This window comes from Poecile atricapillus, chromosome 12, assembly GCF_030490865.1.
Source record: "Poecile atricapillus isolate bPoeAtr1 chromosome 12, bPoeAtr1.hap1, whole genome shotgun sequence".
NCBI classification, from domain to species: Eukaryota; Metazoa; Chordata; class Aves; order Passeriformes; family Paridae; genus Poecile; species Poecile atricapillus.
The window spans coordinates 12,599,968-12,660,915 of record NC_081260.1 but is presented as its reverse complement, the minus strand read 5'-3'; the positions used below and the strand labels follow the sequence as shown (position 1 = coordinate 12,660,915).

At 43.0% G+C, this 60,948-nt stretch overlaps 2 protein-coding genes across 8 annotated transcripts; one reads left to right on the top strand and one right to left on the bottom strand.

The window, feature by feature from the left end:
* Nucleotides 1–884: 884 nt before the first annotated feature.
* FRMD7 (FERM domain containing 7) lies at nt 885–22,114 on the top strand. 7 transcript variants are annotated; one of them, XM_058847971.1, is made up of 15 exons: nt 885–4,767; nt 5,059–5,954; nt 6,603–6,675; nt 10,116–10,348; nt 14,313–14,417; nt 14,747–14,789; nt 16,054–16,132; nt 16,773–16,870; nt 16,990–17,104; nt 17,270–17,417; nt 18,444–18,539; nt 18,815–18,978; nt 19,203–19,271; nt 19,368–19,443; nt 19,599–22,114. In XM_058847971.1, the coding sequence occupies exons 4-15, from the start codon at nt 10,292–10,294 to the stop codon at nt 20,625–20,627; spliced, it is 2,079 nt and encodes a 692-aa protein (XP_058703954.1). In that variant the 5' UTR covers nt 885–4,767; nt 5,059–5,954; nt 6,603–6,675; nt 10,116–10,291; the 3' UTR covers nt 20,628–22,114. The 7 variants fall into 7 exon arrangements, with proteins under 7 accessions (XP_058703954.1, XP_058703956.1, XP_058703955.1 ...); XM_058847973.1 differs by lacking the exons at nt 5,059–5,954; nt 6,603–6,675 and having other exon boundaries at nt 885–1,158; XM_058847972.1 differs by lacking the exons at nt 5,059–5,954; nt 6,603–6,675 and having other exon boundaries at nt 885–1,519.
* A 2,438-nt stretch (nt 22,115–24,552) lies between these two features.
* Nucleotides 24,553–55,409, bottom strand: STK26 (serine/threonine kinase 26). Its single transcript, XM_058847770.1, has 12 exons — nt 55,153–55,409; nt 54,926–55,047; nt 39,960–40,190; nt 33,873–33,929; nt 32,098–32,206; nt 31,849–32,006; nt 29,169–29,354; nt 28,396–28,544; nt 27,678–27,771; nt 27,121–27,183; nt 26,894–27,030; nt 24,553–26,484 (listed from the first exon to the last, which is right to left on the bottom strand). The coding sequence occupies exons 2-12, from the start codon at nt 54,965–54,967 to the stop codon at nt 26,460–26,462; spliced, it is 1,251 nt and encodes a 416-aa protein (XP_058703753.1). The 5' UTR covers nt 54,968–55,047; nt 55,153–55,409; the 3' UTR covers nt 24,553–26,459.
* Nucleotides 55,410–60,948: the final 5,539 nt, after the last annotated feature.

Below are 60,948 nucleotides of genomic sequence, written 5' to 3'. Positions count from 1 at the left end.
AGTAGATTTTTTTTTTAAGTGATGGTTGTTGATCTTTTTTGTAGGTTGTAAGGAAGTAATAGGATATGAAAGTAATTCATAAAGTTTCTAGTTTTCCTTTGTCTAAGAAGGGAAAAGTTGGTTGATATTGATCAGTGGTTCATTCCTATGGGTAGTTTTCAAAGCAGTGTTCATTTTCATTGACCTCAGCAAAAAAAAAAAGAAAAAACAAAAAAAAAACGACAAAAAACAAACAAATGAAAAAAAACCTTTGAACTTGAACTAGCTTAGAGTGACAGGACTGGGAAGATGAGAGATGGTTTCTTCAGCACACTTTGGGGGGAAAAAGGGACCAAAAGTTTATTTAGGCTTCCTCAATAGTTTGCATGTGAAGTTGCTTATTAGAATAAGAGGCTAATAATAAATGCAATATGTATTGTCTTTACTATGGCATCTGTTTAGGAGTTGTTCAAATCACTGCAGTAGGGCTCTACAAATAAAAATGTAACCTAACATCTTGTATCTAATGTACTGTATCTTTATCAGTGATAGGTGAAATCTGGAATAACAAGTGCAAAAATGGAACAATTACCTATAATGCTTTGTAAAAAGTTTTTTCCAGTAGAATTCATTCTTGTCATTTTGTAAGACAACCCTACAGTCCACCTGTTTGTAACTTTTTTAATAAAATAGATACCTGTATTACCAAACTGGGGTGAGTAGTCTGTTCAGTTTCTTCTGGAGTGGGCTGAACTGATGAGCTGCTGCTGCTTTTTTTGTTTTGTGGGTTGTTTTTGAGGTTCTGGCTACTCTGAATGCAGTAACCACGTTTGAATTGGTGTGGGGGAACAGGGTGTGCAGCTGTGCCCCAGCTGGGTGTAGAGCTCACGGTCTTGGGTGCTCTGAGGAGAGAGAAGGGGGAGCAGGGGCTGTGCATCCTCTTCCTGTGCAAGGCAGGCACTCCCTGAGCTGGGGGCTGGTTCAGAGCAGCCTCCTCACAGGACATTGTGATGGAGCTTTGTTCAAAGGAAACCTGTGTTTGTGTTGTGCGAGTCTTTAACGTTCTTGTTTTCATACAGGCTTTATGTGTGTGAAGATGGCCGCAAGTCCTGACATCACCTTGCAGTGTCTGTAGCTGCCTGCCAGCCAGAGCTGACATCTTTCCACCACCCTGGCAGAGTGAGTGCTCCTGGAGCTCTGCCACAGGAGAGGCACAAGATTTTTCCAGAAAACCAAAGTGCCCAAAGCTATTTGATAACAATTATCTTAAATGCTCAGTAAAAGCCCTGAATTTGCCAAGTCAATGATTGTCATCTGGGCCCTGTAACAAAAAATGCATCTTCCTCATGACATACAGTCTTGGCACTGACCTTTAGTACTGTGTTTGTAACTGAAGCTGTGTGTTAATGGAAAATGTGATTTCAAGTTGAGAAAAAGTTGGTACCTTGGTACCTTCAGTCTTCAGCAGTGTGTCAACAGGCAAAACCACGTAGCCTGCTCACCACCCCTCCTCCAGCTGAAACAGCCTTAGCCTTATCTTGTAAGTAGATTTCTGTGCTGTTTCTTCTTCCTGCTCACACTTCCTCTGCTGAAATAGAGAAGTAGTTTCCATCTCGAGAGAAAAATGATAGAGAAGAGCAGGGTGCACTTCTAAGTGATTTTTGGTGAAATGTCTGCTTCCCTAACCTAGCTGAGAAGTGAGGGTGAATCTTGCCCTGTTCTTGTGAGTGTCACTAGGGGTGGGAGCTGACACTTTAGGGTCTGCTTTGAGGTGTTACTATTGGGTTCATTGCTGTGTGAGTGACCTCTCGTGGTTTAAAGGAAGTCAGAATGCAGCAATAATACTCCCAATTCCTTATGGCACTCTGTCTAACTTAGGAAGCTGCTTCCCGTTTCCACTTGTAGGTTGGGAAGTGATGTGGGTACAGTTGTTAAGCCCCTGTGACTTACATCACTGGTTTGTTTACAGGTGACAATGTAATACAGGCTGTGTTGGGGATTTTAAGGAAGGACATAAGATTCTTATTTAAGGCTATTATCATTCAAAAGTCTTGGTGCTCAGAGTGAACACAGACTTTGTAGCATCCTTTGTTAAATAGGTGTGGCAAAGTCATGTTGCTCTGTCTGGTTTTGGTGCTGTTTATGTTGTGTTTCATGGCAGCTTTTTCTTTGGTCTACCAGGTCTTGCTATACAGGTGCCTGCAGAAATCTCCCAGTGTCCTGCTTCCCCCGTGGAGCCAGAGGCCAGGGATGTCCCCCCAGGGCCACCACAGAGCAGGAGCCAGCTGCAGCCCAGGCGAGGGGCCTGTCCCCAGCCCAGTCCCCCAGCCAGCACGGGTGACACGTAACTGTGTCCCTGCCCAGGGCAGAGCTGGGCCCTGCAGCCCGGCTGGGTGTGCAGGGGTACAGCCCACAGGCACACAAAGCCCACAGCCGGGACAGAGAGACCCTGCCAGGGTGAACCGCCGGCCACACCTCGTGTGGAGCTGCACGCTGGCATCTGCCCCGGGAGGCTGGGCTGTAATTACAGTGTGAAACTAGGTGGAAGTGTCTAGTCTTAATTAAAATGAGATACGGGTTCCAAAGCACGGCGTGCTGACCTGTGTGAGGTATCTGAGCAGGGACCCAGCAGCCCGGGTGAGTCACTGCTGCTCGCTGGCTGGAGGAGGCACCAGCAGCTCCCAGAGCTGCGGGCAGGCTCTGTCAGGAGATGACGTGGCCCCATGTTCTGTGCTCTGAAAGTGAAATAATGTGGGTTTCGGGTGCTTTACGTAGCCGCTTTTATCTCTGCCTGGTCGATAGAGCTGCGAGGAGGACTCTGAGCTGTAACTGAGCGCTCGGTTCAGAGGTGATGTCCCACGGGCGGTGGTGTGTTGGTGCTGCTGAGGGCAGCACTGAGCCTGGCTGGCAGTGGCAGTGCTGACTGCAGCATTGTAAGGGATGAAACCTGTTCTCTGTGGAAACAGTGTATGGAATCAGCTTATTTGCCGATGGTGCTCTCCTTCAAAGCTGTTTTCTTTAAGTCCCTCCCAAGGGTCTGGAGCAATAACTGAAATAATTGATGGGAAAGAGTCTCTCATGTTGTCAGAACCTGTAAAATATTCACTCATAGGGGAGGCTTTGCTGTTTGTTTGGTTTGTGGCTCCTTGGTGTTCTGCTGGTTCAGTCTGAGTGTGTTGTGACAGCTCTCTTAGCCGTGCCTTACTTCCTCCTAAGCATATTTCTAATTATTAGATTTGTGTAGGATTTGAGACTCCGTGACACTGCCAGTTTCTGGGTGACCTCAATTGCTGCCTGAGAAGGAAAATGGAAACTGTAGCACTTCCCTCCTGTGGGCATATGGGGAAGGATGTGTTAGAAATGTGGAGGGGCTTGGACTTGCTTGGAATCAAATGGATCAGTGTTACAGAATAATTTTGAAATTGGACTTCTTGCATGTAAATAAATAAGTGGACTAGAACTTAAATAGCAAAGTTGAAAATTTCTCAGACTTATGAAAAGGATTAGTATTTCATACATTTGTGAGACTACAATGTAACTTGTTCAGTCTTAAGACTCATGCTTCTACTAAAAGGTTTAACTGATTTATGACTGCAACTCAATAAAGCAAACAATCATCTTTCTGGGAAATTTCTGGCTTTTCCAGAAATTGTTTCTTTTTTCCTCCCACTAGGCTGACTGGTTCATACAGTTTTATGTGCTTAGAAGATCTACCTGACATTATGTTTAAGTTATTTGGGCAGCCCAGAAAAGAGAAAATACACTTGCTCTCGGTGACATTCCTGAAGGCCTACTTGTCTTTTTGGGAACTGGCAAGATAGGATGATCAGTCATCAGCTTGGGATTCATCCTACTGCCAGGACAGATCTTAGACCCCTTTTCTTCAAAATTAAGTATTTCAATAGATATATTGAATATGTAATTTTATATATATAGAAAATTCAAATTAATAATGACTGTGTAATCACTGACAGCCTGCCTTCTGTGGGAAAACCAAGAAGAATTTAACTGAATTTTCAGAAAGCTTATTTATGTTGGAAAAGAGAGAAAGCTGTTCACAGAGCAAACGTAAGTGCTGGAGCATGTTGCAGCTGTGTGGGGTGGTGAAGGATTTTCTAAGATGATATTGGATAACCACTGCTGGAAGAAGGAGTGTGTGAGGCGTGTGTGGCTCCTGCCTCTGTGTGTTGGGCTGTCATGTGGGACCTCTAAAGTCCCTTGCAGTGCCGTGTCTCGGTGACCACAGTCACATTACTGATCCTGTCATCATTTTCCATTCGCTGTTCCAGGAATTAGCACACCCTCGCCAAATGCTCTAGGTCTAATCTCAGTAATGCAGATGTTTTAATAGGTTAGAAGAAAGGTTTTTAGCTGCAGGCCCTGCCCAGTGTCAGGCTGTGGTTAGAAGTGCTCGGGTGTCCAGCTGCATTCCTTTCCTTTCAGCTGTCTCTGAAGTAGTTGTCAGCACAGGATCATCCAAATGGCCCCATCTTGGGGCCCAGTTTAATAATCTGGAAAGGTTTTGTGAATGTACCCCTGAGACCTTGGGACAGTCACAATGTAGGAATGTTTCCTGGGTTTGGAAATACGTCTGTCTTGTAGCTGTCACCAGAAGGCCCTGGAAGAGGAGCCATGAAGTGGGAATCACATTTGGTCACTTCAAAAGCAGCAAGCTCCCAGCTTCCAGTGGATACTGCTCTGTTGTCCTCCACTGCCTTGTGTGAAGAATGGCTTTGACATGCCTTTCCCTCTGCTGTGAGCTGTATTCCTGGAATTTGGTGCACCCTGGTAGGACCAAAGTGTGATAAGGGTCTTTTGAGAAAGAATAAAAGGAAAAAAGAGTGAGGGGTACAGAGGGTACCTGGGAGGGAAGTATTAATAAAACTCAGGATCAAGATCCATGTGGTAGAATGGGTCTGATCCATTGGCCTGGAGGTACCTGGAGAACATGTGTGGTTCTTTGTCTAGGTGTAATCAGGGCTTACTCAACCAGAGTTATTTGTCTTGAGCCAAGAAGAAAACCACATCTGTCATGCAAATAAGCAGTATAGTTCCTTAGAACCCTATCCTTTCCACTAGGATTCACCTGGCATTGCAGACTCCACTTGGCAGCTTCCTCAGACAAAGCCATTGGCTGTAGGATCCTTCCTGTTGCTCAGTGTGAAAAAAATAAAGGACAGCAAAAATAAAGGTACCAGCCCAGTGCTGTGCACTGCTGCACAGGTGTGTGGTGAGGTGCCTCTCCCCAGCTGGAAATCACCAAGTGTTGTGTGATGCCCAAGTCCTTGGAGGCATCAGTGCTCCTTTGATTCATTTCAGAGGCTTTCTCTCACTGCATAAATTGCTTTCTCATGTCTTTGAAGTGACCTGTTTGAATTAAACATCACAGAGTGCTTTTTATAAAGCTGTGCCAACAACAAAGTGCAACTGGCATATCAAAAATGAGATAAAGTGCTCTGGATATCACCAGAGTCAGGGTAGTATTTAGTTTCTTGTACAGCTTGTGCTGTCATTTGTATTTGCTTACAGCAAGCTGCCTTCTGCAGTCCTGGTAATAGTTTATGCATAACATGTAAAATCTGAAAAAGGAGGAAAAGTCAGCAATGCCCGTTGATGCACGCTGGAATGTGTGATTGCTGGACTGAGCTGCTCATCCCTGCACACCGAGTCCTCTCCTGGGTTTGTTGTGGGGCACCACCAGCACCACGAGAGGGAGCGTGGAAGCAGCGAGTGGCTTGTCCTGGGATGGTCCAGCTGAGAGCAGGGCGCTGCTCCGGCCCTGGGAGTCAAACACGCGCGGCACAGGTTGAAAACACAACAGAAATAGGAATAAATTTATATTTCAGGGCTTCGGGACTTCAAAGAATGTTTTGCACCTAGGGTTAATTTGTCTCAGGTGTCTGGAATTGTAGTTGTGCTTGAAGTCTTTAGTGCATAATCGAGGTTATTTGGGATTTCCTGCTCTGTTATTGCAGGTAGGTAAAAAGAGCACTTACCTTAGCTGCTGAAGCTGAAATAAAAATGTAATCACAAGAAAAAAATTTTCTTTTATTCCATGATTCCTTGAGCATGAGATTATGCATTACTTTTGCCTTGGGGCAAATGAGGAAAATGCTGCTTCAAAATGTCACCTTCTGATATCAAAATGCTGCTCAGAGAAGTCTTACCCTGCAGTTGGAAGGTAATGGGTGAACCCCACCAAAACACAAAATAGAAAATGAAATTATTTCCATTTTTCCAGAAATTACTTTGTGAGTAATGAGTTTTGGTACACTGATGTCAGATTATTTAGCTGATGGTTGGCAAGCAGAATTTAATGAAAATGTTATATAATATCATTGTTTATTATATTTAACAAATGGAACAGTTTTGGGGCAGAAGTCTTTAGAAGGGCAGGACATGGCGAGTCAGCCCTAAGTGTTGAGATATGTTCAAGATATAATGTGGAGTAAATATAAAACAATGATCATTGTTAAAGGTTTAAAGGAAGGACCATGTCCCTGGACTATCCCCAACAGGTGTGTCTTAATCAACTGTGGTTTTTCCAGCCTGCTCCAGTATTCTGCCTCACAATTTAAGGGTCTTTCCTAGGACCTAACTTAAATCTTCCCTGCAATTTCCAGCAAACTCCTCATCTTCTCTTTAGCTTGGGAACACAGCTGATCCATTCTTCTGGAGTGGCTCTGCATCAATCAGGTGATTGTTGTTCCTTTCTTCTCTTTTTAAGCTAAAAAAAGTCATTTTTTTCAGGCTTTGTTTGTTTTTTTTTAACTTATGGGGTATATTGTATAAAAAGCTTAAAACAGCTGTGTATAAGCTGGGACCCCAGCTGAGAGTGAAGCCATTCCTCCTGGAGAGGCAGCAGGAGTGTGGCAGGAACCCTGTTCTGGAAAGAAATGACCCTGTTTGCAGTGCTGGTGCCATGCCTTGGGTTCATTAACCAGCTGGGATATCCTGTTGTGAGCCTGGAGCTGCTCAGAAGGACTTTGGCTGTGCCAGAGCCTGCTCTCAGTGATGCAGCCAAGAGCTGGGTTGCTCCCTGGCCCTGCAGCTGGGGGAGTTATGGCTGGGTGAGGAGGAAACGTGGATGTTCTCCTTGCAGCTCCAGCTGAGGAAGAGGAGGTGAAATGTGAGTGTATGAAAGGTCACAGCTGACCAGAGTCCACCTGGACGAGTCCTGTCTGGCATTTCCAGTGTGCACTTCTGTCTGCTCAGCAACCAGCTGGGTGTGGGTTCTTGCCTCTTGGACTGTGGTGTTTAAAATCTCCTGGCAGATCTCTATTCAATGACTTTATCTATTCATCTTCATTTCCTTTCCTCCCAACCAAATTTGAAGATAAACATGACAAAGCCCAAGGGACAGCAATGCACAGAGCTGCAGTGATGCAGGGGTAGCATGTTATGTCCCTTCTCTGCCGCAGTTTGTTCTCTCACAGCCTGGTCCTCTCTCTGTGGGCAGTGGGGAGGTTTGGGGCATTTCCTTGCCCATCCCCAGCCCCCAACCAGGACAGCAGCTCTGAACTGGCTTGCTCACTGCCCAGTGACAATGGCTCACCATTCCAGGAGGCTCTGCAGGGTGCAGCTGCAGTGCTCAGCTCTCTGCCCTGTCCTGTGGGCTGCCCTCATTCCAACACAACAGGGAACAAAGGAGAAACCCCCCAAACATTGGTGTGAGAGGGGCAGCGGGGTTTGGGAGGAAGGCAACTTCTTATTTCTTGCTCTGCTCAGCCCATTCCAGCAAGCTGCAGGGTGTTTGAGAGGCTGAAAAAGACCCTGAGCCAGTGCATCCAGCCTAATATGGGATCAGATGCTCTTGGTGGAAGAAAGTCCTTCCTGGGAGAGCTGGTGCAGGACGGTGGTAGCAAGGTCCATAGTATTTAAAATCAAAGGCTGAGCTGGCTGAATAAGGAGCCCTGGAGCAGAACTCACTCCCCCATGCTGCTGCTCTGGCCCCGCTGTGCTCTGGTGGTGCTGCTTGAGGTCCCCTCCCCACCTGCTACTATGGTTGTGCTCGCCCTTAACGGGTTGTGTGTTTTCCTGCACCATTTTCACATTATCCCCTGCCCCTGCAGATAAGGAGAACATACATACCGGGCTGGACTTTGGCATGGGCTCGGGCCAGGAGCTGGAATTATTCCTGGTGTGCTGCTCCAGCTGGCCCCCAAGTCACCTCCAGAAGAAGGAGATAGGTGGGGGTAGAACAGATTCCTCATCTGCTCAGACAGCAACTATCTCCATGCCCCAAGCAAACCTTGATGGTCCCACATTTCTTCTTGCTGACCTTTTATCGTTTGCCAAAAAGTTCCTGTTTACGTGGTTTGATCCTGTTTGCTGCTGCTGGCTCCATGCTGTCTCCATGGATAGATTTATAGGGTGGTCAGAGGTCCTGTCTGATCCAAAACAGCCTTATTCCTTCATAGCAAGGTAGTGAAATAAACCCTTTTCTTCCACCCACAACCCGACTGGCCGATGCCCAGCTTCTAACAGCATCCATGGAGTCCAGGGCCAGTGCCCTTGGCGTGCCAGGAAAGCCCCTAGCAGAGAGACGTGGCTTCTTCTGGGCTTTGGGAGCTCTTCTATTGCACCCCATACATCCCTCCTGCCAGTCCAGTGTCCCTGCTGTGCTCCCAGTGCAGAGCTGTGCCTGTGATGTGAGAGCCACTCACAGGAGAGCTGCTCCTCTCCTTGGTGCCTGTCAATATTTGACAGCACAAACATTTTAAACTGCAGAGGAAGAGTGCACTCAGCCCCCCCGGGATGGTTTGTATGTGATGCTGCCCTTCTCCTGTGACACAAAAAGCTCAGACCCCAGGGCCACAAGTAATGCTGGAAATTTGGTCCTTGACATGGTGCTGGCACACGTGGCACAGCTGTCCCCTCCTGGAGGTGGAGCATGATGGACTCAGCTGCTTTGTGGAACAGCTTCTTGGGGAAAAGCAGGTGGGCTTTGACTTTTAGTCTCCTTTTTTTCCTGGTTAGCAGAAGACTTACACATTTGTCTGGTGATAAGAAGCTCTATGGTCTTTCTCTCTGCACCAGAGATGACAAGGTATTATGTTGCCCTGATGGCCTCTGTCCCAAATATCCCAATATTTTGGGATATTTAGGAAGTGTAAGAGAGGCCATGGCAAACGGTCTGAAGTGACTTACAGTGGAAGTTTCAGTAAAAGCAGGCAAGGGGGTACCAAGCAAAATCTCTGCAGCACTAAATGTGGCTTTTTTGGTTTGCTGAGCCATGTTTCTATCACTCTGGGTCCCACAGCACTGTGTGTGGTTGTGACTTTTTCCAGCAGCAACAACAATGATCTCCTGTGCCAGTCCAGTGCCTGCCTTTGTCACTGCTTCAGTGCGTTTATTTCTGGAAGTGGGGGCTCCTGCCCAAAGGCTGCTTTCACCCAAAAGCTCAGTGAGGCAGTTTCTGATGGGTGAGAGGAACCAGAGGGGTCAGACAGCTCCTCCTGCCCCTACCTGGGGCAGAGAAGCAGCACAAGTATCCCCACCACACCAAGCAAGGCTGCACACAGAGCCCAGGGCTCTGAGGGTGAGTGGCTGGCTCTGGCACTCTGAGGATGAGCTGATGAGTGGGAACGTGGATTTTCAAATTTGAAATGGAAGCCAGTTTGTCTCAAAGGCTTGTGAGACCTCTCTAAGCTGCTCAACCAGGGTGTGAGCTGGGAATTATGAGCAGGTTCTCCTCTGCCTGTCCAAGAAGGACTCACAACTAGTTTTGAGTCCAGTTGGAAACATTTTCCAGTCTCTGGTGAAGTACATCCACACATCACTCAGTGTACAGGACATGATCTGTTCACCCCATGGAGCCAGCACACGTTCCAGCCAGCTGCTCTCCCAGTGCACCTTAACCAGAACAGAGCAAGGGTGACACTCACTGCTGGGTGACTTTGGCAGGAGGGATGCTCAGCTCTTCTCCCCCGACCCCGTGGTACCAAGCGTGGGCTTGCTTTGCCCTCGCATTGCTCACCACCATCTGTAAGAGCTGAGTGTTTATCTCAGCCCTATTACTGCCAATCTCCCCCCTATTAATACACCCATAATTCACAGCCAGAAAACATCTTTTATTGCAGTGGTGACATTTAAACCAAGGGAGGCATTGGTTTGTTGCTTTTTTTTTTAATTAGTTTTTAGGCGGTCATCTCGTTTGCTCCAGCCTCCGCTCCACATCTGTGACTGCAGCTTTCTCCATCCAGCTGAGAGGGAATTATGTGTGCAAGAGGAGTCAGGGCTCCCTTCCCAGCTCCCTGCTCACACTGCTAGGACTGCCGTGCCTGCCGCACACCCAGCCGCGTGCTCGAGGATGCTGCACCTCAAAGTCCAGTTCCTGGATGATTCCCAGAAGATCTTTGTAGTTGATGTAAGTGGCTATTGTATTCTTACTGATTTTTTGGTGATAATTATTAATTCATTGCTGCTCTGAAGGATTGCATGGTCTCTGATAGATTCTGGTTTTCAGCTTTTAAAAAACGCCCCAGCAAGCAAACAAGAAAGCCAAACTCAAATTCAAAATTAAAGTTTATAGTATTAATTGGTAAGTGTTTTTTGGTATCAACACACTCCTATGCTTCCCTGTTATTGGCATTATTTGTGAAGGAGGAATGGCTTTTACTTACCTGGTGTGATCTTTAGTAAATCAGTTAATATGAAGCGATGGTCTTGACAAGTGCCGAGTTCTCTCATTTGTCTGGCTGCCAGTGTAAACATTCAGCAAGGAAGTAAAGTCTGGGAACAGAACAAAAATAGCATATTTGTCCAAGTTATCCCTGGTGAGAAACATCTGCACGCTTCCTGGGCATTCAGTTGAAAAAGAAAATTGTGTGGTTTTGTGAATAGCTAAGGAAAATACTCTATCTTATTTTCTGCATGGCAGTGTCCCACAACACATGATGATTAATAATTTACATTTAACAAATACTAGCTCTGAACTAGGATTAAAATGTTAAGTAGTCATATCTATGGTGTTAGATTTATGCATATGTGTATAGATAACTGAAAGCAGGTATGTCTTGACTGTGTGTTAGAAGCATCTTTTTACAAGTTTGATTGCACATTTACTATTGCTTAGGGCTTGATAATCACAGTAGCTAATTGAATTAGCTAATTTAAGTAGATTTGTTCTAGTACTTACCTGCATCTCCTGTGGAAGCAGAGTGTTTAATATAAAATGGTTCTTTTTTTTCAAGTTCTGTTGTTTTTCTTATACTGTCCTCTTCTGTGGTTTACAGCCTGAGAACTGCTCTTTCAGGTGCATGGCTCCATTTCTTTATGACAGTATTTTGCACAAAAGAGGATTATAAAGCAATTCCATTCCTTGACACAGTATGGAAATAGTTTAATTTAGTTTAATTAATCTATCCCAGTCCAGAAGTCAGCTTAAAAATGAGACTAGTAATTTTAAAATGCCTTCCCCTCCTCCCCCCCATTGATTAGATCAGGTCATAGTGAGACACAATTCAAAAGATGCTTCTGGTACAATGTTGCTGCATTTTTTTCCATCTCTGTTTTCTTATTTTCTCAAAACACAGCACTATAGCTGTGCACGACATGTCATTGCAGCAATAGCTTCCATTAGAAGAACTCCTGGTCATTTCCTTTTTTAGCATGGAATGGTATTGGAAACCCCTTTTAGGCATTTCATGCATTTGCTGATGCTGTGTGGGTATGATAAATGAGTGGCTGAATTAGTGACTTCTCCAGTATAAAAGGAGTGCTTTGGGCTAAGTTTTGAGCAGATATTTTAAGCAACTCTTTCTAAACCCCTCCTGACTTTGGAAAGCTCTTTTGAATGCAAGTACTTCCGTTTAATGGGAGGGAAAAGGATAAAAGTGAGAAAAAAGAGGGCCTGATTCTCCCTGCACCTCATGCTCAGTGTAAATATCTCTGCCTGCCTCACATGGGTGTCACAGCTCCTGGCACGTGCAGCAAGGTCTCATTTCCAGGCTGCTTTGCATGAGAACAAGTTCTTCTCCTGGTGCTGGATGCTGACCCAGGGATGCATCTGCATCCTTGCTGACAGTTGGGACCACTGAGTTCCCAGGATTTCCTTCAGCTGAGCACTGGAGGTGGTTCCTGGGGTAACAGGTCTGAGCCCCCAGGGCAGGGGAGGGGTCATCTCTGAATGTCCCTGCTGTGCTCTCCCTGCTGATCATCCCATGGCTGGGCCATGGGCACCCCTGGGGTGCTGCTGGAAAAACCAAAAAAGCCCAGAAAAACTATTTGCTGAGGCTGAGTAAAGAACAGAGCGTCCTGTGGTCACTCTGAGTGTCCCTTGTAAAGCTGGAATTCCTTGACAGGAGGTGTGGGGGCTTGGTGGCAGAGGAGCCAGGGCACAGGGAGCCTTAGGGCTCTTGGTGCATGACACTTTGTGCTGGCTGCAGCTCGCCTGATAGGGCAGGCATCTCCCAAGGTGGTGGGAAGAGATCACATCAAATCCCACGAGCTGTTGCTCACCCCCAAACCATGGACCTGGGTGTAGCAGCCTGTCCTATGGGAACGCTGCAGAAATGGGCTTTGCTGTTGGGCTGCAGGTGCTGCCAGAGTCCCTTTGGGGACATGGGCACGTGTGCCCCATGTGCTGCACTTGTTGCTGTCTACCTCTGGAAGTGCCTCTGGCTTTCTGATTCTGCTCACAGTCCCAGATGTTTTCACTAAGGAGTGAAGGGCAAGTGCAGGCTCTCCTTTTCACCTTCTGCTCTGGGGTTTCTGCCTGTGGGTGCTCACCTGGCCCTGCATCATTCTCAGAGGCACCTGCAGGCTTGGACATGGGACAAACAGCCCCACATGTCATGTTTCTGCCTTGCACTGTGCTCCTCTAGCACGGACCCCTCTTCTCTCTCTTGGTGCAGGGCAGGGCTGATGCTGCTGAGCACGACTCTACCCCAGTGCTTGAGGAAGCACTGGCCTCAGCACCCCAAAATCCAGAACAGGAGACCTAAAAGCAACACTCTGCAAGAGAAAGGCTCTGCTTCTAAAGCATCCCCTGCAGCAGCAGGGCTGTGTCTCCCAGTGAGCAGGTTTTCCTGGGTTTGGGGCTGCTCCTGTCCCGTGGTGACTGCCCTGGGCACTGCTGGGTTTGGAGCAGAGTGAGTTGCTCCCAGCAGACATATGGTAGGTAATAACCCAGTAAGAAATGCTTGTCTTTCCTGGCTGCCTGACAAAGGCCAAGGCCTTTCATGCTAGAAAATTCTAGCTTGGAAAAAAACATTTATCATTTTTTTTAATTACCCTTGTGATCCAGTAATTTTTAGGAGAACTGGGAGTGCTGCAGAGCAAATGCTGTTATTATGCTATCACTTTTCTGCAGCCTTTCAGCACAGAGCCAGCAATTTCATCCCAGAAGAAGCCCTGAAAGGTGGTTATTAGTGTGCATCACCACCAGCAGCCAGGTCCCTCCCGTCCCTGCTGGGGACAGCCACAGGGAGCTGCAGCCTGCCTTCCCCTCCATCACCCAACATGCCATAATTTAGCAGCTGTCTAACCTGGCCTCTCTGCTCCAGCTTGCTTTTGCAATAACCCATACTTCTTTTTGGTTATCTGCTTTTCACAAGCTCAGGAAGGCGTACTGGGGTTTTGTTGGGGTGGGTCACTGCCATTTCAATTTCTGGTGCTTTCTGGAGCATTTTCCAGGGTCGGGAGCCTCCTGGTTTCTTCTCCAGCCAGGTCACACAGCATGGCAACAAGTGAAGAAAACACCCTCCAATTGTTTCTGTTTACTGTGTATAACTACAGCCTGGCCTCCCTTATCAACATGTAGCACCATTTAATTCATATTGCTAAAGCCCATGGGTGACTCAGAGCCCACGGCACAGGATCTCTGGTCTGCTGTTAATTACCATTAACCATAATAGTGGCTCATCCCTGGCTGCTGGGGCACACGGACTCACTGCACAGGTTTGAGGTCTGCTCCCGTTGGCTCTTAATTAAGCACGTTTGCCATGGCTGTCCCTGGGTCAGGCAGGTGCTTGTCCTGGGGATCATTCACTGGCTTGCCAGGGACAGAACTGCCCAGACAGTGATAGCTGCAAACAGTGAGTCAAAACATGGTTTATCTTCTCTTGCTCTCCTTTCTGGTTTATGTTTCTTAATAAAGGAGAGAAGTGATGGAAAATAATCTGATATCCAAAAGCAGGGAACACAGCATGCAGTTGTCCTGTTGTACATGCTGAGGCCAGCAGCATTTATTGAGTAAGATGTTGCTGCTGCATGGTCAGGAAAGAGGTAAAGGAAGGGAGCTGAAACTTCTCCCCATCTCTCTGAAATCCCATCATGGCTGCTGTCAGCATTGCTTAACCTGCTGCTTCTGTGCTGTGTTTGTTTGTTAGCAAAAATCCTGTGGGAAAGGGCTCTTCAACCTCACCTGCAGCCACCTCAACCTTGTGGAGAAGGAATACTTTGGGCTGGAGTTTCACAGCCAGGCTGGGAACCAGGTGAGTGGGCCCCTGGAGCTGCCATCACCTGCATGGCTGGGGGATTGCTAGCACCTCCCTGAAATTCCAAATGGAAAATTAAATAGAAAGTTTTGCCATGATGGCAGAAAAACCCTGAAAATGAGGGTTAGGAGGGGAGCCACAAGCCCCAGTGATATCTACAGCTCATGGGGTCTACCCACAGCCATCCATGTGGTGCTGCCCAGCAGGACACTTGTCACAGCAGCCAAGCTGGCCAACATTTTCATGTTGCATTCTATTATGCTGCTGCTTGTATTGCCCATCTCTTGTGCTGTTTATTTACCCAGCTCTTCATTGCCTTATTTCAGGTCTGGTTGGAACCACTAAAACCCATAACAAAGCAAGTCAAAAGTAAGTATTTCAAGAATAGAATTCTTATAAATCAGTGAGAGTCTAGCACAGATGCGTTCATGCAGTGCTGTTGCTTGGGGACAGGATCTCTGGCTTCCAGCACTTAACCAAGCTCATTTTAGGGGGTGAAACTGGGCAGGATTGTTTGCAAGGACACCTCAGTCCATACAAAATTCTGTGGAAATACCTCTGCCTTTGCCATCTGGTATCTGCACCATTTTAGGCTGGAGCTGTTAATAACCTGGCAGCTTGGCAGAGGAGCAGGGGTGGCTGAGTGCTGGCAGTGTGACAGGTGACTGAGTGGTGGCTGTGCTGGCTGTGTGACAGGCACTGCTCCTGTGTGCCCTCCTTTTCCCTCTGCAGCTCAGAGTGGCCCAGGCACCTGCCTGAGGCAGGGTCCCCCCTCTGCCCTGCAGGCCCTGCCACTCCTCCCCAGCCCCAGGAGATGCTGCAGAGCCTGGCCTGAATTCAGGCCCAGCCTCCTCTGCCATGACCAGTGTAAACACACTGCTGCTTTCAGCACAGGCCTCTTTCCATCCCCACAGTATTTTCCCCAAGTACACAACGGCTGGGAGGTGACTGAGAGCTTGGGGCCATGACCCCAGTCTTTGCCATGGGGAGGCTGCAGAACAGTGTTTGCATGAATTTCCCTGAAAGGGGAAAGCCTGATAAGGAGCCTTACTTTTCTGGGTGCACCACAAATGGAATTGTTGCAGGCACCTATTTCCTTTACCAGGTGCCTTCTGGCCTGTCCCTCTGAGCCATCCCAGGGTGTTCTGTGACAGTCAGTGCTTACATAATTGCCTCCCTCCCTCCACACACTTTGCCTTGGGCTTGGCTGCTTGTTCTCACTCATCCCACAAAAACTCCCTTGCCCAAACAGCCTCCCATGGAACTGATGCATCCCAAATGCTTGGGGGGCTGAGTTAAACCCACAGCCCCAGTGATGGCAATCACACCAAGGCTCTGGCCATGCTCCCTGGCACCATTTCATGGAAACTCCCCCTCTACAGGGATTTTTGCAATTTAAAGAATTGCTGGGGCATTTTTCTCTTTAGTATTCTTTAGATATTCAAATTTCTATTTGCATCCATTGGTAATAGTGGGGGCCTGGGCAGGCTGGTTTTTGGGGGACAGGCTGTAGTCCCTGATTTGTAAGGGTCCAGATTAATTTACTCTGTAAGGAGGCAGCATGTGTGAAGAGAGTTGTAAATGTTCTCAATAGACATGCCGAAGAAAACTTATGAAGATGTTGTGTTTTAAGATCCTAAGGAGGTTCTTTTCAAATTTATGGTGAAATTTTTCCCAGTGGACCCCGGTCACCTGAGAGAAGAACTGACCAGGTACAGTGCTTTTATTACTTTCTTACCACACATTTCTCTGTTTTTGCAGTGTGTTAATTTTTTATCTTTATCCACCCCAGCCTGTCTGTGAGCAGTGGTTATCCAAAGTATTAGGCTTTACAGAACAAAACCAGAGAATATCTTTTCTTGATCCTCTGTTTTTAAACACAATCCACTTGAAGGATCAGCCGTCTTATAAGGCTGCAATTTGTTTACTGCCAAACACTTTAGCAGTTGCGCACAGAGTCTGACTGCTCAGTCTAGCTCCTGCCTCAAGCAGCGTTCTGAAAGAACGACTTTAGTTTTATTTTTAAAAATTACATTGTTAGCTTTTACAATTTTAGAGAAAGCATTGCAAAGAGGGACTAAGAATAAAACCAAGATGGTGCTTCTGCAGAATGTCAGCCCCAAGAGAGGCAAATGCCCCTCCGAAACAGAAAGGAATGTTAATTTTGAAATCTACTAATGAGCATTTCAGTGACAGCGCTGGTGCTGGTGGTGAAGGCTGCAGCCTTCTGCAGGGGCCGCATGCTGATCCCGCACTGCTGCATCCCGCGGGCCGAGCTGTGGGAGGAGGCAGGGCCCTCAGGGCTCAGCCCAGCACCCAGCTCCCCCCAGGTGCTCCTGTCCTCCTCCACAGGTACCTCTTCACCCTGCAGATCAAGAAGGACCTGGCCCAGGGGCGGCTGCCCTGCAGTGACAAGAGCGCGGCGCTGCTGGTCTCCCACCTGCTGCAGTGTAAGGGGAGCGGGTGCCTGCAGGGCAGAGCCTTCCCTGGGGACGGGCTCGGCTTCGGCCGGGGGTCCCCGCTGCACTGACCCCTCACAGTCTAATCCGTGCTCTCCCCGTCCCCAAAGCCGAGCTGGGCGACTTCCACGAGGAGACAGACCAGCAGCACCTGGCCACGCACAGGTACCTGCCCAACCAGGAGTACCTGGACAACAAGATCATGCACTACCACCGGAGACACAGGTGAGGCTGCTCCGCACCGCGGCCCCGCAGCGCTCCGGGTGCTGCCATCAGCGGCCAGGGCTGGCAGCGGGCTGGGGGGAACACCGGCACGGGCACCTACAAAACGGCGTTTTTTTCAGCCCATTTCTGCCTTCTCGCTCCTGATGAGTGCCTTTGTGTCTCCAGAGGGAAGACTCCGGCCGAGTCGGACGTTCAGCTGCTGGACGTGGCCAGGAAGCTGGAGATGTACGGGATCCGCCCGCACCCCGCCAGCGACGGCGAGGGGACACAGATCAACCTGGCCGTGACACACATGGGGGTGCTGGTGCTGCGGGTGAGCCCGGGGCTCGGGGCTGGCTGCCAGCACCCAGGCGGGGTGGCCTCTGCGGCTGGGGAAGGTGATGCTCCGGGACTCGGCCCCCCGTGCCCCCGGGCTGAGCTGGCCCCTGTCCCAGAGCGTGGTGGCCGTGTGAGCAGCACAGGTTCCACGGCTCTGTCACATGTGCTTACCGTGTAATCTTCCAGCGAAAATAGCCCCCCACGTCTGTGCAATTACATAACGCTGTAATCAGGGCCGAGCTGCACAGTAAATACAGATTTCCTCTCAGCCAGCATGAGGCAACGCTCCGCTCCCACACCAGCTGATTTCAACCTGGGAACATCTTGTCACAGCAAAAAAAACAACAGACCCAAATGTAGAACCTAGCTGTGGGTCTGCTGTTGGTAATTAGTGCTGCCAGACCTGGTTATTTATTCAGAGCCATAAACACCCCTCACGCATGATTGAAGCATCTGTGAGCCCATTAAAATCTGGGCTCTCCCAGAAAGCTGAGGGGGGTCCTGGTGCCACAGAGTGGACTGAACCAATTTTTCCTGGTTCTGCCATGGTGCCGGTGTTGTGTGGCTGAATCTCACTTCATGCAAAATGGTGAAGGGGTAAATTGTGCTTGCAGCCTGTGTAAACCAGGTCTAAGGGTGCAGGGGTGAGCTGAGCACTGCTACACTTCACAGCAAAGGAGGAGAATTATTGCTTCTTTGGGGGGCTGCTTCTGCCTTAACTCACAAATAGGCACAGATAGGACTCCCTGCCTTGATCTCTCTGAGGTTTGTCTGGGGATCCTGGACTTTTGTGAAGAGCTTCAGCAGGCAGAGTTTACCCCTGAACCTCAATTTCTACTTTTTGAACCAGCTGATGGAGAGCCAAACACCAAACCCCTGCACCCTTTCCCCAGACCCCAGCAGCTCCAAGAGCTGCATTGGAGTCTCACGCAGTGTCCTGTGAGCTCAGGCCTTGGCCCACTGCATTTCTGTATTTACAGGTTGCCCCATCAAGCTGTAATTGCTGTGTTTGTCCTTGCAGGGCAATACAAAGATCAATACCTTCAACTGGTCCAAAATTCGCAAACTGAGTTTCAAGAGGAAGCATTTTCTCATCAAGCTCCACGCAAACATCTCTGTAAGTACCATGCTGCAGGCTGGGCTCAGGAGCAGACAGCTGTGGATGGAAGGTCAGGCTCACAGAGTCCCCAGTTTTGAGTAAAATCCATTTCCTTCTGCTTATGATGATGTTCCTTCTTGAGTGTGACATGTGCTTCTCCTGTGTCCCCAGCGAGGTGACAGTGCACTGCCTGGAGCCACTGACAGCCCATACGACCCTTGGGGGATCAGGAGGGCAAATGGCAGAGCTTGTCCCATGCTCCTGACCCTTCCTGTCTTGTCTCTGGCACACAGGCGCTGTGCAAGGACACACTGGAGTTCACTATGGTGAGCAGGGACACCTGCAAGGCCTTCTGGAAGACATGTGTGGAGTACCACGCCTTCTTCAGGCTCTCTGAAGAGCCCAAGTCAAAGCCCAAAGCCCTTCTGTGCAGCAAAGGTTCCAGCTTCCGCTACAGGTAAATTCCCAGGGGAAATCTGAACTGCTGGGGCTGGGAAGGGCCTGGGGACGGCTCTGAGCCTCCTTTTTATGTCAGCCCTGTCTGAATCTGAGGGGGTGATAACAGCTACTTCTCCTGGAGAGACCCCTGCCTTGGTCCTGCTGCCCCCCTCACATGGGGCACAAGGCCTGCCCAGGGCTGGGGCTGATGGTGCTGCTGACATTTCCCCTTCCATGCTGCAGTGGCAGGACTCAGCGGCAGCTGCTGGAGCACGGGAGGAAGGCGAAGATGAAGAGCCTGCCCTTTGAGAGGTACTGGGGGCATGGAGGGGGGGCAGTGCCTGAGGGGACTGGGGAGAGGGGAAGGACCCTCCTGGCCATGCCCCTACCCATGCTCTTGTTCTGCAGGAAACACTACACATCCCGCTATGATGAGAGGCAGTGCCGCTCCTCCCCGGACCTCCTGACAGATGTATCAAAGCAGGTAAGTCCCCATGGCACCAGCGATAGTTCTGTGCCAAGGTCTTGGCATTTCTGCCCCAGCTGGAGGAGCTCAGCTGGAGGCCAGGCCAGACCCTCACATCTGGGTGCTCCTTTTCCGCTCTGCTCTGGGCACCCATCCCCTCTGTCCCTGCCCAGGTGGAAGAGCTGCGCCTGGCCTATGGCAACCGTGGCTCCTACCACGCCAACGGAGTGCATGGCTCCGAGCCCACCCTGGACAGCCGGCGCCACAGCTCCACCCTGGAGGTGGCGTTTGCCACTGAGCTGGAGCACTCCAAGCCCGAAGCATCCCCCACCTTCCTGCCCCACTCCAAAAGCTCGTCTGCCTTCCCCCTGCTCTACGCCGAGCTGGAGATGGAGCGGGCGTGGGAGCCCATCGACCTCTTCGGAGCAAGGAATCCCTTGACATCCTTTCGGCCCCAGTTCGCTGGGAACAATAAAAGCACCTCTGTGGGCAACATGCGGGAAGTGAGCGCCCGGCCGCTGGTGTACACGGATGTGCCCTGTCCCCTGCCCGTGGTGGCTCCAGCCCCCCCTGTGCTCTTCTACCTGGACAGGGCGCTGCAGTCCCCTGGCCCTGCACTGGCCCCTGGCGAGGACACAGCAGGACTGGCCGGTGCAAGTGGCCCCGTGGCAGCAAAACCGCCCCGACAGAGCCCGAGCGGGACCCAGGCTGGGCAGTTCCATCGTGAGGCTGCAGGCACGGCCATGAGCACGAGCACGGTGGGGGAGAGCAGGTCACTGGCTCGCTCCTTCGATTACGGCCTTCAGGAGCAGCCTCCCAGGCGGTCCTGGAGCCAGTCGGACATGAAAACCATCCGCTTCCCCTACGGCTCTGAGTTCAGGCCCCTGGGGCCGTGCCCGGCGCTGAGCAGCCGCAAAGGGGGTGTTTTTTGGCACGTCCCAGCCCAGCAAGGGCTGGCTCCGGGGCCACGGCGCTCCACCGAGCGCTACCTGGGCAGCAGCACCGAATCCAGCGACTCTGACTCGGATCTGCTGGCTGCAGACTACTGCTCCCTGTACGGCCGCGTGCTGCGCTCACCCATGGCCCGCGTGCGGCTCTCCTCGGGCAGCCTCCAGCTGGATGAGGAGGATGAGGAGGTGTCCTTCGCCACCGGTGCTGCTGAAGAGAGGATTTCCAAAGGGGCCTCCAAGTATTTCACCTAGGTGCCTGACACCAGCCAGAGGCGGCAGAGGTGGCCAGTGCTGACCCAGGGTCAAAGAACGGTGACACTCTTTGTTTGCAGGTCTGCTTACAGCTTATGAAACATTGATGGGATTGTGTTGTGTGAGTGCTCTTAGCTATAGAGGATGTGTTAATGGACATCAGGGGCTGTGTTCAGAAGTATTCAACCCCTGCACCACACTTGGAAGCTGGTTTGCCTTTGCCACCACACTTTGATGGGGGGAGGTCTTCCTTCAGCCAGAGGCCAGGGATTTCCTGAAGTCCCACTAAACCCCTGTGTCCTGCCCAAGCTGATGCCTGGAGCTCAGCTGCTGGAATCTTCATTGAGGGGGAAGGAGAAAAACAGACTTCTCACAGAATAGTTTCAGCTGCCCCTTTTCCCAGCTGCAGGGAAGCACACTGAAGGGAAGGGTGCCCTTTTGGAAAGGAGCAAGATCTCCATGGGAGGCTGCTCCTGGAGCTGATACCATGCGGACAGGACAAAATCCCAGCACACATCTCATCTCCTCCACCTGCCTCACCTCCCTCTAGTGATGCAGGGAGCACCTGGCACTCAAAGACTCAAAGGCTCTGTGTGTGCCTGTCTCCTCCCTGGCCAGTTTAGAGGATTATCCTTCTCCAGAAGTCTCTCAGTAGTGTTTGTCAAGCTTTTAGAAGCACCCCATGGCGAGCACTGGGAAGTGGGCTCATGCTCTTTAACTGCTTTGCTTGGGCTCATCTGGCAGCACCGTGACAGCCCCAGTACCTCAGTGCTCTGCTTCAGTCTAAGGGTGAGAGATGTGTAATGGGGTTCTTTGGGGTCCTTTGCTTCCCCAAATCTGTCCTCAATGAAGCAGCATGGGAAAGAGGCAGGAGCAGGTAGGAAAGGAACAGGCAGCTTCTTGGAAGTATTTTTATTTTAAAAAACTTACTATTACCCTAAACCTCCATGAAATCTGCTTGGAAATCTTGAGAATGACACCTCTGTAAGATTTTAGGGGGGTGGATCTTGATAATTTTCTTTAAGAACAACCCTGTAAGTCTTTGTAGGACATGAAAAATCCACAGTGGAGAAACCACTGCAGCCTGCTAGAAGGATTTCAGAAACAAGGAAGCTGGGACAAAAAAAGATTAAAATGTAGAAAGAACTGAGCTTATGGGCCCCGCTCACTCTACATGTTGCTGCTGTCCTTTGTTTTAAAAGGTGGACAATAAAAAACAGTTGTTCACACTGGAATTTTGAGTTCCTCCTTCTGAAATCTGCAGCCCCCAATCCTGCAAGCACCACTTCCACCCCCAGCACATCTTGCCCTGCACCTCCCAGCTTAGGAGCTTCCCTCCTCAGTGCTCCAAGGAGCTGGTTTCCCTCTCCTGCTCTGCTGCCTGGCTCCCTCTGTGCCTTCGCTGTCCCAGCAACTGGGGAGACTTGTGGAGATCCCGGAACGCTGCTGAAAACAGCCACATTCTTGGTTGGTTGCCCAAAGAAATGCATTAGCCCAACAAGTGAGTACATTGTAAGGTTTGCTTCTGCTCTTAGTTACCCTGTGCTGAAGCTGTGAACTGCAGAGAGCCCTCATGCTGCTCTGGCACATGTTCTACTGAAAAGAGGGATAATCCTTCTGGCTAGAGGGTTGTTTCTTCCCCATTCCCAAAGCTTTGCACCTTGGAAAGAGTAAGAATCACTGCTCAGTGCAACACTTAAGAATGGCAGTCTGTGGGCACAGTTTGATAGAGGGTTAAAAAACGCAGCAGTGTTTCAAACAGAGCCCTGGGATACATCCACAATCCCTGTCAGCTCCTCACAGCATGGGCATGGACACACACCTTGAGCATGTCCCAGAGCAGCCACAGCCCCAGCACAACACAAACACCCTGCCCAAATCTTCAGGAACTGCCAGGTCTGGTCTTTGGGACTATGCTGGGAAAGCAGCATTGGGAGGGAGAAACAAGGACTTGGGAACTATTTTTGGATTTTTCCATGGACTAGGGAGCACTAGGGCACAGCATGGGCACTGTGCCTCAGCACAGCCTACACATGGTCAACAATAGCAGAGGAACTAAGCAGCTCATCAGTAAGTGACACAAATTGTCATCTCCGAGCTAAATTCATTGCGTAAACCACTTTCTTGGGACTGACTAAAATTAAGGAACAATCCCAGTAAGCAGTGCCTTACTTGTCAAGGAACAATTGAAACAACAACCCTTGACTAAGTCCTTCCCCTCACTCCCTGCTCAGCCCTATTCCTCCCCGAGATAAGACATCTATTTAAGCAATTTTATTTCCCTAGGGAAGAAAACAAGGATGGAGAGAGGACATGGAAAGATTTGGTTTGCTGGTGGTGAAAGACAAACAGCAGTACCTGGAAAATGTAAAGTGTTACAGTCCTTACACAAAGGATTATTGAAGGGGAGAAGGCACTGCAGCATCACAATGGGAAAATACTAAGCTACTTAGTGCATTCAGACAGTAGTAACAGGTTTATATAAAACAGATAATGGTTGAGACAAAATCAATAAAGCTGTGAAATAAGCCAACATACCACTAAAACTTTGCAAAGAAGAAAATAATTTTATTCCAGTGTTAAGTCATAAAACATTGTGATAAAAATCAGACTTTTAACAATCACTAAACTTTGTGCAAACACATTAAAACCTACACACTCTCCTATTCAGCTGTCAAAATTGCAAGGCAAGAGCAGGTGTGATGACACTACACTGCACAGAAATTAATCGAGGTCAGAGATCAAGGGCTTAAAGAATGATTACATTGATAAAGGACTCATCTACCCAAGAACAAATACATTATTCTGCAATTCAGACTACTTTGATAAGATTACTTCAGCAACAATTCTTCTCAACCTACAGCAGGAAGCCTGGCAAACCAAAAGAGCAGGAAGATGGTTCCTGCATGAATATTTTGATCTATCTTTCCATTAGCTATCTGCCAGCAACAGAATACTGCTGATTAAGTTACACAGTTCATCAATAACTAACACGTGGGAAAAGGACAGCTCATTTCTGGAACCAGCAATACAGATGTCCCTTCTTAGGAACTAATTATAGTCTCATAATGCAGAGAGACTTCGAGCATATGCAGCACAATAAAAAAACCTTCTTGAATGGACTGTAATACAAGAGAAAAGTCTGTTTTGTACACATGTGGGTGAGTTTTTGCCATGCTGTCCCACGAGGTAGGTATACATCCCACCCACTCCACAGGAAAAGAAGAGGCACCATATTACAGCTGTATCTCAAACATGTCAGGTTCCAATTTCCCATGTCATTTGCTAACCCCACCTACCCAGAATTGTTCACAGAGTTGCATAGATTAAAGATCCTGTGTTAATGGGGCAGAGCCACCAGTTACAAAACCCAGGCAGAACTCCCATCAGCTCTTCCCTCAGACTTGCACAGAAAAAGAACACCTTAAGGGAAGTGACATGGAAGTAAGAACGTGCTTTTATTTCTGAAAAATACATATGAAGGTCCTTAAAATGAGATTTGTGTTGAGGCTACCAAGGTGAGAGAGCTGTGGCCCAGGCCTTTGTGTCCCTTCAGTGCCCCATGCTGAGGCCAAAGGCAGTCAGAGCTGTGACAGAGCTGTGACAGAGCTGTGACAGAGCTGTGACAGAGCTGTGACAGAGCTGTGACAGAGCTGCACTGCTGGACATGTCTGAGCTCACACATCCCAGAGGCTCCTCTCTAGGAAAGGAATTAAACTGAACCCTGGGACTGCTCCATCCATTGCCTGGGGTGTAGCAGCTGGAAGGGGTCCTCTGGACAAGGACAGACTGGGGCACCCAGAACTTGGCAAAGCACCCATGCAGGGAACACCTTTCTCACAACACGAGTCTGTGACAGACATGTCCACACCTCTGCAGAGCTGCTGAAATCCAGAGTAAAATGATGCACAACAGAACAAGTTCGTGAAAGTTTACAGAACTTAAATATTTATTTTTAAACCATTTTAAACCCCCCAAAACATTGAAATAAGCTTCATCTATAAACAGATTTACAAGACTAACAACTACAGAAGCTAGAGGAGCACTACAATTCGTTTCTGTGATGCAGTTATTTTGTAAAGCTTCAGATCAACTGTATTTACAACTTTTGCTGCTTTTACATTTATAAAAATATTTATTTAATCCATAACATTATTGTTTTCAAAAACTATTTCCAGACTTTTTTCTCAGATATAAATTCTAATTGAATTTCAGTTATATAGCAGATGAAAGTTTTAAACAGAAACATTTTTTTTAAAATTAAAACAAGGAGTTAAAAGTAATTTTTTTTTACAGTGTAGGCACCATTGAAAATAATTGTCCTTGGCATATCTAACCACCATCTCTCACAAGTGTCCTTTATATAAAAACGATGTAATGGCAACATTTGACGAAAAATGCAGTATTCACTTGCACACCATTACTTTTTCAATATTTGGCAGATATATTTCAGATTCTTTAAAATGACTTTTGTGCAAAAACAAAATGTGCAGGTCTGAACCATAAAATAAACACACCCAGCCTTTATCAAAAATAAATTTACACCAACAGTTCCACAGCTAAGTACTGAAAAACAATCCCAGTTCAAAACTTCAGCATAATATACATACTGGGTTGAAAAAGGGAAAAAACCAAATCAGAACAAAACAACAGAAGAGATTACCCATCTAGCAGTACCATAAATATATAACTGAAAGCAACTTTATAGTCTTACCTACTTTTTATGAAAAAAATCACTCCGTACTGCACAGTACTACCTTTTTGTGAAAGAATATCTATAACTCAGTTATTTGCATATTAACTGGTAAATACATATTTAAAATACACTTTCAGAAAATTATAAACAAATTATGTTGATGTACTGTACTTAATGTATTTCAGAACAAAAATGTGTATAAATATCTTACAGGAGAAACAACACCACCACACAGAACGCTGGTGTTACACCGATACCTGCGTGTGAGGTATGTAACATGCGACGCTCGGCTTCTCTGGCTCCCTTCCACCCAGGCATGTATACTCAGAGGAAAAAAAATTAAATTAAGTTAAATTGGACTTCAGGTTCTGTCCATTATTGCCGAAAGCCCCACCCCCTCAACTGTATTGCTCTAAATTTTCCTACCATGATGATATAAGATTGAGTTACTACTTCAAAACCTGTTCTAAAAGGTAATACACAGACTGTACATCAGGATAAACCTGTTGCTACATATCACCTGCAAACTATTGCCATATTGCTCTCAAATATATTTAATCATAGAGCTGCCTAAAATACTGTACCAATTTAGAATTAAAATAGATACTGTTGCAGGTTTGTTTTTCAGGGCACGATAACTATATGCTGGTTGAAGCAGGTGCTACAGCAATACCCTTGCCACTACATTACATGTCTTGAATATGCTTGTGAAAAAGCTATTTTTCTCTGAAGCTTCTTAGTGATTTACAAAAGTTTAACTCATGAATATAAAAGACCTGTACAACTCCATGTACAGGAACAAAATAGCATCAAAACATACTGTACTTGCACATTCTATTAACTAAAGTAATGGTTATTTCTAAAAGCAAAACTGCACCTCAACATTTATCAGATTAAACAGGTGAAACTACAATATTAAAAGTTGTTCTTTACAAAATAATTTCCTGAAAATATAAAACCATGTGCACTGCCACAAAATAGTTGAGTAGGTTCTTTCAAATCCTCAATCACCATCAATATGTTGCAAAGATCCAAAAGGCACAAGGAGCTCATGAGCTAAGCACTGCCAAGCTTGAAGTAGTTTTGGTGGGTTTCACTGGGTCCATACGAAAGAGCAGTCAATTGTGTGAAGTTTCTTAGGATGAGTCATTAACAGAAAATCTACAGATAAAAAATGCAAGTTAAAAAATTTGTTAATTACATTGTTTCAGATAGGCAAATAGCACATAAGTATTTCTCCATCACTACACAAGAACATGCCTTCAATTCAATGGTTTATAGTAAAAAAACCCACCAGGTGACATTCTCAAGAAAACATTCCTAAAAGAGGTAAGAAAATACATTACAGAGATTCTCTGTCTCGCCTGTAAATACGATTAAGACAAACCTGCAAGCTAAATTAAAGAAGAAAGATATTGCAACTACAGTAAAGTTGCAGCACTTCAAGACCACATACAGTAGTTGTTAGTATTAGTTTTAGTCTCAAACAGAAGTGTTACCTGTAACTACAAAGCTAAAGGTTTAAAGCACTGGACATAGCAGATCTTTCTCTTATCACTAAACTACTTACTTCTGAAATTTCTCCATAAGTTTCTTCACCATCTTATCTGTGATCCCTGGACACGTTGCTTCTGCCACATTGATGCTTTTCTCAAGTTCTTCAATTGCTTTCTTTCTGTTAGCATTATTTGTGTCTTGCTGCTTGAGCTGAGGAACAAACCAGAAAAGTTAAAACTCAGAAAAATTATTAGACATTTGGCTAATACTTTCAAAGAAGATTTTTAAGCCAACACTTACCTCAGCAAACACGGGGGTGATTATCATAGTTAAACAACTCAGGGTTTTAACAAGATCCTGATCCTAGAAGTGAACAAATATGGATTACATCAGCATACTATAACATACATCAGCATATATACAACATACACACTGCCTCTTAACACAGCACATGTGATTTTATAAATTGAATTAAATTTACCAGTGTTTAAAATACATTACAAAACCCACAAAGACACAGTACATCAACAAATATTACAGGATGTTGAAATAGATGCCAGATAAAACATCTCAAACAATGTCATTCAGCATCAGAAAACCAGTTCAGTTTTTCTCCACTAGTAAGAGACTTTAAAATTCCCATCCCTATGAATGTATACTGATCTAGAGTGCATCTGCAGTGTATTTTGCATTTGAGGCTGACATGGCATAGGACATACCACTAACACGCATTATCTCTTGAACTGAAAAAAACCAGTCAGTTCTTATGAAAAGTGAAGTTACTAAGTTTTATCACTATCTTCCTTAAAGTGGCTTCAGAACCAGCAATTAGAAAGAATTCCTCTGTCTGTACGAACCGTCCCATTCTGGAGCTTCTTTGCATCTGGCTTCTTCCGAACTGTAGTAAAGCTCCACTCAGGGTGAGAGTTATTTTCTTTGTTGCTGGACTCCCTGGAACAAAAAGGACATGATGTACATAATACTAGCCACAACAGAACACCAAGCAAGCATAGGTAACCCAAATACAAAGTCTATCAGGATTAGTTGCATATTTCTTAAAATAAGAAGAAAAACATGTATTGAAACATTAACTGAACTTTAAAAGAGGCTGAATAAATTGAAATGTGATCAAAAGCAAACAGAAGATGTTATCTACCTACAAGGCTTACCTTCTCCCATGGCATCCCATTTAAGAGTTATCTGATAGCCAGAAAAACAAGAGACTTACAGAAAGCATGTTGTTCCACAGGCATTGTGCAAACTTCTTCATGCACCTCAACCTTGCTCTGCAATATCTCTAATTGTGATTCAGTGGTTTTGGTACAACCACTAGCCTCAGACTAGGAAATAAATAGCACTTAAACAGAACTGAAATTGAGTTTAAAGAGAGAAAGTTTAAAGAGGCAAAAAGCACACAGCTTGACTTATGTCTTAGTCTTTAGGGGGTTTTCTTGGAAGAAGACAAAAAAAAAGAAATAGAGACAGGTGTACAGAAAAGCTGCAGCAAACCCACTTTAAGACCATTATCTAAACAAAAAACACACCCAAAAAAGACTGTACTGAAAATAAACTTACGAATCTGAACCATCGGAATCACTTTCATCACTACTATGTCCCTCTGCTTTCCATCTCTTAAACCTATCAATCAGTTCTGTCAGATAGGAAGTCTTCTTGGCATTTTTCATAATGAATTTGTGCTTCAGAAGTTCTTTTGCAGTGGGGCGCTGTAAGAAACACTTTAAATATTTAATGTTATGCAAACATTTAATGATTTTAAATGCTAATGGGGGAGACTTAGTAAGACAAGAGACTTCTAGAGCTAACTTGTATAATATCAGGAAATTAGTGGAACAGGAAGTCAGAAAAGCCAGTAATCCACATTTACAAGCACGCTAAAAATATGACCAAGTCACCCATAGACTATACAGCTTATCCTTCTACTTTAGAAGGTCACACCCAGGAAAATGACTAATGAAAACTCTCCAGTGCCACGTTTCCTTGTAAGTTGAATTCAGACAGCAAAAGTTGTGCCGAAGAAAAGGATTTCAGATGATTCTCTCCTCTGTTAAAGCTTCTCTTCCTAGTTTAGAGTGCATTTTAGGAATCTGCCTCTGCCACTGTAATTTCTTCAAGCATTCCCCCTCCTTGAGTATTTTAAACAAAACAAACTAGGACAGAGACAGAGATATTAAGAAGCACCACTAAAATTTACAGCGGAAAGTATAGTCTCTAAAATTATTTAAATCACTGATGATGCACAATGCCAGCAAAATACTTCATAAGCATAGAAGAGCAGAAAGCAAAACTGAAATATCTACGCACACACACACACACACTGATCTACTCACAAATGTTGGGTCCTTATTCAGACATGCATCAATGAATTCTTTAAAAGGTTTACTGAAGTCTCCTAATAAAGTGGGAGGATTGTTTTTCGGAATGAGGAACAGAACTCTCATAGGATGCATATCCGAGTTGGGAGGCTCCCCCTTGGCCAGTTCAATTGCAGTGATGCCCAGTGACCATATGTCAGCCTGAGAGAGGGAAAAGGGACTGTTAGTACAAAATTATGGGCTATTAAGTATTAAGTAAAATTAAGCATTCAGTAACTGAAATATTCACATATAATGTATCTACATAATAAAATTAATGCTGGCCTTAAATAGATAATGAAAACATTTCTTTCTAACACCTCAGGAGCACCTGATTCACAAAGACCTGGCTGACTTAATCAGTCTTTAATGACAAACATCTACATCATCATTTTTGTTGGTGTTCTAACACTGCCAGCAATTTAAATGGACACCTAAATTTACACGCTTTTGGAAATGCTGCAGAAATATTGATCTTCCTTTGATTTTTTCCCATATGTTAATGACAAATTGCCACAAATTTTCTATGTCTAATTCAGAGTCTGTTTAGGTATCCAACCTTGTTTGACAGTTCACTCTAAAGGAACAAGGCAGAAAGCTGAATCAAATCCAGCCGGGGATCCCTTAATTTCTTTCCTAACAGACTGCTTGATGAATTTAGCTGGAGAACTATTGACAACTAGTTAGACTTGAAACACCACTTGAAGCACCGAGTTCACAGTGTCAGTCACAGAAGAATACTGAAGTACTATTTATTTTAACTAAAAGCATCATCATAAACAAATTCTGCCTTTGTATCAAAACACAGTATGATATTTTGATATCATATATAAAATACTTGTAAGTCTAAAATTCTTTTCTGATTTTGATTTCTTTCCCAAGTGAAATATATTATGAATTCCATCTTTTTAGATAAGCTACTAGATCACTAAAGGAGTTTCTCATTAAAAAAGTGTTTGGCAATAGTCGACTACACCTGGCACAGAATCTTAAACCGAAACTGCCCATGGAGCAAACAAGGATTACAATTTGCATCTCTCCAATATTCCTTTTTTGTTCACAAGACCTAAAATAGCTGTCCTTTATAGCAAAGAATTAAACTAACTCACCGTTCATTACTGAAATACCATAACCAACAATTGTGTATTGAGGCAAAATTACTTAAAAGAAGAGATGGGGCTTACAAATCTCTGGCACTACTAAAATGTATTAATTTTTAGTTTATTTTCCAGCCTTTTGGAGTAGAAAAAGAGAAAGAATAAAATTCAGTCCAGATACAAAAAAATCATCAGTATTAGTCTAGAAATTGAAGTGTATCCTAGCCAAATCCTTCATCTCTCCAACCAAAGGCTTGTATCTTCTGTGCTCTCCCACCAGCCTACTGTCATTGAAAAAAAGGGAGAAGACATGACTCTTGCAATGCAGTGAAGAGATATGGAAGGCAAAAGATTAGGTCACTGGGGAAATACAAATGAATGGATGGTAAAGCTGATCTATACACAGGGCAAGCAGAAGAATTAGTCCCAGTCTGACTGGCCAGCACACATTTTAAAAGCAGGATAGGGAGAGAGCTTTTCCAAATTGTCCTAGGGAACACATTACAGTGGGACCACTGAAACCCCAAACAGAAATCCAACTTTTTTTATCAGCAACAACCCTTATGACAAGTACACAAATTCCTTCCAGTCTGACTGATTCTGGGAAAGTCTCCTGGAGCGTGAATGTTTACAGGACACTTCAGATATCCAACAGTTTTTTCTTTATATACACATCACATAAGTACAGTTTCATGTTTACTATTTGAGAAAAAGCAGTAAGAAAGTATGACTTCACACATACCAAGATTTTTATTCTCTTGATCCTATGTTAAGGTTTTGTCCAGAGTGTGGAAAGTCCAATGCCAGACTGAAACATCCTGCTTTTTCACCAGCCACACACTCTAGGACACCTTGTGGTTTTACACACAGAAGAGGGGACTGTTCCTTCCTTATTGGCACTTCTAGCACCAGTTCTCAACTCTCAGAAAAACATGGAAGAACTCTGCTTTTCTACTGCTAGTTCACATAGGGAAACTCTCCTTTGCCATTAGTCATCCATCAAGAGCTCTCATGACAAAGGGCACAAGGTACCGTAATGCTGCTAATCCACAGCCACCAAGTTACTTTTTACCTTCTCAAGACCTGTGCTAAAATTTTCAGCTTTACATGGATCCTCAGAAATACCATTTGAGAAATTACACCCAGAGCTGTGTATAAAGATGTGAGAAGAAATTAACATTTTGGCTACCATCTTGACTTCAAATAAACTGCCATGTTCTGGTAGCATTTTACTTTGTGAGCACTTTATTACTGTTTGAATTAAATGCAAAACATTGAATTGAAAAAATCAACCAACACACTCCACATTCAGGAAGTTGCTTTGAAAGAGACATGACATCATCATTTTACTTGGTGACTTTGCACCTGAGTAGAACGACATGGAACTACTGTATAAAACAAATTTAATCCTACTTTTAATTTTATTATTTGAAACCTTGCAATTTCAAATCTACTTTTTTCCTCTCCATACTGACAGAGCTAAAAGCAAAAAATCAAAATAAATGCTGTTGGATAATCATATACAAAAAAAGAGAAATATGTTCTACTCTCATACTTACTTTTGAATCATATGCTGATTGCTGAATAACTTCAGGGGCCATCCAAAACGGGGTTCCAACAAAGGTGTTTCTCTTAATTTGTGTGTCTGTTAGCTGCCCAGCAACTCCAAAATCAGCAAGCTTAACATCGCCTTGTTCTGATAACAAGACATTGGCAGCTGCCAAGGGGAAGTAACATAATAACTAATTAGAATACTGCTTTATGGCTTTTAAAGGCTTTAACAAAGTAACATTTGAAACGTTGCACACCTTTTATATCCCTGTGAATTTTCTTCTCTGAGTGTAGGTAGTCAAGACCTTTCAGGATTTCCTTCAGCATAGTAGCAATCTGGAACTCATCAAATGGGCCAGCACGCAGCTTCGGAAAAAAGATGTGTTAAAATAATTTTAGTCTTGTATCTAATTTTTGCCTTGCTTTGATTAAGTTAAATCTCACTTTAAAAAAAATGTTTCAAGTTTAAAGAACTACCAAAATTAACATATTCTATGCAATATGTCAGTATTCTAATTTAAATAGGTGCCAGTGGAATGATGACCTTCACCTCTCCTCTACTGCCAATACACTAAAAACGCTGTTACTCCTCAGACATAAACTGCCTGTGCTCCCCTCAACATGCAAAGTGAGAGAAAAACAACAACTAACTTTGTGGAAAGTTTTATTTCCCTCCAGGCAGCTAACACAGCAGACTGAATTTTGCAATTTAGATTAAGTAAATTAAGAAAACCAGCTCATTTCAAAATAGATTAATCTGTTGACTGTGAGTTTTCAATTTAATGATGCAGTTTTTACTTGTCCCAGCATTTTAGATTCCATGCTTGCTTTTGTATCAAGAACATAACGTGCTACTATAAAGCTGCTAATGGATCAAGTGTAAACTTTGCAAATTAGAAATCTATGCAAATAAAACAAAATAAATTCAAGTGAGCAATCAAAAAAATTACCAACAACACAGCACCAAAACAGTGAACACCATGAAATTGCTGTAAGGCAAAGTGAGGCAAAACTGGAATTTTATTCTTCTAAAATGTTATTCTTCTACAGGTTCAGTGATTTAAATTGGCACTAGTTATAGCTATTTCCCTGTTTCTGACACTCCACAGAATATGATCAATTACTCAAAAGTGTTAGAGTACCCCACAGCCCCTTCCTCAAAAGGGCCAAGTTCTAGAGCTACAAACTACCACCTGTTACACCTAATTGCTATGTTTTTGATGAGTTGATGTGATGTAATTTCATAAAGCAGTTTAAATAGTTTTGTGAAGTCAAGCACATACTTCAACGCTCACAGGTAGGACCCCTGTTAGCAAATACATAATTATTACTGTTCTGTAATAGTGAAGACATGGTATTTTCCCTTCAGAATCACACAAAGACTGAGCTATATTATCTTACAGGAAAGGGTGGGTCTGTAGCGTTGCAGCTGAGGCAGAGCTGCACTGAAACCATGGGGAAACCACATCCACACTCAGTGGACTGTGCTTGTGCACTCTCCAGGCTACACCCTCCATGAATGCCACACTATCTGAAGTAAAAGGCACTTTCATACTTAACTGAAAATACCTGAACATGGAAAACCCAACACCTTTTAACCAGTTAAAACTAACTGTCTGTGGACACACTCATTCATTCCTGAGACCAAACCTAAAGGAAACATTTTTTACTGAAGTGTAAGGAATTCTCCTTGGAGGAGGTGGGAAGTGATGGACAGAGGACCCCAAATCCAAAACCCCACCAAACATACAGCAAGAAAAGGACTTCTCAAACTAAAAAACCCATTGCTTCATTTGACTGAGAACAAATGCATGCTTCCTAATGCTGAGACAAAGAGTAAAATAGAAAAATTAACATGAATTCAGTATGACAGAACAAATTCACACTTCTTGGATCATTACCACACAGCAGTGATGTAATATCAGCTGCCTTTTATTTTTATACAGTGGTACTTATTTTTATAAAGTGATATAAAACCACAATGAAATAAAGTTCACTGATATTTACAATGAAAAAAAAATCATATACTTACAAGATCCAAAGCTGATCCTCCACCCAAGTATTCCATTATTATCCATAGTTTTGTGCCCTGTAAAGGAAGGCATAAGTTGTCAAAAGTCAAGGCTGCCATAAAAAATTTATATGTATTTCAACAGACTACCAGCACACTCTAAGGAAAAGGCAAATAGTCTTGTTCATCACCTAGTAGTATGCAATTACTTTTTGTAGAATGACCACACAGCTCCTGTGAAGTCTAAAATATTAATTAATAAGTTTGACTTCTCTATGTAAAAAAACAATGAAAAAACACCATCACTACTAACTAATTTCTGCTAAATAGTATCTAAAATGATTTCACTTAAAGGAACAGAACTTAGAGGAGAAAAACTGATTAGGCAGTGGTTTGTTTTAATTAAATACAAGTAATTATTTAAAATGGACCTTGAGATTATGTGAGTTTCTGTACTTCCTCTGTGGAGATGTCTCAACCTCTAGAACTGAAAAATTATTCTAACACTGATTTCTACGTGCTTTTTCCTCAGCTTGTCACTGCAAAAGGTGGCTAGTTCATAGAAACAAAACTGGAAACAATTTTTGGTAGCAAATCTACAGACTACTTTCTTGCCAGAGTCCCCTCAAAAGAAAACTCAAATATGAATCTGTGTGGTACTACTCTAGAAAATTCCGTGAATAAATATATTTATTTAAAATAAAACCCAGTTATTAAAAATACTCAACTGAATCACATCTGGTGAAGTACCACACACACTGTGTACGTTTCCAGCAAATATTTACCAGGGCTAGTTCTTCATTACAGAGCACAAGCTTAGGGCAGGAGTACTCTTTAAAGCCTCTTGCATTCTCCACTGTATACTTTCCCACCCTATGGCCTGCCCAGGGATGGAAATCTAAAGAAAACTCAGCCAGCAAATAAAGGTGCAGTTTCTGAAAGCACCACATCCAATCATCCTAACAAAGCCTGCTCTATTAGCTTTATACTGAATTTTAAAACCACACCATTTATGAGAGTCTATTCCAATATTATGATCTCAGCAGGGAAGGGCTGGCTAATTTTAGCAGTTTTTATAAAGCCCAACTTTGTCAGCCCAGAAGACCTGCAAGGAACTTCTGTTCAAGGCAAACATTGTGGTTACCAGACATGTTTGGAGGATTTGACTATTACTTGAAAACAGCACAGGGTGAAAATGAGTAAGTACAGTTTCTCAAACAATGTCTCAAAGAAATTGCTACTATCCACTGTAACCGGGTGTGGATACTTTCTAGCCAGGCATGAACAACCTTTTTCCTAGCTACTTTCTGTCAGCCAAGTATAAATAGATGGGGCAGAACAACCAGTATCTTTAGATTGTCACAAAGCTTTGCTGCACAAAGTGCTGCACACTCCTGATGGAAGTGTCTGGATGCTCCTGTAGAATTTCTCCATATTGAACTGGAAAAGCTGAGAATAACTTCAGGTTTGTTTTAATTGCAAAAGAAAAGAGCAAGCTCGGGTGGCTGTAATAGTTACAAGGCTAGATATTGAAAACCTTGATCTAAACGGCACAAAAAAGGAAAACAGTAAGAGAATTCCAGTCATCAAGAGATTTATCTCTATGGTACTGTTGGGAAGTCCAGCTGAAGCACTTCATCAAGTGCACTTCCCACATTTGTGTAACCAGATCATGCCAGAACTACGGTAACTTAATGCTTTTAATCTTTTTCTTGCCTGAACTAGTAGGGGAGTAATGCATTTTCACAAGCCATTAAGCTGGAGGAAAACACTCATTTCAGCTATCTAACCCAACTTATCAAGGGGACCCTCCACACCCAATGGTTTATTTATTGAGATGTTAATTGCAATCCAAGTGCAATAGGTGATGAGGAGACAAATTTACATCCTGACCTTCCACAAATATGAAATATCTACAAATACCTCCATCAGGACTTAAATTTATCTTACAGCCACAAAAGTTGCAATACAGCTGAAGCTTATATGAGTCTACATTCTATTGCATGTTAGTGAAAGCCATGATAGAAAACATTTTATTAATGTGCACAAATATGTTTATTAAGATGCATTCTTTGACTGCATATATGCTTATACATCACCTACCAGTATGTTTAGAAAACAATATTCATCTTGCCAGACACCCAAAGAAAATTGAGGAAAAAATTATTAATACCTAAGCTTGAAGGTTAATTCAATGGGAAACTCCCATCTGAACTTCAAGATATCCCACATTACCATGACATGGGGCTTTTGTACTTTTTTGTGTCACAATAACTGAAAACTGCATCAATTTTACCACAAGAACTTCAAGGACGCAGCCCTTGCCATCTTGTACCAATGATAAGGTTTTTCAAGACTAAAATATCTGGTAACAGACAAGTAACATTGCACTGCCAGGAAAACTATTAAGGGACTGCCCATACTTCTAAAAAAAATCACATTTACAAGTTGGATATACAAGCTGTAGCTAATGAACAGCTAGGCTGCAGAATGTCATAAGTTAGTAAGTCAAGTAATTGAAATAAAGACACTTTTTCCTTCTGTCTTTCAGCAGCAAGGACCTGCATGCAGCTGGGCAAGCCCCAGGCTCCCTGGGACTGGGCCACTCCATCTCCATCAGCCACAAGGCTGCCTTGGCATCCTGAAGTGCAAAGCAGCTGTCAACATACAGAATATGTAGAACAGACCTTATCATTGGTAGAAAAATAAAATCTCTCATCTGAAATGTTTGCAATTCGAACCCACTCACAGTTACATCTCTTCTTCCACGTTTTAGTCGTAACAACTTTTAGCTATCAACTATCTTGCCGCAGGGAAAACTCCAAAACTACAAAATGATGAGAAGAATAATCTGCTTACTCAAAGCTTAGTTAAAATTGATTAAAAGAGTAAGTTACAACAGAAGATGCTCCATTACAGTTCAATTGGATGAACTGGGGCTTACATGATAAACTTTGAAGCCAACACATGGTCTCAGCTGTGATTTCTTCAAAGTAGAAACTATAAAATTTAAAGATTTAAGACACATCTAGATTACTGAACTAGAGAAATACCAGTAAGTGCTGCAGGCAACATGAATGCCTTTTCACTGAGGATTTGCTTTGGTATTTAGGCAGGAAAACACTCTCTTTGAACAGTGTAAAACTACAAACATTTCTAATGGCATTTCTACAGCTTCAGAGAGAGCTATACGTATGAATAATACACTTTAGTAAACTATTTCTAGTCCATACAGCATGATCTGAAACAGCACACTGGCTCAACTGTGTAAATAAAGATGTAAAAAAAAAAAAAAATCTTACATTTTGAAACATCTCCTATTTACCTTATGCTTATGCTCTTTTTAACCATTATCTTAAGAAGTATTTCTAGGAATTTTTCAGTCATCTTTATATACAAATCAAAGTATCCAGGAACAAACATATGGGACCACTGTGAAGGTGAACTTCACGCCAGTTATTTCCATGGCAAACTGCTTCTGATCTCTGCAGCCTATGACTTGGCTTTATAAGAAATGTCTTATTTTTCAGAATTTAACCTCAATATTCTTTGACCTTTAATTATACAGTCATTTGGTACACAACTGGACCTATTTCATTGTTTCAAAGAGATACTTACAATGTATAAAAAAAAATTGAATCCTGAATTAAGTACTACACAGCTTAACAATTAGGCTGACAGCCACTCTCCAAGAAATAGCTAATAAAAAGTTAACAGCTAGAGCAATTAAGAAAACAAACAAACAAACAAAAGTAGACAGAATAACTCTCAAAATACCTGCTATTACTAAAATGAAAAGGCAGAATAAAAGATTCTTTGCACACTGAAGGAAGCCAATACCCTATTTCCCCTGAGGAGTCTCAAGCTGAAAGATCTTGAACTAGCAACCATTGATTTATCTAGTCTAAGAACAATTTAGATAGAAGATACTACTTAAAAAGTTGCTTCATTTATTTTTAGTTACAGAATTAAAGGTACTCATTTATTTGTGGACATTTTTATTCATTTATTTGGGGAATAACAAGCAGCAGAATTACCTATCACACTACTCTGGGATGGAAAACATTCCTATGAACAACTTTTTACGGCTTTTTCTGTGTTTGGGGGTTTTTTTTAAAGGAATTTCTTAAAGGAATGGGAAAGTAACCAAAATTCCACAAACACCTCCCCAAACGCCATGCACAGAAATTTTCCTTCCCCAAAAACTTTACAAGTGTGAAAAGTAAACAAGAAATCAGCATTAATCTTTCAGAATTTATCCACTCAGAACAGAAATGGGAAGAACTCACATAGTGGTGAGGAGAGTACTGCAGCATTAATATGATCCTACATTTGCCAAGAATTTTTTAAAAATAAATAAAATCTAAACAGAATTGAATAGTTTTATAGCACTGATAGAATAACTAGTCTTTACTTTCCACACCTATATTGCTGTAAATAATGAAAAGGCTATTTTCTTTCCCTATTCAATCTGTAACTTCTACAGCTTTTTCCATCCCCCACCTCTGAAAAAACAAAGAACAAACAAAACAAATCCCCACCCGATCCAAATTTAATTCCTCCATTTATAGCTGCTGAAATCACTGTTTAGTTCTGACATTTCACACAACACTTTTCCAAGCAAAAACACTTTCAAGCAAAAACACTTTCCAAGACTTACTTTGACCTGTTCGTACTTCAGGGCAAACAACTGGGCTTTTACAGCACAAAGTTGAAAAGAGGGATGTTAAGGAGAACATCATTTAGGACTTAGCTCATCACAGAAAATAAAGGACTGTAAAAAAGACTGATCATGTCTGGATCTGCAGTATCATTTGTGCACCGCTCCAGGGGAACCTTAGGAGTTGAATTCAAAGTTGTCATGAGACAAACCTGCTTGCTCTAATATGCTGTGATGGTGGAAAGTAAATCCTACTTTTCAGACATTTATTACTTATTCACAAACAAAACAAAAATCCCACTGACTGAGCCCAATAAAGTGAAGCAAAAATGAGTTATCAATGGCAATTTGTATGTTTACTTGGGTGTGAAGAACTCACAGTAAACAACAAAGCCCCTACAGCTGTCTTACATTAGCCAAAATGAGAAGTTAGTATTGGGAGTATACTTAATATACTGCAAATATTGGGGAAATTACTTGCCCACTTTATACTAAAATATAAAAGATTGACTACTTTTGCAATTTTAATGGAAAAAAGGCAACATCTATTAAGACTATTACTAAATAAATTCTGCAAATACTTTTACATATCACTGAAAGACACAGCACAAGTGTGACACAGGGAACACTTATTAGAAATCTGTCTTTAAAATGTAGAAAACCCCACTACACCTTAAGAAAGCAGAAATGCTGAGAGGGAGACCAAGTATCAAAAAACAAAACCAACCAGAAAAACCTCCCAAACTGAAGCAAACAAAACAAAACCAACAAAAAACCTAAACACAAGCAAATAACCTCTTCCAGATACTTAATATTCTTTGAACTATCACTAAAACTTTAGCTTACATTAAATAGTTTCATGGATATTTTTTAAAAGTCACCTAAAATATGTCATCAGCACAAAACATTTAAGAATTATTTAACATGAAAAGTTTTACTCAACATTTTGGTTTTCTGTAGGTTTTCATTTTTGTTTGTTAAATTATACCTTAGATAACATTTCACACAGTGGTTACATAACTCTGCTGATGTCAGTGTTACTTTGTCTCAGGCCTACTAAGCTGCATAACTGCCAACACATTTTACATGGCGCACGGTTTCTTTCCACACCAGGAACAGCTTTGTTCCTGTAACTATGAAGGTATGTTTCCCTTGCTCAGAAAGGCCACAAAATTGTGCTAGGGACTGTGGAGGGAGGAGAGAAAACCAAGGTCCAAAAGCAATGGCAAAAAGAATCCTTTATCAACTCTGCTCCTTCTGTAGCCTATCTGTGCATATCCTAGGCCAAAGGACAAGCTGCAAAAAGAGAAAAATGAAGAGAAAAACATCTGTTCAAAGGAAAATAAAAACCTACTAAAACCACCAAGTTGGCATGATAAATCTGCCTTAATTTTAGATGATTTTCCTAGCAGCATTCCAGCAAATCATTGTGCAATATTATACATTACCTTTAAATATGATCCATAGTATTTTGTTACATAAGGACTATCACACTGACTTAAAACAGTTATCTCTTGCTGTATATCTTCTATTTCATCTTCTGCTTCCTCCAGGTCTATGATTTTTATGGCAACCACTTGCTGTGTCCGATTATCAATTCCTTTGAAGACCTCACCAAAGGAGCCTTTCCCAATGCGTTCCAATTTTGTGAATAGTTCTTCCGGGTCTGCTCTGTGGTTCTAGAAAAAGGGAAAAAAAGAAGGGAAAAAAGACACATGAATTGCCTAATTTACTTCCAAGTTCTAGCCCTCATTACTTCCCAAGAAGCACCTCATCCGGATTTATCATCACCAGAAGAGTTGCATCAGGTAAATTTATTTCCTACTCACTAACTTCTAATTCAGCTATTAGTTACAGAACATACATTATGCAATTCTTTCAAAGGTAAGTGAGCCTTACCAGGGAGGGAGTCAGGTACAAACCTCACATAACAACTCTTTAAAACGGAAGAAGAGAGCTGTTCTTAACATTAATCCTGTCTGTGCAGTAACTCAGAAGACTGGGGAATGCAATTACTGGCACAGGACCATCACCAACATCACCCAGGCAGAAAAGGCTGGGCTTCCCAGCTGGGCAAGAGCCTGGGGCAGGCACAGCTCCCTGTCACCTAACACAGTGAGGGCTGCTCAGGAGAGGATGGCACGACTGCCAGAGCCTGAGATCAGGTAAGACCAGGTGTCTTCAGGGCAGTTAAAAGTGCTGACAGAAAGATGAGCCAAAGGGACTGAGAGGTGTTCAGCGAAGGAACAAGAAGTTGTCATGGAGTACTGAACCCACAGCACCGACTGGAACTGGCTGCTATCACCTCATATGCCTTACAGAGAGGAGCTGAGCACTGCTGACGACACTGCTGGTTTGGAATCTCTGCTGAAAAACTACTCTTAAAATCTCCAGACTGGTTATTATAAAAATATTTAAAATTTCTTAGCTTCACTCAATTCATTAGGAGGGCAACAAAAAGGAAGCAAATTCTCACTTTCCCTTCAAGAAAAAGCATGCCATGTGGCTGCTTAGAGAACCTTGCATATCCAAACATCAGAGCACTGGCTTTTGAAGGACACGGATGACACACTGCACAGTTTAAGAACACAGAACTTCAGACCAGAGTACAAAAGTTTACGCAGAAATGTTTTGAAGACGTCAGACAGACACACCAAAAGAACAGAACAGCCCAGGCTTTGCAGATCTACAGAATTAGACACCTTATTGCTGTCAGAACTGGGCAAAAGACTGCACAAATCAGTGCTGAATGAAGAAACATCCCTGCCTGAAAAAGCCCTCTAATTCAGTAAGAAGTTTTGAAAATATGGAATAGATGCTTTGCTCACACTCAAAAAGTCAGAACCAGCAAAAGAAGCGGGTTTTTTTTTTCCAAAAGCAGACATTTAACACACAAATAAAGCACAGATTACCCTACACAACCAAATACTCAGGTATCAATATGAAACTCCAGAAAATAACTTTATATTGGTGTTCACGCAAATTCATGAGAAAATCTTTACTGGTAAAAACCCCCAGATTTAAGCTAGTCCAAAATGGACTGTCCTATTTTCTTACATCTGGGGCCTTACTGTTGCTTCCTTCCTTTGACCAGAACCAGAATTTATTCCACAATACGGTGAAATGAATCAGGAAACAGATTTAGCTAAGAGTTAATCATATGATTTGCCAGGTTTATTTTCAGCTGATCAGTTCTCTGCTCATGTATACCATGCTGTTATTTCTGCTATCACAAGAGGAGGGAACATGAATTAGTACAGCACATTCATTCATAGAGATCTGTGGAGGTAAGATTTCTAGATTTTGCAAACAGACAAGAAACACTGGTGCTCCTGAGCAGCACATTACAACAAGAATGAGGCACTTCCCCCTTGTCTATCTATAATAAGTTCATTGCTACTCTGCTCCATTAAAAACAATTCCTAAAAATAGTTAAACAAAAAACTTTTTTATTTTTTCTTCTGCTGATAGAGACAGTGAAAGACCTAAAAGATGAACAAATACACAATCAAAGGAAATGGAAAAAAAAAAGAGGACCTATTTGGTCTGCAACCTGGGATAACTAATATTGTTATATTAGGAAAGAAAATGACTGAAAGCTTCAGGTGCTCATAAAGTTTTTAGTTAAAATAGTCCCAAGAACACCAGTAAATCTTCACTGTCCAAAGACCAGTCACATTGCCGTACACTACTGCATTGGCTCCTGCCATCATTTCATCACTAAGACTAAAAAACTTTTTTCTTTAAATTTGAATTTAAAATCTATCTCCAGAGGTGCTCCAAAAAAAATATTGTAGGGATAGGTGTGGCAAAAGCAGAAGCAACTGCAACCCAGCCTTTCCCTGCTGCCAGGTAAGATGCCAAACCATCCTCTAGCCGGGAATTGTTTCTCAACTGCATTAGTTACAATAAGGAAAAATTAACTGATAATTCTACATTTATAATAAACAGAGACACACACTTCGAAAAAACAAGTTAAGAAAGATGACTAGGAAAACTTTTGATTGATGCTTAAATACTCATCTTCACAAAAACTAGCTTCAATCTAAGACATACTTGGAACCTGGGATTTCAAGAGTCATTCATACTAAGAGGTATTGCTGATTTGAGATTAAACCCGTTAAAACACTTCCAGTCAGATAAAAGAAAAGCAATTTAATCACAGGCACACTCAGCTAATCCAGCCCTTCACAAATGTCTGACCACCTCAAAGGGCAACACTTGGATTTTGCTGGGGGAGAAACCTTAAGCAGAAAACTCCTCTGGGCTCCTCAGTAGAAAAACACATCACTCCATCCTATACACCCACTTAACTACCATCAACAGAACAAACCAGGCCTACAAATTCTCTCCCCGAAGCTACTTCAGGTGAATCAGAGCTTTAAAGGCTATTTTATCTTCCAACAACTCCGGATGCCATTATGTATGAGTGCTGAAGTATAGGGAGAGATCAGTCATGGCTCGACTTCCCAGTGCTGCAGAACTCCATGTACATCCCGGGGAGGAGGAGGTGGAACAGAGGGCCATCAGAGGAGAACAATCTGTGCAGGACTACTGGAGGAAACAGTCACATCTTTCTATTCTCAGAAAATCCTCTCACAGCAAGCAAAGTCAGCTTTACAGCTTCTGTTACTCACCAAGGCTGACAAGGGACTGTAGGACACTCCAGGATAAGGACAAATATTTCCGACCAACTACAGCTAATATTGAGATAATGTCCTTTGGAATGACTTCAAACTTGTAACACTACATAACTTAAAACATGGCCTGAGAACAAAGACTGCATTTTGAAACAGATTTGCTTTTACCTTTCTTAATTTCCTTGTCTTTCAGCCTACTGTTCTACAGGAATGTTTTTCTATAACTAATGAAAACAAATCAAAACTTTAAAAGACTGCTCTATAAACAAATGTATAGAAAAGGATGGAGATAAATTTTATAGAAACAGAAAAACATATGTGTGTGTATATACACCCTCATTACATACCAGCAAATTTCTGCAACACAGCTGCCAGCTGAACTTCTAATATGGTACAAATTAAGATTTTTAACACTATTAACACTCCTGAGAAAACCACCCATTGTTATTCCTTGTTGTTTCACAGATCTTTCACTGAAATGATAAAAAGTTTTGCAAGACGCCTGCACGAATAACTGGTATTATTTTTTAAAAATAAATACTGGTTTCCACGGGAAGCCATGTCTGCTGGACAGCAGATGGTAACAACACAATTGACAGTATATGGACTCCATAGATAATACCTGTAAGTGGACAAATCAGGCAGAGAATGTTTTGCTCTTTCCCTCCCTAAGCCCAGTTCCACAGACAAAAGCAGCAACAAGTACAAGCACAGGCACATTCACATGCCAGCTCCAGTCCCGCCAGTGTGACTAAGTGCAGCAGCATGAGCGTGACAACACAAGCCCTCTGCACCGCTTCCAAGTGCACCATTCCACCAGCCCAGCACAACCACACAGCCTGGGGCCTTCAGGAAATCTCTCCTCCTCTCTTATCCAACCTTGTGCCATCACTGCATGAGTTTATACACATCTGTATGCGCACACAGAAAGTCACACAATCTGGCTCCAGAAAGACCTCAGGAGGTCATCCAGTCTGACCACCTGCTCAAAAGCACCAAATAAAAAATACTATAGCATCATTTTTGCCAGCATAGTTTTTTTTTAAATGTAATTTTTGCCAGTTGTTGCGTCAAGCATTCTGCCAATCTGGCTTATATAACCTCTTTCCTTTGATTCCAATAAACACATGTTTCTGAAGCAATGTCCTGGCTGTGTTCTGCTGCAAAACTGACTTGCTGACTCACCTTTTCACCTCTGATCCTGTCATGTACCCGTTCTTCAAATTCTGAATTTTTCCTTTTAAACAAACTTAAAACATACTGAATATGGAACTTCCAAGATTATACAGAAATCCAATTACATAAACCAAATTAGAAGAAACGCTGTGTTGCGCTGTGTCCAGATCTGCCGGTGCAGGACAGCTCTTTTACAGAAACAGGTCTTCTGAAAATGCTCATTAATGAATTCCATTCAAAGGTACTGAATACAATTGAATGAAAAAATAAAACTTCGAAGACTCTTGGACAGAGACTGAACTAATGCATTGATTCTAACAAAACCAAGCACCTAACATCCTCTAGGACTCCTAAAGGAGCTATTTTAACAGTCTTGTGAGATTTCTTTTAAGCAGTCTGTCAGTGTGAGAACACATATCCTGAGAAATGCTGTTACACTATGAGGACTTGCAAGCACCTCCCAGGCTTTATCTGGAACAGAAGTTCCCTCAGAATTGTAGCACTGTTACAGAGCAGCTCACCTATACTTACACCTACATTACCCAAATATGCATTAAATAACGATATAATAATTAGTTCAAAGTACTTTATAAAAGGTTGATAAGAGAAGACCATAGAGTGTTTACTTATGTTTTTCAAGCACCCACTACTCTGGCAGTCTAACAGGTGCTGATGTCTTTGGAAGCCATCAGAATTACCTGTGTTTAAGATTGTCATTTCAAGCAATTCCATTCACATGAATTTACCTATTCTCAGATAATAAAGTACTTCTTAAAATTTTTCTTCTGTTCAGACCCCCCAAAAATAAAATTAGGAGGGAGTAAGACTGACAAACCTGATAGGCTGCAGTACTTATTAAGAGTAATATCTTAATCAACAGATACATTCTTCTTTATCTCTTCCCATACACTATCTGCATGTAGTTTCAGATATTTTAGATATATATACACTAATTATACACCATGCATATTAAATCATATAACAATATTTATTCACATAAATTATATATATTTTCATGTTTTACCAGCATAAGGAAAGTTACTTACAGAAACAGTGCCATAGGCGTGTGTGTGTGTATACATAAAAATTTAAATAGTTTGAAGTTAATGAAGGCACAGGTGCAGATCCATTATTACTTACAAAGAATAAGAAAAATGAACCTGCTGACATTCAAGACAAGGGTGGAACCTGTAGACATCTCTTTTTCTCTGTCTTGAACACATACACACTTTTGTTTTCAGCTATTCTGGCATGTAAATAAACTCTGATGCTGCCCTGCAGTCCTGTTCAAGACTAAGATATCAGGATTTGATTATATTTACTGGAACTGTATGATATATATGCAGAGAAAATTATTTTAACAGCAACAAAAAAAAAACCTGATTTGATTTTATCAAACTTTTATATTATCTACAAGTTTTTCTACTCAGTGGGTACTAAAAACTAGATCTGGGTTTTGCTGTCCTTAAATGGGACCTGACCTCTGTTACACCCTTTATGAAACATCTCTCTTATCTGACAAGGCCAAGACTCATTGCCATTTTTAGTGAGAACCTAGGGAACTTAATATAAAAGCAAAAACAGCAAGAAAAAACGTATGTGGCTTTGTTTTCATCAAGTTAGCTATAAGGCGAGCTGCCTGAAAATGTGTATGACTGTAGAAACTCTAAAATCAGCATTCAAATCCACCTATAGTCAGAGTTTTAAGGAAAGAATTACCTTCATATTCAAACCATCTCTGACCTGTGACAGATCCAAGCTGTCAATTGTACATTATGCTGAAAATGGAAACCACTGAAGTAATTTCCTCTATTCTTAGCTTTTCTTTCACACAACATAAAGCAGCCTAGGAAAAAGCATAAATAAGCACAAAAAAAAGACTAATACCATATGTCCCAAAGATTAGGTCTTTGACAGAAGGCAATTTAAAAAATTTATACCAATTATTTCTAAATAATACTCTGCACTGAGGAAAAGAAACAAAGAGAAAATTTCTCATGACATTGAGTCTCTCTAGAACTGATATCCTACACATCCTACAGTTCAAATGGAGTCCCACTTGGCTTCTATTCTATGTATCAATACTTTTTAACTACCTAGTATATTTTTAAAATGTCCTCAAATCACTGCATACAGCTGCATAATCTCCAGTCTGTTCACATCTCTGAGGAGCACAGCCTAATAAAAAAAAAATCAGAGAAATTAAGGCGTGGGGACACCAAGTTACATGATTGAATCCTTACTATGATCTGAAAAAGATGTGAGTAGCTGAATGCTTTCTAGCTAGAAGCACGGACATCCTGAAATGAAGACAGAAATCAGTTCAAGACATCAACAGGTTCTGGTGTCCCAGTGTTTCAACTAACAATGCTGTTCTGCATTTATTAAGAATTTAACAAACTGGTCTTTCACAAGTTTCATCTTCTCTGTTGAAAAGTGCAGGACAAGTGACTGCTGAATGTGTAACTAACCCACCTCAATGAACTAACTTGAATCAGAAGTCAGAACATAAAGGACTACTGCAATTTCTCATTGCTAAAGAACACTTGTAACCTCTCCATTTTATGAACTGCTTCGAAAAACATACTTTGCAGAGAGATTTCGAAGGCCACATCTAATAGGAATATGGAAAAATAACCATTTATGGGCTGCAGCCTACTTTTAGCAGTGTGCCTTTCCTTTTAGCACCAGCCTGCTTATCAGTACACAAACAATTTTTTTAAATTTTTGCCACACCCATTTAAAGGAATGCCCATGTGAGAACTCTGCCAGCAATAACCTATATCCTATATGCCAGCAATAACCTATAACCTATATGACAGCACAACCATTTTCCCACTATTTAAATACAGCTAAGTGGTGACCGCTACATAAATCTGTCAGGCCTTCTCACTCTAGAAGCCATTTTAGCATTTCTTCTGTGTAAATTAGGACTTGATACACAGACCTTCCTCCTGTAAATAAGATTAGAATTATATAAGGCAGCTAGAACACAAATAACAACAAAATCCATGTTTTTAACCTGCCAATTCATAAACTAAAAAGCAGTAAAAAGACCTCAAGTATGGCACACATTAGTACTTTTGCTAAATCTCTCCACTGAAGAAATCATTACTTATTTTCAGGCCAAACAAAACTAAAGTAAGGCACAAACATGCTAGCTGAAAAAGGATGGCTCCAAACCACAGTGTGGGTGGGTTAAAGATCAGGCCACAAGTTCAGTCACCACAGATAAGTCTCCAGGCAAAGTGACTACATGCAATGAACTCTAAGTGGGACCCCATACTTAGAGGGTATCGCCATTCCTTTAATTTTGGGAGGGACCATTTGGAAAAGGAAGGCAAACACCAGTCAACTAGAATCCTACATTTCTGTCCGCTCCCCAAGGCTAGAGGACCACCAACTTGAAAGCTGTACTCTCTCCTTGATAACTGGCCCTGGATCATATCAATGATGCTGGACCCCAAGCTACAAAAAGCACACAACAAAAAAACCAGAAATACTACTCCAAAAGGAGCTACAAAGAAAGAAACCTCTGCTGCCAGAACCAACCTGCCCGTTTCAGGCAACTCCTTTTTCAATTACTTTGCAGCTCATTCACAGCATGGCAAAGCATCTCATTACATAAAAGGCAAGAGGAAGGGGGAGGGGAGGAAAAGAAACACCCTGGAGAAAAAAAAAAGAATCAGATTCTTCTTGCCAACTAGGCTAGAATAAAGCTGTACAGGAATGTAAAAATGTTCTTGCTATGACCAGCTGTCAGATGACACCTTCCTAGGTGAGAGATCAACAGCAAGAACATTTTGCTCCCCTCATAATTCTGTTTTTAACTGATCTACATCACTAGAAATTCAATCTTTTTTTTTTTTACTCAGTGTTTTACATTTAGGCATGCTACAACACTCATGGTCACTTCAAGCTGTACATTGTTTTTATTATTCTGCATTCAGCTCCCAACACAGAAGCCTCCACTGAAACACAACTTGACATCTAGCAAAGCACAGACACCCTCTGATCCTCCCCCAGTCAACATTATTCAGATATTCAGAATATATAACAGTACCCAGCTGAGAGGAAAGTCTGCAAAAGATTGAGGAGCAGGACGAAACAGGGGAAAAAAACCCATTCTCCAGGACTGAACCCATGATTCTTGAATTCTGGTTCATGTAAACAGTGAAGCCACTCTGGGCTCTCAGACTCCCTTTTCCAAGGTTCAAATGTGAAACCTGCAGATTTCTGCTCATTTCTCATTCCTTTTTTGCCTTCACTGATGCATAGAGAATTCATGCAGAACCATAACAGACCTTGTCACAGAGCTTTTTCAGATATGCTGCCTCAATCAAGACCATTCAAATCCAGACTTGAGCAACACAAACTTGGCTACACACTTCCAAAAATTGTAGTTCTGTGCAATTCTTCGAAGTTTTCCTTATGAAGAAGGAACTAAGTTGAAGCCATGTTCTTTCCTCAGCTATGGACCTAATCAATATAGCCCATGCAAAAAACACGTCCACAAAACGAGGAAGAATGAGACAAGCAAGCTCGTGCTACCTTGCCAGTACCTGTATTAATAGTTTCTCTAATTCAATTCTTTTTGCCAAATCTATTTGGCTAGCAATCCTCTGGCAGAGGAGATTTCAGTGAGTATCACCATGTAGGCACACTTCCCAGGAGATTTAAACTTCTCTTTCAGAACTAAGGAGTGTGCTCAGTGATCCCCATCTAATCAGCAGAATAGACATGTTCCAGAAGAACTGCAAGAAGTTTAAATTTAAAGAACAAATGACAGTTCTTTAAATAGAGTAAATACTGGTGAGACAGTACTAGGAAGGAATTTTATTTCCAATTACTTTAAGAAAGAAATAGTAGGTTTTGGAACAGTGACTCCTGATGCAATAGATACCTCACCAACCCCTTATTTCTTCAAAGACAACATACAGGCAGACACCACACCATGACAAAAAATATTTGTCACAGACATTTCAAAAACCAACTTTGTACTGTTCATCTCCAACCTCATCTTCCCAAAACACATTTCTGAACCCTTCTGTCAATCATTAAATTCAGTCTCTAAGAATAAACAAAAGACAAAACAATAGTCTTTTATAATTTTCCAAATTTCACAACTTTTAAATCTGAAGACAGTCACTAAAGAGAAAATAAGTGGTACTTTTACTACTGGATCTAAAATTCAGTCTTTCACTTTTAGAGATCACTGAAAACGGAGGCTACTACTCTTGTCTATCTTCACTAATACATTTCACAGGTCTTATAGGACAAATGCTGTTGCATAGACACACTCTTAGATTCTATATATAAAGAAACATTCCTCCCCTCAAAATAAGCACCTAAATAAAAAATTGCAACATATTACTGAGCTACTGCTTGCCATACATTCTCCTTTTGGAGAAAAAGGAGAAAATCAAAACAAAACTTTCATCAGGACTTGTAAAGCTGAGATACTAGAAAACAGCCAGTGCAAACATATTCTATGTTAAAATCAGAATAAAATCACAATTATATCCTTTTAAAAGTTAGTACTTTGTTTTCAGATGTAATGTTTTTACCTTTGGGGGAACATTAATCTCTGCTCAAAACTGACAGTATATGACGGTACAGAACAGCACAGAGATTAAGGTGAGTTGGTTTATGTGCTCACTCCAGCTTCAGCTGATTTGCCTCTGAATTCCAAGTCAAAGTACTTAATGTGTCTATAAAACTGTAAAACATGCACAGAAAATACTACTACAGGACTGGACTTTTTCTTTTAACCCTGATGAAAGCATCTGCTGAATTCCAGGTGATCATACCTGCACAGCTCCCACAAACCAAATACTTTTCAGAACTCTGTCTACTCTCCTCTATTGACACTACTAAGACAGTACAAGGATGACTGAGCCCTACTTCTCTTGTCACCAGAGTAACTTACCACGAGGCCTAAGAGGGAAGAACCAAGTTCAGCTAATAAAGCCTGAGCTGATTTAGCAATCTACTATTAGATACAAGGGAGCTTGCTGCACAACCTGGAAAGGAAGAACTGCTGTGTAAAATTCCACAAATATTTTAAAGCTGAACTGCTTCAAGCAGAAAAGAGGCTTGTTCTCCATACAGCTAAAAATACTGTCCTCCTGCAGTATACCTGCACTGTGGCTCGAAGTACCAATCAAGGAACCGAAACTGGAAAAAACACCACAGTCCACATCAACTTATTCTTAAGAAATCAGTTTTCTAGGCACTGTGGAAGTCTCCTGGTGTCCTGCAAGTGGTAGACTTTCCAGTTTCCCTTAAGTAAGACACTAAACTCTTACAAGTTTCTAAATAGTAGAAGTTTAAAGCCTTTTCAAATTCGCTGTAGAAGCATCTGGATACAGCTCAGTTCCTAGGAGAGGAATAAATTAAAAGAACCGTGAAAGAATCTTTCTTCAAAGCTTTAAGTTCTTCTAACATGCACATTCTAAACATTTAAGTATTTTACAGTAACAGACTGGTCGCTCTTAACAGAAGCCATATTCTTTCAACTTCAGTGCGTAAGATTTACTAGAAATCTGACACACTTCCAGACTAGCTTTAGGTACCACACACTTCTAGATGTGCACTAAGTTAAGAGAAAATGTGTGGTTTTTTTCTAGGGCTATGAAAAAGACCACTTACAAAATTAAACGTTACCTCTCATCTTTCTCTACCCATGCAACTAGGCATTAACTGATCTGCCCTTGAGCAGCCTGCAGGGAGGGCCTCTCCAGCTGCCAGGCTCAGGTCCTTCAGTGAGCAGCGCCCTACAGCCACTCTGTTAACTGGCAGCACAGAGAGCAAAGCTCACCTTGACACCCAAGTTTTCATTTAATCAAGCCATCCTTCAATTGTGAATCAGAGTACACTGCCTGACAGGTCACATGCTCCTGCCTGCTCCACTTTTAGAGGAAGTAAGGTTCTTTTTTGCAAGATAGTCTGAATGCCAACAAAACAGATGGAGAGCAGTTCTAAACAACCTTTCTGGCTGTGCTCGAAACTACTGTCATACAGGATCAGGAGATATCAACAAAACCATGAGAAAGGAAACAGAAAGTGTTTAGGTGAGTAGGATAACAGAGATAATGGGACATAAAGCCCCAAACCAAGTTCCAAAGACACACATACTAACAAAAAAATACAAATGAGAATAATCAGTATTTCCATCAGTTAATAAGTTATTACTTCACAGACTTAAGGTTTTGCATGACCAATTAGAATAGGAAAAGGGTAAGTTTATACATTAAAACCTTACCAGCTAAAAATGGCATTTATTACTCGAGTGATGCTCCACTCAAGTTTACATACTAGTTTAGAAAATTTAAATGCTGATATATTGAAAAGTAGCCTCCCTGTTCACCTTAGAAAGGCTAATTGTTATTCATTTACAAGTGAACAGTTTCCAGCCTTTTTATTTGTAAAGAGTTTTGGAGCATTGTGTGAGATGGTGTCAAGAACATAAGTTCATCAGAAACACATCAATCTCAAATGACTGACATCCTTGAAATGTTCTGATCACTTGAAACAAACAACCCTCAGAACTCTGTGCTCTGTCTGCTGGGCAATACAAAAGCACTAAGGACTAATAAGGGGTCCAACGCCTTCTTCACTGCAGCTGTTTTCAGCACCCAGGCTTGCAAAGACACAAGCAACAATCTCTCTCTTGCAGGCTGTATCCAGAAATGTTCTGTAGGAGTTCAACTGGATTCCTTAAAGACAGTGCTGGTGAACAGGTTTCTCACTGTGAGATCTCAAAGCATTCCAGACTAAGAACTAGTTTGAATATTTTTATCCCAAGGAACAAAGTTACTGTGACATTACTGAATAAAACCTCAAACCTGACAATCAAGCTCACTGCAAACTGCTCTTCCCATAACCAGGACACCTTAACTGTGCTCACCATCCTTTCCATTTTCTATCTCATCTTGGATACTGTGTAAAATGCCATAATGTGGGGTATCATGCTCAACTTCAGACCATCATTTTATACATACACCGAGTACCCTGATTTTACTGAATGAGCATAGAAGTTTGGCAGTTGGCTAAGTTAACACTGTACAACTGCATCAAGTGGAGCCTTTCCAAAGAAGCAAGAAAATGAATGTGTTTAGGAAGTTGTTTGCAGAGGCAAGAATTGTTAGGTATAAATTTTGGTTTTGTTAGGGACACAAGACAGGTTAAACAGAATATAACCACTACGTAAACAAATGTCTCTGTAACTACTCATAAGGGCAACAGATAATACTACCTCTGGGTCTGCCATTTCTGCCAGGGGACTAAAGTCAGACTCCAAGTCCACCAAAATAACTCTGTGTGATTTTCTGTAATTTTCCATGTTTGAGGTTTTTTTAAAGGGGACCTGACTCTTCGTAAGATGAAAAATCTTAAAAGAGTCAAAAAAGGTTGTGATATACTGTGGTGCTAAACAGTCTTAAACCTTGCTTTTGGAGTATGTGAATTACATAACATGTTTATTTCCGGATTTTTCTTGATACCTTTTGTATAATCAAATGTTAGGGAATGCATAAGATGACAATAAAGCTGAAAACGTCAAGCTTGTGACATTCTCTGACAAATTCAGTTTCCAACTCTTATATTGAATAAAACCTTCCCTCAACAGATTACAAAACAAGAGGTTTGACATTACACTTTCCCACAGTGATAGTTTTAACTTAACTATTACATCTTGCATCACTGAAGAACCTGTTTATTCCTTCTTCAATCAATCACCACACATTAACACTGAGCAGAAGCAAGCACACTTTTACCATCACTTAGATGATCCTGACTGATAGTCCAGATAGGTTAAAAGAATCCAAAGGAAACAACTCTTCTACCTCAGACTGCCATGCAGCTGCTGTGTTGGTCTTAGGGTATTTTTTAATTAAAACACTCTGTATTATGACTCTTCTAGAAGAAGGATGAACAGACTAACATCACATGGAATTCTATTTCTTTGTATTCTGAGGGTTTCAGGACTTGTAATCATCTTCACAAAAAAAGTGTCACCAAGGAAAAAAATATGCTTTAATTCTATGCATCTGGATTCATCTAATAGTTTAAAAAATGTTTTTAGCATACTGATATATGTTAAGAGCTGTGGGTTACACTAATAACGATACTAGTGGGGATAAGGATGCTATTAGAATTAAGTTTTTTTGGTATAATAATGGAAAAACAGAACCTTAAATAATTTCAAGGTCCTTTTGTGATGGCAGTTACAGAAAATAGGACAGCAATACATTAAGTGGTTATAAAAATAGGAAATTGACAAACCAAAATGTTGAAACAGAAGTTTCCTAAATTCAAACACACTAGAAAGCGCAGAGGCTGTAAATAAAGAAGCTCAGACTAAAGTCTTTAAATCTTTTATCACAAAATTTCTTTAGAATGTTCTAATGTAACAGTTACTCTGACACAATGGAACAAGTAGGCTGAAAAGATGTGGCTTGTGTCCTCTTAGAGAAACAAAGTCGGTGAATGACTGACTTTAACAGATTTCAGAGAGCCTAGAAATTATTAGAAATGAGAAAGATAAATTAAACTAAAGCACTGTAACTGGCACAAATTAATATATAAGTACTGCTTATATATCAATTCTACATTTTCTAGAAGTCATAAAGTTACCTGACCAACAGATATAGTAACTTTCTGAAGTCTCCTCTGTATCCCTCACATACCCAGATATGTATCATAAATGTTTCTATATTATTTGAAGTGAAAAAACGTCTGATGCTATACAGTTATGACTATCTCAGAAGTTAAGAGAATGCTCAAAACACTGGTTGAATTGCAAAAATCAACAAAGTGTCAGACAAGCAAAAATCAACACCGATATGAGCTGGGTTCTCAACTCCTTTACATTGATAAAGATCTCTGGCCAAATTTGTATTAGATTGTCCAGTGGAGTAAGAATGAAGAGTCAGAGGTATTCCACCTTTCCTATGAAAGTCAGTAACATACCAAATTGTTTGTTTTCTAAGCAGGTAACACAAACATAAAAACAACAAGAGGCCCTATTCCCAGGCGAGGAGAGGTGCAGGTTTCTGACAGACTATGTTCTCCAGTGCTCTGTCCCGACCACAGCTGGCAGATAACACCTTTCCATGAATCCCACGGTCCTCCGGGAAGCCGCACTAAAGGCCCAGCGCCAGGGTGCTGGGGAAGTCCTGCAGCAGGTCCGCCTGCCAGCGCGCCTGCTATGTCATTTACAGCGCACCCACACACCCTGCGATTAACTTCACTTCGCCTTTAATCAGTTTTAGAGGCTCTTACGTGCTCCTGGATGCGGCGCGGCCACCCCTGAACAAAGGGGGCAGGGAGGGAGGGGAATCACTTCTCCCCCGCCGGGGTGCAGGTACGCAGTCCCCGAAGCCTCCCGTTACCTCGGAGCAGCCCCTGCTTCCCTCGCTCCCCCGGCTAGGCGACCGGCCCGGCCTCCCCCCAGCCCGAGCGCGGCCTCCCCCGCTTCGCCCACCCGCGGCCCCCCGCGCCCCGGCGGCGGCTCCGCCCGGTGCGGGCCGCAAGCGCCGCTTCCGGAGCCGGGGCCGGGCCCGTCGCCTCCATTTTGGGCCCGGTGCGGAGCTCACCTGCATGCCGGGCACTTGCACCGCCACGGGCGAGTGGGCCATGGCGGGCTGCGGCGGCCGGGCGGGCGCCGCCCGCTGCTCCCCGATCTCGGCCTCTTTCTCCTGGGCGGCGGCGGCGGGGCCTGGAAGGACAAAGCCGCGGGGAGGCGGCGGCTTCAGCGCGGGCCGCGCTCCCTCCTTCCCTCCCCGCCCTGCCCGCCGGCCCCCGCCCGCCGCCGGCTCCTCACCTCGCGGCCGCGGGGCTGCGCTGCGCGAAGGGCGGGCGGGGGTCGCTAGCGCCGCTGTCCCCTGCCCGCCGGGCTCCCCGCAGCGGCCCTGCCCATGCCCCGCTCCCCGGTCCCGGCGCGGGGGCGGCTGCTCGGGGCCCCCCGGGGTGGCGGCTCTCGGCGCGGCCGGGGCTGGCTCAGAGCGCCATGTCGGGCTCCGGCTGCAGGCGGCGGCTGCTGTGCGGCGGCTGCTTCCGTCTCGGCTCCGGCCTCGCGGGGCGGAGCCGCCGCACGGCCCTGGCGTCACGGCGCCCGCCTCCTCGGGCGGGCCGGGACCCGGGCACGGCGGAGGGAGGGGCCGCGGAGCCCCCTCCGTGTCAGCGCGCCCCGGGCTGGGGCTGCGGCTGCCCACGCTGACACAGGATCACCAACAGGTTGGAAAAGACCTGTGAGGCCATCGGGTCCAACCTAGGGCCCAACACCACCTTGTCAACCAGAAAAGGACACTGAGAACCACGTTCATTCTTTCCTTAAAAGCCTCCAGGAACGGTGGCTCCAGCACCTCCCCGGGCAGCCTGTTCCAATGTCTAATCACCCTTTCTGTGAAGAAATTCTTCCTAATGTCCAACTTAAACCTTCCCTGGCACAGCTAAGACCTTATCCCCTTGTCGCATCGCTGGTTCCCCGTGAGAAGAGCCTGACACCCACCTGGCTGCAGCCTCCCGTCGGGGAGTTGTGCACAGCGGTGAGGTCCCCCCTGAGCATCCTTTCTCCAGGCCAAACACCCCCAGCTCCCTCGAGAGCTCCTCATCACACTTGAGCTCCAGATGCTTCACCCAGTTCTGTTGCTCTTCTCTGGACCGGGTCCAGCACCTCAGTGTCCTTCCTGAATTGAGGGGCCCAGAACTGGACACAGCATTCAAGGGGTGGCCTCACCAGTGGCAATGCCGACCCCCCTCAGGGGTCCCTCCTGCACGGTCACAGAGCTGTCCCCAACACCCCATCACCCCTGTGACCCCTGGCTCCTGTATCCCAGAGACACAGGGTACAAATAACTGAGGGAATATTTGATGGGGTTTACTTGCTTTTGTGACAAAAGTGGTGACGTCTTCTTGTCTCAGGGGTGCTCCTGGCAGCTGGCTGTGGCGGAGGTGGTGAGGACAAGTCCAATTCGTCTTTGGAGGTACAGCTTCCAGTTCAGGGATGGTTGGCTCTTTCTTGGCTCACCTGGAGGGTCCCCCCCTCCTTGGCCAGCTCCCCCACCCTGCACCAGCTGCTACAGGGCTGTTCCAACACCTACCTCTGTCCCTCACCACCACCTGCTTTCCTGGTGAGGTGGGCTGCTCCTAACATTCTACCAGGGTCTGGAGAGGGGAAAATAACAGTGTTTTGAAGTGACTTTTTTCCCATTCATGCATGAGTCACACACGAGTGTGTGTCATTCACGTTCCTATACGTGTAAGTTTTGCCAGTTACTAAAGCATCTTTTATGGCACTGGTCCTCTCAGCAGCCCTCTGAGCGGGAGTATAGAAATCACATGGATCCATCACAAATATCCTCATGGGTATGTGAAGGCTTCCCTCAAACTCATAGGTTTCTAGGTCTAAAAGCCAAGAAAAAGTAAGGTAAGATGGAGGTGTTGGATTGCTGGCAGTACCAGAGCTATCCTGCTGAGAGGGTGGGTCCCTTCAGAAAGGATGTGACAGCAGGCGGTCCCCCTCCCTTAGGGCTCAGAGGAATGTTGCACTGTGGCAAAGAACACAAAACACCTCTGTTCAAGGCAAGGTTGTGTTAAAACAGGCTGAAGACAAGATTTTCAAAGTTAGGCAGTCTTTCCATCCTTAACTCACTGTGGTTTGAACCAAAAAACAAACAGTAATGTTTGTTAAAGACTGGCTTGTGGATCGTGGTGGAATTTTTTTTTTTTTTCCAATTTGCCAGTTTGTAAGCCTTTACTGTTACTAAAATATTTACTTTCTCCTGCACCTTTTTTTAAAAAATGGAATGACTTTAAAAGGCTTCTGTGTAATAGTTACACATCTAAGTTACTTATGAGCCTACCTGGAGTTCATTTTAATGTGTGGAATATTTACGGTATGTATTTTCTGAAAGTTAATACCATATACTTAAATTCAAAAATGTTTTCCATTAATAAACCTCTGGGAAGAAATGGGGATTTCTACTGACAAAAAGCTTTCTTAATTAGGTGCAGTGGTTCAGCAAATAAATGAATTAATATTCATTCATGGTATTTCTGAATCCTGTCTGATTCATTCTGCTCAAATATACTAAAATCACTTCTCCTTCTACCTTTTAATAATCTTTAGAACATGAGCCTTCAAAAAACCCTGACAAATGAAACAGGATGATTTTTATTTCATGCTGCTGCTGCATTGCAGACCTGCTGCTCTTCTTCTGGTTCTGAGGCTTTGCTTTTCTCTTTCTATCCATAAATTACCTTAATTTTTCTCTCCAGATTCCTACTAACTGTTTATTTCAGCCTTGTCTTGATGTTATACATATTTACTTTGTACCAGAGAATACTAATTGCCAATCCATTCTTCCTGTTTTGGGGCCATATACTGAGACTTTTGGCCTTTTATGCATTTCTGACTTGCAGCTTAATATAACATGAAAGGGACTACAGCAGATTTATTTGAGAGTTCTGCTTCTGCTCTTGCAGGAAAACCGTGAAGCATGTGATAAGGTATTCTCCCCAGCAATTATATCTGTAGCTGTCTCCTGCACATGGCAAGTTGACCAAAGGAACTGCAGTGACAAAAACACAAAAACATCCTGTGAAAAGGAAGGTCAGAAAGCCCTGGAATGACATGGTGAGCAAAGCCAGGGAGGAAAATCTGTCAGGGAATCTTAAGTAATCAGCTGGTCATGCAATGACTGAATCATTGAGCCAGGCTGCGAAGTGAGGTAGACTGGCACCATAACATCTAAGAAAAGGGCTGTAATATTGCGTTCCCCTCTGTAATTAGCAAATTCTAGTTTGTGCATTAAGGAAGACAGGTGGTCAGTTGCTGATATTGCTCTATGAAAGACCTTCCCTGCTCCCTCCCAGCCTGCCCTTTAAATACCTGGTGCTGCTGCCTTCCAAGATTTAAAATGTGTCTATAATTCACTTAGGACAGCTCCCAGGGCCTCACAGTAGCGATGCCAAGTCAGACCTTCAAATGTTTAATGTTTTTTAACTACTATTTTTGTGTTGCCGGTGTGAAAACATAATTATTTTTACATCAGAAGACTGCAGGGAGCTATCAAAACCATGGAGCTTTTGGAGAGTGCTTGCACCATGTTAGCTGCATTAGACCTATCACAAAAAGTGGTAGAAATGTCTCTTAAACTTTCAAACATAAATGAATAAAATTAATTACAGTGCTAAATGGAAAAATACTGCATTTTACAGACTCCAAGGACTCCTCAGAGTGATGTGCTGGGGGGAGGGAGGGAACAGGTGTCTGATCTGGTTCTAGCAGAGCTGTTGCAAATTCACACATCTCTCTAGAAAATAAGATGTCCAGTTTCTATATATCAGGATATATCTGGATGTTCCAAACTCTTCAGTGCCTTTGCAAAGCCTAACTGGCTGGTCTTGCACTGACCTGGGTTTGTGGTGATAATCCCATGTGATCCGCCCACAATTCTTCTGCCTGGCACCTTTCTCTCAATACAAGCAACACAGCTAAAAGGTTGTCCTGTAAAAGTGGAATACAGCATCCCAAACCATCAACTTTGAATGCCTTTCATATTTTTAAATCTGAAACACCTTGCCAAAGATGTTGTGGAAATTAAAAGTTGACTGGAATTATGGGAAAAAAGAACCACATATTTATTTTATTAATGAGAACATCAGGATGTCAAAGGAAGAATTAAAACAGTTTTGTAATTCAATTCTTTGACATAAATCAGTCTTTGATTCATGGGCATTAGGGGACTCACTTTGTCTTCAAGGCAACTTGCTTATGACTTTCAGAATTCCCAGCACTGCCACTGGAAGCTGCTGATACTCTCTAACATGGGAGACAGATGTAGTCCTTGTCAATCCCTTATTACAACTTTGACATCTCTGTATCAAATAAATAATTTAAAATTATAGAGCCTTGCAGCTGGACTAGAAACAGTACCATAGTACATTCACTTCTTCCATTTCCACACCTAGAATACATCTTGGCTCCCCTCATTCTCTAGTATTCTCAGTATCCCACCTTCCTTGTAGCCTTCACAGCTCTGGGTTCCCCTAGAGGAGGCAGCTCAGTTGTTCTGTAGGACACCAGGTGCATGCAGCTCCTTCAGCACAAATGAATTATTTAGATAATTCAGCTGCCAAAGTCTGACAGTGCCAGCTAAGTGTTAAAAAATTGAGATTTTCATGTAATATAGCAAAACCATGCATTTTCTTCAGGAGACAAGCACATGCTTGACACAAGGATGATGCTCCACATCCTTCCTGAGAAGCAAAAGGAGCAAAATTATATTTCTTAGCAAGGCAAAATGATACATCTTGCAATCTTCCTCTTAGAAATGCCTGAACTATTTTTTAATTGACACTTCCTGTACTTTTAAGGAAAATAACCAGGCTGAGGTAAATGTCTAGGATGGAATAGGTGGGTGAAGGATGCTGGTTCACCACCTCCTTCAATGTAAAGACTAAAGATCATTAAATCAAACAAGTGGATGCCAAGTTCAAAACAAACAAAAGAAGGCACTTCTTCACACAGGGTATAGTTAAGCTGGTGAACTATTTGCTACAGGCAAAAAGTGACTGGGCTGTTTCATGGAAAGAAAAAAAAAAACCCTAACACTGGGAAATACTGTTTATAAAACTAGCACCTCTGCTTGAGGAATTAGGTGAGCTGCAAATCCCCTCAGACAAATGCAAGCATTGACCCTGCTCCCTCCATTCTCATCCATTTTCCCAAGCCCCTTCCCTAGTTCCAGTCAGAGACGAACTGCTGTGGTGGATGGGCTTTGTCCTTGCATGATTGGCCTGTTCCATGCAGAAGTTTCAGCCTGGAGGGTTAAAATTTGGCCAACGTACTCAGCTGAGATGGGAGGAACTACCCTGCAATAGTAGCCAGAGCTACTTGTTAACAGGACCAGTATACATGGTGCCCATGGTACTAGATGAGTCTGTAGCACAGGAATTTTGCATTGACATAATCTTAAATTTTCTGTAACAGGGAAAAAAAGTCAGCAAGTTGTCTTTTTGAGGGTACTAAGCTGATAGTGCATATGTGTTTTACCAGTCTGGTGAATCAGTGAGTCACTATGTTCCTAAGGATTATGGTAAATTGAATGGACTGTTCACAAGTTCAAGGGCAACTTTTCCACCTAAAATACAAAAGATCCATGTGCTAGTTAACTTTATATTTCAATGCAATATTTGGCTTAAAGAAGATGATCTACTGTAGGATAGTTCTGTGCTTCCAAGATTGCAAGATGAGACAGAGCTAGTGTTTTGTTTCAGACCTTTATTACAAATATACTCTATTTACACTCCATCTCTAAAATAAACCACACCAAATACAATAAACCATCTCCAAATACACACACAAGGAGACACACATACATACATTGATAGGTATTTGTATCCAATTCAGTAGTTTAATATCTCAGAACATTGTTCTCAAATTCTTGTTCTCATATGTTCTTCTTCCTTCTTGCAAATATATTTTGTAATTTTAAATAACTCTTCCCTGCTCTAATTTCTCCCCCCAAAGCAGGAAACCAGAATTTCAGCAAAGCTTGCGCTCTTGGAATACCAAAAATAGTTTGCTCACAACAGTGGAAAGGGTGAAGGAAGT

Excerpts from the sequence above, each read along its gene's own strand:
- FRMD7 (XM_058847969.1), top strand. The coding sequence starts at position 2,092 with ATGTTGCTCTGTCTGGTTTTGGTGCTGTTTATGTTGTGTTTCATGGCA. Across the intron at positions 18,540-18,814 it reads AGCTCCACGCAAACATCTCT|GCGCTGTGCAAGGACACACT; the intron begins GTAAGTACCATG and ends TCTGGCACACAG. Across the intron at positions 19,272-19,367 it reads AAGAGCCTGCCCTTTGAGAG|GAAACACTACACATCCCGCT; the intron begins GTACTGGGGGCA and ends CTTGTTCTGCAG.
- STK26 (XM_058847770.1), bottom strand. The coding sequence starts at position 54,967 with ATGGCCCACTCGCCCGTGGCGGTGCAAGTGCCCGGCATGCAG. Across the intron at positions 33,930-39,959 it reads ACTATGGATCATATTTAAAG|GGCACAAAACTATGGATAAT; the intron begins GTAATGTATAAT and ends CTTCCTTTACAG. Across the intron at positions 29,355-31,848 it reads AATCAGCATATGATTCAAAA|GCTGACATATGGTCACTGGG; the intron begins GTAAGTATGAGA and ends TCCCTCTCTCAG.